At 37.2% G+C, this 59,818-nt stretch overlaps 4 protein-coding genes across 8 annotated transcripts; 1 reads left to right on the forward strand and 3 right to left on the reverse strand.

The window, feature by feature from the left end:
• The first annotated feature begins 11,944 nt into the window (after window positions 1-11,944).
• LOC142168825 (uncharacterized) lies at window positions 11,945-12,451 on the forward strand. Its single transcript, XM_075229985.1, has one exon. The coding sequence runs from the start codon at window positions 11,945-11,947 to the stop codon at window positions 12,449-12,451; it is 507 nt and encodes a 168-aa protein (XP_075086086.1).
• An 11,180-nt stretch (window positions 12,452-23,631) lies between these two features.
• On the reverse strand, window positions 23,632-27,981 carry LOC107828784 (germin-like protein subfamily 1 member 7). 5 transcript variants are annotated; one of them, XR_012698541.1, is made up of 3 exons: window positions 26,666-27,981; window positions 25,998-26,241; window positions 24,202-24,345 (listed from the first exon to the last, which is right to left on the reverse strand). XR_012698541.1 is itself a non-coding variant. In XM_016656153.2 (2 exons), exons 1-2 carry the CDS (start codon window positions 25,024-25,026, stop codon window positions 23,795-23,797), a joined length of 675 nt encoding a protein of 224 aa, XP_016511639.1. In that variant the 5' UTR covers window positions 25,027-25,991; the 3' UTR covers window positions 23,632-23,794. The 5 variants fall into 5 exon arrangements, 2 of the variants coding, with proteins under 2 accessions (XP_016511639.1, XP_075085459.1); XR_012698540.1 differs by having other exon boundaries at window positions 25,998-26,248; XR_012698542.1 differs by having other exon boundaries at window positions 25,998-27,181; window positions 27,301-27,433.
• Window positions 27,982-30,892: 2,911 nt separating this feature from the next.
• Window positions 30,893-32,306, reverse strand: LOC107828783 (putative germin-like protein 2-1). The gene is made up of 2 exons (XM_016656152.2): window positions 32,007-32,306; window positions 30,893-31,664 (listed from the first exon to the last, which is right to left on the reverse strand). Exons 1-2 carry the CDS (start codon window positions 32,128-32,130, stop codon window positions 31,105-31,107), a joined length of 684 nt encoding a protein of 227 aa, XP_016511638.1. The 5' UTR covers window positions 32,131-32,306; the 3' UTR covers window positions 30,893-31,104.
• Window positions 32,307-36,623: 4,317 nt separating this feature from the next.
• On the reverse strand, window positions 36,624-42,013 carry LOC107828781 (uncharacterized). Its single transcript, XM_016656151.2, has 6 exons — window positions 41,761-42,013; window positions 38,401-38,544; window positions 37,698-37,765; window positions 37,537-37,587; window positions 37,389-37,448; window positions 36,624-37,291 (listed from the first exon to the last, which is right to left on the reverse strand). The coding sequence occupies exons 1-6, from the start codon at window positions 41,888-41,890 to the stop codon at window positions 36,998-37,000; spliced, it is 747 nt and encodes a 248-aa protein (XP_016511637.1). The 5' UTR covers window positions 41,891-42,013; the 3' UTR covers window positions 36,624-36,997.
• Between the last annotated feature and the right edge of the window lie 17,805 nt (window positions 42,014-59,818).

Consider the following 59,818-nt stretch of genomic DNA (forward strand, 5'->3'; position numbering starts at 1 on the left):
CTACTCCCTAGTTGATTTCATTTTTTATATAGAGTATCCGCTCCCTAATCTCTGTTTTCTCAGGGTATACCAATCCTGACCTTTTATTGCTTTCAACAATGAAGTAGTATAGAGTTTTGTTACCAATAACTCATGAAAGTTTCCTAGGGAAAATTGGGGTAGAAAAATTTCATTCGTTTGTTTGTTTTTGGTGTCTGAGCAGATTTTTACCTCGAGGCACATGGTTCGAGATGACCAAAAAGAAGTCTCAACCAAAATAAAGAAAAGAAAGAGAAAGAAGTGAACTTAAAGTGCAGGAGTAGAGAAAAGATGTGGAATGCCCAAGACATGATTGAACTCACAAGCTTTGCATGTCCCGCCTTGATCCAAAAGGTTGAAGAAGAATGAACCAGCACTTGCAGCTAACAAGCATCAAGATTCAGATCCCAGTCTGCATGAAGAACCAGCCAAGACTCAAGATCAAGCTTCAAAAGACCTATAAATAGGAATCTTGTAACTCGTAGCTGGCAGGCTTAGTTAGTCTTTTTTATTTTTGATTTTGGTGTAATGAGGAGCTTAGCAAACAGTAACACCAGCAACAGCAGTGAAATTACAGTTTCATGGTAGTCCCAACTACCAAAATTTTTATAACTACACTGACCTGATTCCTTTATAGCCAAGGATATGTAGGCAACCTCTGAAGCAAGATTCGGTCAAACTTTTCAAAATGCTTCCGAATGGACTGTCAAACGGGCAAAAATCGCTCGTAATTGCTCACTTTATCTTTGCCCGAAAACTCTTCATGTTTTCGAGCAAAGAGGAGCAGCTGCGAGCACGTGATTTTTACCCGACAAAATATACTCCTACAAAATTCACAAAATAGATTTGTTTTAATTATTTTAATTTTGATAGAATTTTAGGAATTTCTTGTTAATTGTCGTTTGCATTTAGTTGCACATTTAATATTTTAAAATTATAAAAAAATATCAAAAAATGTTTAATTCTTCATTGTATAGAATTTTAGATCTTAATTGCATTTAGAATCTAATTACATGAATTAATTGCATTATTAAACAAATATCACAAAAATACCATAGGCTCTTATATTTTTAGCTTTTAGTTTTAAATTATTATTTTTTTCATTAGTCTTAGGTTAATTAATTATTTAAATATTAGAAAAAGCGAGTAGATTAATTTTGTAAATTAGAGTTAAGTTAGAATTTAATTAGGATTTTTAATCAGATTTGTAGAATTTAAAATGTAAGAAAACAAGAAAAGGAAGAGGTTTTGTTGGGTCGTCTACAAAATGGGCCAAAAGCAATGGCCCAATGCTGTCCAAAATCCACCTCCAGCCCAGACCCTTACAAAAAAGAAAAAAATGGTCCACCCCTTCAATGACCCAAAACGACCCCGTTTTACCCGTCATAATCCCAGCCCTTCATTAAACTTGATCTAACAGCTGAGAACTGGAATCCCAAACCCCTTAAATCTGTCGGAACCTCCCCCCCCCTAACCATAGAGACATCCTCATAGTTCCCCCCTTTCACTCTCTGCTTCGCCGCCACCGGAAATCACCTCATGGCGGCGGCACCACTCCAAACCTCCCCAAATTTTCACTCCGTAACCCTCATCTCATCTCATATCTCTTTTTAGATTCCTTCAAAACACCTCAGATTTCCCCAATTTTCAGATCTAAAAACCCCAGAAAAAACCCTATTCATTCTTTGTTGATTATCTATGAAGGTCGGCCCATTTTAGGTTGAAACTGGCCTCAATCGATCACTCTCAATGAGAGCTATTGATTGATGGTGATTTTATTCCATCTCCTTTATTGCCCGAATTTCATCAAACTCAGACCATCGCCCAGTTTTCTTCCGAAAATTTTGTCTCTTTTAAAAATTAGGCTAGCAATTAGCATTGTTATTGTAGAACTTCCTCATGTATGCTGGAATCCGGGCTTGTTTGCTTTATCGGAGTCAGTGTTTGTTCGAGTTCAACCCAAATAGGTATAATTCATTCCTCTCTTTCTTCGTTTGTCCTTTTACTATTTTTCAATCCTCTTGATTCTTTGTGAATGTCCGATTTGGTTTAATCTAAATGTTTAGAGTCAGTTTCTACTTGAATTGATTAGTTTAAATTGAATATTATTTTAATTAGCATGCTTTAGTCAAGGATTGACTCGGTGGATTCACGTTTAGTTTTGTGTTGGCTTATTTGTTGTTAATTTGGTTTAGTTAATTGCTGCGTATTAATTGTTTATTTTTTGTTAAAGTAAAAATAAAGAGCAGTAATTTTGGAATGAATATTGTAAATAATGGGGTAAAAGAAATTGGTAAACAAAAGAAGACATTAGCTAGGATTTGAGGGGGCTAAAGGAAATAGAATTATAAGAGAATCATTCTGTTAGGTAGTTGAGATATTTCTAGAACAGTGCAGTAGGGATTAAAATGCAAAAGAACAAAGGAATTAAATCAAATTTGGGGGTAAAAAGGGGTAAATTCAGAAGATACAAGGGCTGAAAAAATATCTGAATGGACAGTTGTCCAACAGCTATCCAATTCAGTTTTAAAAGATGTCTTTTCTCCTTATTTTTAGGGACTGCATTCCCCAGAATTATTCCCTCACATTTGCGTATATAAGAGACCTCACACTCCCTCACACACAGGCATTATTTTCTGCATATTCACTCACTCAAAAGAAAACTGATATAAGATGAAATTTGAAAGAAACGTTCTTAGTATTCAACTTCAAAAAATCAAAAAAAAGGGAAGGAGATACAAAGTTGTTTTCGAATTCTAGCATGTTTGATTGATATTTTTTGGGATCTCAAAAGACTTTCATGCTATTAGGATTGCTGTTTTTGCTGGGTTGGAATCTGTTTCCTCTACTTGCCGAACTTGACATCATCTCTACTTCGTTTTTCTTCCTTAACTAATTCATTTCAAAGCCTTTATTTGGCTGTGTTAGATTGTTGATATCTTTAGGTATGTAGACTTGTATTCTGCTTTGGTTTGTATTTAAGTATGGGCTGTTTTATCTGAAGTTATCTGCTGCATTTGTTTAAATTTATTGTATGTTCGGTTTTTGCACATGAATTGAATGCTTAGCTTTAATATAGTAACTACATGAAGGTTCTGTTATTTTGCCTATGAGAAACATGTTGATTTCGGAGATTTAATGACTAAAAGATGCTGGAAATCCGCTTGTTACAATTAGAATTCAGTTTATGTGTTGTATTAATAGTTATATACTGCTCAATTTGAGATTGGACTGTTGAAATCTAAGTCTCTTTCTTTTCGTGCTAGTAAGATGTGCAAGTTTGGATTCGTGTGATCAAAGATGGTATATCACTATTGAAGAATTTTATGCCTAGATTACCTTTATTTGAATTGATAGTGAATAGTGTTTCAATACTACTATTTTAGACATGACCCAAATTCTTTTACGTATTAAGTATATGATTGAAATAATATTATTTCTTCATTTGAGTGTTGGCTCACGAAATTAATGGTGTAATTTTGATTTGATGTTGGCATGTGGAGGTTGTCAATAGATTTGATCACCAGTTGATCAAATCCATTATTGGATAGATTTCGAGTACAAATCGGGCAGTAACAAAGAGAACAAATGCTTATTATAGTTGTAATTTAATTGAAAGGCCATTTAGGTGTAATTTGGGTTTCTCTTTGTATGAACAGTTTCTCTTTAATTCCTGAGTATTTATTTCTTTTATATATGGTTCGATTCAGTATTATGAATGTTTAAACAAATGCTTCATTCCATCTTTAATAATCAGAAACCAAAGGAGACCAGGCATCTGGAAGTGCACAGTCACAATAAAAAACCAAATTGAGTCAATTTGGGCCATAGCCCAACATGTTATCCAAATTTAAAGAATCCAATGGACTCTAAATTTGTTGGTTCCCTAATTGTTGGCATGCCCTCAATAACCTGTCATCTTTAGTACCTGCTAACAACGAATTGGTTAGTCATTTTACAATTTGGTCAAAAATAGATACCTCTTTTGAGTGTTCTTGCACCAATTCAATCTTAGTTAATTAATTATGAGCATCTTTAGACTTTCACTATCGAATCTTACACTCATTCCACAACAAATAATTTTCATAATCCCTGCCTTTTCACAATCATCTCAAATTAGTTTAAATAATTTCAAACATCGGAGTTTACTTTAGGCGCGCAATTAAATTATCACGGCTATGGGTACGGTTCCTGTGGCATAGTCATGATACATAACTCCCAATTCGGGTGCACATTTCATTTGACCCGACCATAACTTTAAATAATAATAAAATAAACATGTTGTAAACTGCGTGTGCATTTCATGTGATGTGATTTGCGATGTGTTCAAAAACAACGAGTGCGCGACATCGCGACTTGTTCAAAAATTTCAAAAATATTAAAGGCGGTTAAAAAATGCACAATAGGCTTAAAACATATAATAAATTAGATAATTAAGCCAATTATTAATAGTTGAGCGACCGTGCTAAAACCACGGAACCCGGGAATGCCTAACACCTTCTCTCAGATTAACAGAATTCCTTACCCAGTCTTCTGTGTTCGCAGACCATAAATAGAGTCAAATTTTCTCGATTTGGAATTTAAAATAAATCGGTGACTTGGGACACTATAAATTATTCCAAGTGGCAACTCTGAATTAAATAAATAATCTCATTTCGAATAATGTCACTTTAATTGGAAAATCTCTCCTATCCCTATCCCCTCGGGAAAAAGGAGGTGTGACAGCTCTGGCGACTCTGCTGGGGAACGAACCCAGAATCTCTGGTTCAGGGTTCAGAATTCGAGCTTAGAATAACTGTTATAATTGGCTTTTGTTTGTTATCTTATTTTTACGTATTTGGGCCTAATGTGCTAATTGTCGCTTTTTACCGCTTTGATATTGATTGAACTGTGTATAAAGTGTTATGAAACCCTCTTCTCTCTGAGTCTTCTGAATCTTCTGGGAAGCGTATGCCTCGCGTGGCTTCTTTTCTGTTAGATTCATATCCTAATTTTAGAATGTGGTACGGATAAGTTGCAAAGCCGGTGAAGCTTCTGTATTCCCGGTACGCTGTCCCCCCCCCCCCCCCTCGACTTGAGTTGTCCGCTCGGGTAAGCCAGGTCTAGAATAATACACCCTAGAATTTAAACTTAGAAAAATATAGCCTCATGCCGGATCCTTAGTAGGAACGTTTGTTTGCATGACGTGCATATTGACTTTGGGGACTCAACACAAGGGTTGGGTCCGTCTAGGACATGTGTACCCAATTTAAAAAGACCATCCCGATGCATCTTACGTGCTACTTGCGCATTTTTTGTGTCGGCTTGCATGTTGACTGGTTTCTAGAATAGGAAAAGAAAAAAAAAAGAAAAAAAAACAATAGTGAGAGGCACGTATTAGAAAAATTCCGAAACTCTGCCGAAATTTTGAAAAAGAAAAAGAAAGAAAATAAGCCAATATTTTTAGAAAAGTCATGTTTCCTCTGTTCCGTCAAAACGGACCGAACTACGCGAGTCTGATTCTCACCAGATGTGAGATATGTAGGCAAACCTAATCGGTTCCGGCCCCCAATTTTCAAAAATTTAAAAATATTTTCTTTTAATTCCTTCTTTAGGAGTCTTTTCTCAGAAAATCCAAATAAATAAAAATAAAAAAAAATAAAAAAACTTTAAACCCAAATATATTTTCTTTGTAGAAGTCTTTCATTCGAAAAAAGAAAATAAATCAAATCAAAATCCAAAAAAATATTTTCTACCTTTTTTTAGAAGTCTTTCTCCAAAAATTCAAAAACAAAAAAATCAAAATCCAAAAAAATATTTTCTTTCTTTTGAAATTTACAAAAAAAAAAAAAAAAAATCAAAATCCAATCGGATTATTTGTATATGAGTAAACAAAAAGAGTTAGTTTATTTATTTTATTTATGATCTCCTGAACTACGTAATGATCTGATTCGTACGCCGTCATGATACGTAGGCAATCCCCATCAGATTCGATCATAGCTAGACAATCTGAGTGAAAAATAAACCGAAATGATAAAGAAAAGGAGAGAAAAAGAAGGAAAATTGAGTGAACTAAAAAGAAAAAAGAGTGAAAACACCAAAAAGAGAAAGGAAACAAATCAGGATTCGAAATTTGAGAAAAATAATATTAAAGCCGGGATGACACACATAGCCGTAGCAAAAATATTTAGAAATATTTAACTGTTTCAGGTGCATTGCATCCCCAATATGAGATTCCCTATTTGTCAAATGTCTCAAACTGACAAGGTTGTTGTGTGTGCAAGTTTAGAAAGGTCCTGTTTGGTGGTTGGTTTTGTTCGTAATCTGGCTTCCCATCCTTCACAAGATACAAAGGCAGTGTTCCTATGGCCTCCGAAAGTCATCTACCAATTATTGATCCTTCTGAGGATAGTCCGGTATCGCTTATCCCACAGTCAGAATCAGCAGTTACTGAAGAAAATAGAAGGTTGCGTTGCCGTATGTTAGAGATGTGGGACGCTTGGTCTAATGGCAAAGAACCACCCAGTACAATCCCCGGGTTTCCTGAACTGCTTCCCAGGACAAGCGGAACCTCCAACGTCCCCATTCCCGTAACCAACCCATTCATCCCGATTGGGTACCCCACTATATCAGCTAATTTCACCGATATGCCTTTTGAGGTTTGCCCCCAGGCACTGTTTTCGGGAGTATCTTCTACAGTATTCACCGCACCACCAGTCTCTACTATGGCACAGACAACAGTGCCTAGGCCATGCTTCGAACCGTCAGCTTTCACTTTTCAAGTACCACAATTTCAACTAGACACAGCTCATGTCACCCCAAACCCCTACCCTCAGCACCCGCAATACGAGTCTCCAGTGGAACAGGAAAGAACGGCAAGAAACCCCGAGCACGAAGAAATGGCTCGGAAGATGAAAAGTCTCGAACAAAGTCTTATGAACGTGCAAAGCCTGAGTGGCCAAAAGAGTGTCTCGTACTCCGATCTGTGCATGTTTCCTCATGTTCATTTTCCCGTTGGCTTTAAAATGCCAAAATTCAAAAAGTACGACGGGCACGGAGACCCGATCGCTCATTTGAAAAGATATTGCAATCAGCTGAAAGGGGCAGGTGGAAAAGAAGAACTTTTGATGGCCTATTTCGGGGAGAGCTTGATGGGAATTGCGTCAGAATGGTACATTGACCTGGACATCTCCCATTGGCATATATGGGACGACTTAGCCCCAGATTTCGTCAGGCAATTTCAATACAATGTTGATATAGCTCCAGATAGGAATTCCCTGACCAATTTCAAGAAGAAAACCGTGGTAAGTTTCCGTGAATACGCTATCAAGTGGCGTGAGCAAGCAGCCAGAGTGAAACCGCCTATGGATGAGACAGAAATGGTCAATGTTTTCTTGCAAGCCCAAGAGGCCGATTACTTTCAGAACATGATGTCTGCCATGGGCAAACCTTTTGCAGAAGCCATAAAAATCGGAGAAATGGTATAAAATAGTTTGAAAACTGGCCGAATCATAAGTCAATCTGCTTTGAGAGCCACCTCCCAAGCCATCCAGAACGGCTCGGGAGGTTTAGCAAATCGAAAGAACCCCACAACACTACTACCCCCCATCAAGATGCAGCATATGCCGTGGCACCGCCTCCCTATGCAGTGATGAATGTCCAACCCTATACACGGCCACAACAGCATTACAACCAAAATCGAGCTCCATTTCCTAGAAATAACCATCCCCACCAAGCTCCATATAACCCCCATCCACCGCAAAATAACTACCAACATAATACACGCCCTCGTGAACCTCCCAGGAGAAACTACTTCACCCATATTGGTGAGTCCTACCTTAGCCTGTTTCCAAAATTAATCCAGATGGGTCTATTGCAACCTGTGCCTCCAAACCGGCAAAATTCAGAATCTCCATCATACCGTCCTGGTACTAGGTGTGCCTATCATTCGGGGGCATAGGGTCATGATACGGAGGATTGTTAGACTCTCAAGAGGGCAATTGAGAATTTGATAGAACAAAAATGAGTGGTACTGAGGGACGAGGAAGTCCCCAATGTGACTAACAATCCATTACCGGATCACAACAACGGGCCGGTCATCGGAATGATTTGTGATGATAAAGAGTTTGATCCATCCTTAAAATACATCATTGCCATTTCCGATTCAGAGGAGAAACCCAAAGCAGCGGCAAAACAAGTCAAAAATGAGAAGAAAATCACTCAAATCTCTCAAGTTGTAGAAAAAGCTGTAGAAGCAAATACTGGGGCAGCACCTTCTAAGGAAAGAACAGCTCATGTTGAACACTCCCAAAAGATTTGAGTAGAGTAAATCACACTAAATTTGCCAAAGTTGTATGTGTCAAAAGGGACTTATATGGTACGGGGGGCGGTAATTTCACCAAGGCCGACTGAGCCCGTGGTTATTAGCCGCGCACCGCAGAGCCCTATAAGAGACCCCATTGTAGTCCCCTGGAATTATAGCAAAACAATGGTTACTTACAAAGGGAAAGAGATTATGGGAGAGGTGAACGATATGAACCAATCTAGGAAGTACCACAACCCAGAAGAGCTAAAGAAGTTAAAACTGAACAATGATAAACAGTTTCCGCCCAAGAAGCCTGTGAGCGCTGAAGAAGCAAAAGAAGTTTTCTGAAAAATGAAAACTTCAGAACATGCCATAGTTGATCAACTCCGGAAGACTCCTTCATGGGTTTTATTTTTATCCCCGTTGTTGAGCTCAAATGAACATCAGAAAGTTACTTTTGAAAACATTGAACGAGGCATATATCCCGGTTGAAACTTCAGTTGAACAGTTGGAGAGAATGGCAAAACGATTCTTCGAAGTCAACAGGATTTCTTTCAGCCGCGATGATTTGCCCCCAGAGGGAGCTGCCCACAACAAAGCCCTTCACTTGACTGTCAAATGCGAAGGTTATTATGTGAAGATAGTCATGCTAGATGGCGGGTCCGGGGTCTACATTTGCCCCATCTCTATGCTCCAGGGGATGGAAATTGGAACAGAAAGAATTTGACCAAACAATGTCTGTGTGCGCGCTTTTGATGGTGTCAAGCGAGACACAATAGGGGAAATTGATTTGATTTTGACCATTGGCCATGTGGACTTCGAAGTGACTTTCCAGGTTTTGGACATGGATACTTCATATAATTTTCTCCAAGGAAGACCATGGATTCACGCTGCAGGAGCTGTGCCCTCCACTCTCCATCAAATGGTCAAATTTGAGTATGAAAACCAAGAAATTGTTGTCCATGGGGAGGATGAACAGTCCATTTATAGGGACCCTTCAGTCCCGTGTCTCGAAGCTAGAGAAGGAAGTGAGCACATTGTCTACCAAGCCTTCGAAATTGTGGTCGCTAACCAATGCGAAGAAGGGGCCCCGTTCCCTCAACCTTTCTTATCTAGTGCCTCCGTCATGGTCGCTACTAAAAGGATTAGACATAGGTACAAGCCCGGAAAATGGCTCGGGGTATCTTTACAAGGCATCACAGAGCCCATCGCTTCGATCGTTAATGAGAAGTTCTTCGGTGTAGGTTTTTGAGCTACAGAGGCCGACAGAAAATGGGCTAATGAGCGCAAGAAAAATGGGTGGGTCCTTCCCCAGCCCGTTCCGTATCTCTCCAAGTCATTCGTCAAACCCAAATATGCGGAAGAAGAAGAAGAAGAAGAAGAAGAAGAAGAAGAAGAGATTGAGGATATTTGTGAAGCCATGAAATAAATGCTATACGAGTCCCACATGGCCCAGCCGGGGGAAGGCACGAGCACTGCTGAGGTGTTGTACATGGGACCAAATGCCAAGCTTCAGAATTGGAAGGCTACCCCATTTCCTGTCAGGCGGGAATCCCGGTAGTCCAGTCTTTCCATCTTTTCTAGATTAAGAGTTATTTCAGGGTGTAACTCAAATATTTTTTATTTTATTGTCTTTTGATTTCGATGTAAACCCTCTTATATTCAATTCAATGAAATGAAATCAATATTTCATCGTCAATGGATGTCTCCTTTTTCTTTATTCTGATTCTGCTATTTTTCTTTTTGTTTTTTTTCAGTTCTAATAATGCGAACTTAAATAACATGACATGCTTGCGGACTTCGTGCCCAGATCCTAAAACGTTGTCTAACTGTGAAATAATGAATCAAGAACTGGAACATGACGAAGATGAGGCTTTTGGGGAAATAAATCGAGAAATGGAACAATTTGAGAATAAGCCTAAGCCAAACTTAAATGAAATTAAGCCAATTAATTTGGGTAGTCCAGAAGAGGGTCGGGAAACCATGATAAGCATTCACGCCGATGAAAGAACTAAAGAAGCATTGATCCGACATTTGTTTGAATTCAAAGACATGTTTGCATGGTCCTATGATGATATGCTAGTGCTGAGTGTCGATTTGGTGGTGCATAAATTGCCAACTTATCCCGGTTATCCACCCGTCCAACAAAAGCAGAGAAAGTTTAAAACGGACATCAGTGATAAGATCAAAGAAGAAGTCACCAAATAATTGAAAGCTGGTGTGATCCGAGTGGTCCGATACACCACCTGGTTGGCTAATGTGGTCCCAGTGCCAAAGAAAGACGGGAAAACCCGAGTGTGTGTTGATTATTGGAATTTAAACAAAGCAAGCCCCAAGGACAACTTCCCATTGCCAAATATCCACATTCTTGTTGCCAATTGTGCCAAACATGAGATACAGTCTTTCGTGTATTGTTATGCTGGATATAACCAGGTTCTGATGGATGAAGAAGACGCAGAAAAGACGGCTTTCACCACACCTTGGGACACTTACTTTTACAGGGTCATGCCATTTGGTCTGAAAAATACTGGGACAACCTACATGAGAGCTATGACTGCCTTTCATGACATGATGCCCCAGGAAATTGAGGTATATGTGGATGATGTGATCATTAAATCTAGAACGCAAGAAGACCATGTGCGGGATTTGAGAAAATTCTTTGAGCGTCTACGCAGGTATGACTTGAAATTGAATCTAGCTAAATGTGCATTCAGAGTTCCATCTGGGAAAATTCTGGGGTTTATAGTTAGTCGGTGGGGTATCGAGATAGATCCAACAAATATAAAGTCTATTCGGGATTTGCCACCTCCGAAGAACCAAGAAAGAGGTCATGAGTCTACTGGGAAGATTGAATTACATCAGCACGTTCATTGCTCAGCTTACTACCACGTGTGTGCCCATATTTAAGTTGCTGAAGAAAGATGCAGCGATCAAATGGACAAATGAATGTCAAGAGGCTTTTGATAAGATCAAAGAATATCTGTCAAATCCGCCAGTGTTGGTTCCACCCGAGCCAGGAAGACCTTTGTTCTTGTATCTAACAGTCTTGGAAAATTCCTTCGGTTGTGTCCTGGGGCAACATGATGTGACCGGGAAAAGAGAGCAGTCCATATACTACTTGAGCAAGAAGTTTACCAGTTATGAAGCCAAGTATACTTTGTTGGAAACAACTTGTTGCGCCCTAACTTAGGTCGCCCAGAAGCTCAGACATTATCTGTTGGCCTACACCACATATCTCATAACTAGAATGGATCCCCTGAAGTACATATTCTAAAAACCAATGCCCACGGGAAGGTTACCAAAATGGAAAATCCTGCACACTGTGTTCGACATTGTCTATGTCACCCGCACGAGGATGAAAGATCAAGCCTTGGCGGATCATCTAGATGAGAACTCGGTTGATGATGAATACCAACCCCTAAGTACATACTTTCCGGACGAGGAAGTAAACTCAGTTGAAATAATTCCAGAGGACACAAATGCTTGGAAAATGTTCTTTGATGGAGCTGTAAATGCAAAAAGTGTCGGGATTGAGGCAATTTTGATTTCACCCACTAGTCAGCACTATCCGGCATAGCCCGGATTCGATTTTTGTGTACGAACAACACTGCCGAATATGAAGCTTTCATCATGGGCATGAACATGGCAGTTGATCTGGATGTTGAGGAGTTGTTAATCATGGGAGATTCTGACTTGATTATCCGGCAAGCTCAGGGCGAATGGGAAATTCTAGACATAAAGCTTATCCTATACAGGCAACATGTGGAAGATCTTAGAAAATGGTTCAAGTCCGTCGAGTTCAGGTATATTCCTCGATTCCACAACGAGTTAGCTTATGAATTAGCTACTTTAGCCTCAATGCTGCCGTATCCGGGCAACGTCCATATTCACCCGCTGGAAATCCAAATTCGAGAAAGGCATGGTTATTTTAATGCAATTGAAATAGAACCAAATGTCCATCCATGGTATCATGATATCAAAAGGTTTTTAAAAACAAAGGAGTATCCTGAACAGGCCAGTGGAGATCAAAAGAGAACTATCAGAAGACTTTCCAGCAGTTTCTTCTTGAACAGAGAAGTCTTGTACAAAAGAACTCAAAATTTAAATCTTTTGAGCAGTATAGATGACAAGAAGCTGAAAAGATCATGAATTCGGGAGTATGTGGGCCCCACATGAAAGGATATGTCCTTACGAAGAAAATCCTGCCAGCAGGTTATTACTGGATGACCATGGAAAAGGATTGCTTTAGTTTTGTCCGGAAGTGCCATCAGTGTCAGATACACAGTGACCTGATTCATGCACCGCCTTCATAGTTGCATCCAATGTCAGCACGTTGGTCGTTCGTTGCCTGGGGTATGGATGTCATTGGGCCAATCGAGCCGAAAGCTTCAAATGGGCACAGATTCATCTTGGTTGCCATTGATTATTTCACAAAGTGGGTTGAAGCAGTCACTTTCAAAGCCGTCACCAAGAAAGCGGTGGTGGACTTCGTGCATTCCAACATTATTTGTCGCTTTGGTATTCCAAAAACTATCATTACAGACAATGTTCCAAATCTGAACAGCCACTTGATGAGGGAGGTATGCGAACAATTTAAGATTACGCATCGTAACTCTACCACTTATCGGCCCAAAGCTAATGGCGTCGTTGAAGCTGCAAACAAGAATATCAAGAAGATCCTCAGGAAAATGATTCAAAGTTCTAGACATTGGCATGAAAAGCTGCCTTTTGCATTATTGGGATATCGCACAACCATGCGCACATCAGTTGGGGACACGCCCTATTTATTGGTTTATGGCACTGAAGCCGTAATACCTGCAGAAGTTGAGATTCCCTCTTTTCGAATCATTGTTGAAGCTGAGATTGAGGATAATGAATGGGTCAAGACCCGGTTGGAACAATTAACTATGATTGATGAAAAGCGGATGGCCGCAGTTTGCCACGGGCAGTTGTACCAACAAAGAATGGCTTGTTCCTACAACAAGAAAGTGCGGCCCAGGAAATTTGAAGTGGGAAAACTCGTTTTGAGACGTATTCTCCCGCATCATGAAGAATCAAAAGGAAAATTTGCTCCAAATTGGAAAGGTCCTTACATTATAAGAAAGGTTTTGCCGAGGGAAGCGCTGTATTTGGAAGATATCGGAGGAAATGACCCAGAAGCAGCTGTCAATTCAGATGCGGTCAAAAGGTATTACATTTGACCCTTCACGCAATTCTAACATGCTCCGATTGGGATGACGAAAGCTTTCATTCTCGCTACCCAAACACTACCAACCCTTGCAAACACCTTTGAGCCGGTTCCCTTTCTTTGATTATCCTCTATGGAACTTGAAAGTTATCATAAAAAAAAAATCAAAAAATAGAAGTTCTTTGAACTACGTTTGACTTGATTCCGAAAGGATACGTAGACAGCCTCTCTCTGGGGTTCTGTCACACCAAAACAAAAATCAACATTTCCCCAAAGTTGAAACTGGGGTAGAAGTTATAACGATTCAGCGATGGTTTCGCCTGAAAGGTTCCAAAGTTGTAACTCAATCCAAATCCTTTTTACCCAAGAAAAGTCAGTATGCAAAAGAAAAGTCACCCAATCAAAGCAGGGGCATCAAGTCGACTCCAACTGGCCATGTTGGCCGATGTTTCGAAATCAAAAACTGTTGAAAGAGGAAATTCAAAGTCAAATGCCCACAAGGGCAAAATAAAAGTTAAAAAGATTAAGTCCCACGTGACTAACCATCATGGCAAAGTCCGGAAAAGCCAGAGGTTCTCCGAGGTTAGAAATGCAATCGGTATTCAGGAAACAACCGGTTGCAGCTGAAAGGGCCGAGACCAAGTGAGTGAAAAAATCAAGGCCACAAAAACCAACCACCGTTTCAAACTAACAAATTGTTCTTTGTTTGAAAAAAACAGAAAACATGTGCAATCCAAAAGCAACCTTACAAGAAGCAGGTGCAACCAAAAAGAAACTGCGTAAGGGCTAGAAACATATTTGCAGCAACAACTCCAAAAAGGGAAGTCAACTCCAAAATTCATTCCCGCATTTACTCATTCTCTGAAAATAAAAAAAATAAAAAAAAAATGATGATGAAAATGATTATAAAAAAATAAAAATAAAAGAGTTCAAAATCATGGTAGTATAGGGTCTCCAATCCCTAGCTGCGTTTTTCCAACATAGTTTCTTCACTCCCTAATTGATTTTATTTTAGACATAGGGTCTCCACTCCCTAGTCTCTTTACCAACATAGGGTCTCCATTCTCTAGTTGATGATTTTTGAAATAGGGTCTCCACTCCCTAGTTGATGTTTTATTTTAGATATAGGGTCTCCACTCCCTAGTCTCTTTTCCAACATAGGGTCTCCACTCTCTAGTTGATGATTTTCCAATATAGGGCCTTTACTCCCTAGTTGATGATTTTCCAACATAGGGTCTCCACTCCCTAGTCGCTTTTCTAACATAGGGTCTCCACTCCCTAGTTGATGATATTTTAGACATGGGGTCTCCACGCCCTAGTCTCTTTTCCAACATAGGGTCTCCATTCCCTAGTTGATGATTTTCCAACATAGGGTCTACACTCCCTAGTTGATAATTTTTAGACATAGGGTCTCCACTCCCTAGTCGTTTTTCCAACATAGGGTCTCCACTCCCTAGTTGATGATTTTCCAACATAGGGTCTCCACTCCCTGGCATCATATTTTAGACATAGGGTCTCCACTCCCTAGTCTTTTTTCCAACATAGGGTCTCCACTCCCTAGTTGATGATTTTCCAACATAGGGTCTCCACTCCCTAGTTGATGATATTTTAGACATAGGGCCTCCACTCCCTAGTCTACTTTTGCAACATAGGGTCTCCACTCCCTAGTTGATGATTATTTTAGACATAGGGTCTCCACTTCCTAGTTGATGATTTTTAGACATAGGATCTCCACTCCTTAGTCGCTTTTCCAACATAGGGTCTCCACTCCCTAGTTGATGATTTTTAGACATAGGGTCTCCACTCCCTAGTCGATTGTTCAACATATGGTCTTCACTCCCTAGTCGATGATTTTTAGACATAGGGTCTCCACTCCCTAATCGTTTTTCCAACATAGGGTCTCTACTCCCTAGTTGATGATTCTTTAGACATATGCCTCCAATACCTAGCGGCGTTTTTCCAACATAGGGTCTTCACTCCCTAGTTGATTTTATTTTAGATATAGGGTCTCCACTCCCTAGTCTCTTTTCCAACATAGGGTCTTCACTCCCTAGTTGATGATTTTCCAACATAGGGTCTCCACTCCCTAGTTGAAGTTATTTTAGACATAGGGTCTCCACTCCCTAGTTGATGATTTTACAACATAGGGTCTCCACTCCCTAGTTGATGATTTTTAGACATAAGGTTTCCACTCCCTAGTCTCTTTTCCAACATAGGGTCTCCACTCCCTAGTTGATGATTTTCCAACATAGGGTCTCCACTCCCTAGTTGATGATTTTCCAATATAGGGTCTCCACTCCCTAGTTGATGATATTTTAGATATAGAGTCTCCACTCCCTAGTCTCTTTTCCAGCATAGGGTCTCCACTCCCTAGTTGATAATTTTCTAACATTTTAGATATAGAGTCTCCATTCCCTAGTGGAGGCCATGTTGGCTGATGCTTCGAAATCAAAAATTGTTGAAAGAGGAAATTCAAAGTCAAATGCCCACAAGGGCAAGATAAAAGTTGAAAAGATTAAGTCCCACATGACTAACCATCATGGCAAAGTTCAGAAAAGCCAGAGGTTCTCCGAGATTAGAAATGGAATCGGTATTCAGGAAACAACTGGTTGCAGCTGAAAGGGCCGAGACCAAGTGAGTGAAAAAATCAAGGCTACAAAACCAACCACCGTTTCAAACTAACAAATTGTTCTTTGTTTGAAAAAAAAATAGAAAACATGTGCAATCCAAAAGCAACCTTGCAAAAAGCAGGTGCAACCAAAAAGAAACTGTGTAAGGGCTAGAAACATATTTGCAGCAATAACTCCAAAAAGGGAAGTCTCCTCCAAAATTCTTTCCCGCATTTACTCATTCTCTGAAATAAAAGAAATAATAAATAAAAAATGATAGATGAAAATGATTTAAAAAAAAAAAAAAGAGTTCAAAATCATGGTAGTATAGGGTCTCCAATCCCTAGCTGCGTTTTTCCAACATAGGGTCTTCACTCCCTAATTGATTTTATTTTAGATATAGGGTCTTCACTCCCTAGTCTCTTTCCCAACATAGGGTCTTCATTCCCTATTTGATGATTTTCGAACATAGGGTCTCCACTCCCTAGTTGATATTTTATTTTAGACATATGGTCTCCACTCCCTAGTCTCTTTTCCAACATAGGGTCTCCACTCTCTAGTTGATAATTTTTTAATATAGGGTCTTCACTCCCTAGTTGATAATTTTCCAACATAAGGTCTCCACTCCCTAATCGTTTTTCCAACATAGGGTCTCCACTCCCTAGTTGATACTTTTTAGACATAGGATCTCCACTCCTTAGTCGGTTTTCCAACATAGGGTCTCCACTCCCTAGTTGATGATTTTTAGACATAGGGTCTCCACTCCCTAGTCGTTTTTCCAACATAGGGTCTCCACTCCCTAGTTGATGCTTTTTAGACATAGGATCTCCACTCCTTAGTCTCTTTTCCAACATAGGGTCTCCACTCCCTAGTTGATGATTTTTAGACATAGGGTCTCCACTCCCTAGTCGCTTTTCCAACATAAGGTCCCTACTCCCTAGTTGCTTTCATTTTTGATATAGGGTATCCACTCCCTAATCTCTGTTTTCTCAGGGTATACCAATCCTAACCTTTTATTGCTTTCAACAATGAAGTAGTATAGAGTTTTGTTACCAATAACTCACGAAAGTTTCCTAGTAAAAACCGGGGCAGAAAATTTCATTCGTTTGTTTGTTTTTGGTGTCTGAGCAGGTTTTTACCTCGAGGCACATGGTTCGAGATGACCAAAAAGAAGCCTCAATCCAAAATAAAGAAAAGAAAGAGAAAGAAGTGAACTCAAAGTGCAGGAGCGGAGAAAAGATGTGGAATGCCCAAGACATGATTGAACTCACAAGCTTTGCATGTCCCGCCTTGATCCGAAAGGTTGAAGAAGAATGAACCAGCACTTGCAGGTAACAAGCATCAAGATTCAGATCCGAATCTGCATGAAGAACCAGCCAAGACTCAAGATCAAAGTTCAAAAGACCTATAAATAGGAATCTTGAAACTCGTAGCTGGCAGGCTTAGTTAGTCTTTTTCATTTTTAATTTTGGTGTAATGAGGAGCGTAGCAAACAGTAACACCAGCAACAGCAGTGAAATCACAGTTTCATGGTAGTCCCAGCTACCAAAATTCCCAGAACTATACTGACCTGATTCCTTTATAGCCAAGGATATGTAGGCAACCTCCGAAGCAAGGTTCGGTCAAACTTTTCAAAATGCTTCCGAATGGACTGTCAAACGGGCAAAAATCGCTCGTAATTGCTCACTTTAACTTTGCCCGAAAACTCTTCATGTTTCCGAGCAAAGAGGAGCAGGTGCGAGCACGTGATTTTTACCCGACAAAATATACTCCTACAAAATTCAAAAAAATAGATTTGTTTTAATTATTTTAATTTTGATAGAATTTTAGGAATTTCTTGTTAATTTCCGTCTGCATTTAGTTGCACATTTAATATTTTAAAATTATAAAAAAATATTTAATTCTTCATTGTATAGCATTTTAGATCTTAATTGCATTTAGAATCTAATTACATAAATTAATTGTATTATTAAACAAATATCACAAAAATACCATAGGCTCTTATATTTTTAGCTTTTAGTTTTAAATTATTTATTTTCTTTCATAAGTCTTAGGTTAATTAATTATTTAAATATTAGAAAAAGTGAGTAGATTAATTTTGTAAATTAGAGTTAAGTTAGAATTTAATTAGGATTTTTAATCAAATTTGTAGAATTTAAAATGAAAGAAAACAAGGAAAAGAGAGGTTTTGTTGGGTCGACTGCAAAATGGGCCAAAATTAATAGCCCAATGCTGTCCAAAATCCACCTCCAGCCCAGACCCTTACAAAAAAAAAAAAAAAAAAAAAAAAAACCGGTCCACCCCTTCAATGACCCAAAACGACCCCGTTTTACCCGTCCTAATCCCAGCCCTTCATTAAACTTGATCCAACGGCTGAGAACTGGAATTCCAAACCCCTTAAATCTGTCGGAACCTCCCCCCCCCCCACCCTAGAGACATCCTCACAGTTCCCCCCTTTCACTCTCTGCTTCGTCGCCACCGAAAATCGCCTAACGGCGGCGGCACCACTCCAAACCTCCCCAAATTTTCAACTTGTAACCCTTATCTTCCCCTCATCTCATATCTCTTTTTAGATTCCTTCAAAACACCCCAGATTTTCCCAATTTTCAAATCTAAAAGCCCTAGAAAAAACCCTATTCGTTCTTTGTTGATTATCTATGAAGGTCGGCCCATTTTAGGTTGAAACCGGCCTCAATCGATCACTCTCAATGAGAGCTATTGATTGATGGTGATTTTATTCCGTCTCCTTCATTGTCCGAATTTCATCAAACTCAAACCACCGCCCAGTTTTCTTCCTAAAATTTCGTCTCTTTTAAAAATCCGGCTCGCAATTAGCATTGCTAGTGTAGCAATTCCTCTTGCACGCTGGAATCCGGTCCTGTTTGCTTTACCGGAGTCAGTGTTTTTTCGAGTTCAACCCAAATAGGTATAATTCATTTCTCTCTTTCTTCGTTTGTCCTTTTACTATTTTTCAGTCCTCTTGGTTTTTCGTGAATGTCCGATTTGTTTTAATCTAAATATTTAGAGTCAGTTTCTACTTGAATTGATTAGTATAAATTGAATATTATTTTAATTAGCATGCTTTAGTCAAGGATTGACTCGGTGGATTCATGTTTAGTTTTGTGTTGGTTTATTTGCTGATAATTTGGTTTAGTTAATTGCTGCGTGTTAATTTTTTTTTTTTTTGTTAAAGTAAAAATAAAGAGCAGTAATTTTGGAATGAATATTGTAAATAATAGGGTAAAAGAAATTGGTAAACAAAAGAAGACATTAGCTAGGATTTGAGGGGGCTAAAGGAAATAGAATTATAAGAGAATCATTCTGTTAGGTAGTTGAGATATTTCTAGAACAGTGCAGTAGGGATTAAAATGCAAAAGAACAAAGGAATTAAATCAAATTTGGGGGTAAAAAGGGGTAAATTCAGAAGATACAAGGGCTGAAAAAATATCGGAATGGACAGTTGTCCAACAGCTGTCCAATTCAGTTTTAAAAAATGTCTTTTCTCCTTATTTTTAGGGATTGCATTCCCCATAATTATTCCCTAATATTTGCGTATATAAGAGACCTCACACTCCCTCACACACAGGCATTATTTTCTGCATATTCACTCACTCAAAAGAAAACTGATATAAGCTGAAATTTGAAAGAAAAGTTCTTAGTATTCAACTTCAAAAAATCAAAAAGAAAGGGGGGGAAGGAGATACAAAGTTATTTTCGAATTCTAGCATGTTTGATTGATATTTTCTGGGATCTCAAAGAACTTTCATGCTATTAGGATTGATGTTTTTGCTGGGTTGGAATCGGTTGCCTCTGCTTGCCGAACTTGACATCATCTCTACTTCGTTTTTCTTCCTTAACTGATTCATCTCAAAGCCTTTATTTGGCTGTGTTAGATTGTTGATGTCTTTAGGTATGTAGACTTGTATTCTACTTTGATTTGTATTTAAGTATGGGCTGTTTTATCTGAAGTTATCTGCTGCATTTGTTTAAATTTATTGTTTGTTCGGTTTTTGCACATGAATTGAATGCTTAGCTTTAATATAGTAACTACATGAAGGTTCTGTTATTTTGCCTATGAGAAACATGTTGATTTCGGAGATTTAATGACTAAAAGATACTGGAAATCCGCTTGTTACAATTAGAATTCAGTTTATGTGTTGTATTAATAGTTATATACTGCTCAATTTGAGATTGGACTATTGAAATCTAAGTCTCTTTCTTTTTATGCTAATAAGATGTGCAAGTTTGGATTCGTGTGATCAAAGATGGTCTATCACTGTTGAAGAATTTTATGCCTAGAGTACCTTTATTTGAATTGATAGTGAATAGTGTTTCAATACTACTATTGAAACAATATTATTTCTTCATTTGAGTGTTGGCTCACGAAATTAATGGTGTAATTTTGATTTGATATTGGCATGTGGAGGTTGTCATTGGATTTGATCATCAGTTGATCAAATCCATTGTTGGATAGATTTCGAGTCTAAATCGGAGAGTAACAAAGAGAACAAATGCTTATTATAGTTGTAATTTAATTGAAAGGCCATTTAGTTGTAATTTGGGATTCTCTTTGTATGAACAGTTTCTCTTTAATTCCTGAGTATTTGTTTCTTTTATATATGTTTCGATTCAGTATTATGAATGTTTAAACAAATGCTTCGTTCCATCTTTAATAATCAGAAACCAAAGGAGACCAGGCATCTGAACGTGCACAGTCTAAGTAAAAGACCAAATTGAGTCAATTTGGGCCATAGCCCAACATGTTATCCTAATTTAAAGAGTCCAATGGACTCTGAATTTGTTGGTTCCCTAATTGTTGGCATGCGTTCAATAACCTGTCATCTTTAATACCTGTTAATAACGAATTGGTTAGTCATTTTGCAATTTGGTGGCAAATAGATACCTCTTTTGAGTGTTCTTGCCCCAATTCAATCTTAGTTAATTAAATATAAGCATCATTAGACTTTCACTATCAAATCTTACACTCATTCCACAACAAATAATTTTCATAATCCCTGCCTTTTCACAATCATCTCAAATTAGTTTAAATAATTTCAAACATCGGAGTTTGCTTTAGGCGCGCAATTAAATTATCACGGCTATGGGTACGGTTCCTGTGGCATAGTCGTGATACATAATTCCCAATTCAGGTGCACATTTCATGTGACCCGACCATAACTTCAACCAATAATAAAATAAACATGTTGTAAACCGCGGGTGCATTTCATGTGACGCGATTTGCGATGTGTTCAAAAACAACGAGTGCGCGACATCGTGACTTGTTCAAAAATTTCATAAATATTAAAGGCGGTTAAAAATGCACAATAGGCTTAAAACAAGTAATAAATTAGATAATTAAGCCAATTATTAATAGTTGAGTGACCGTGCTAAAACCACGGAACCCGGGAATGCCTAACACCTTCTCTCGGGTTAACAGAATTTCTTACCCGGTCTTCTGTGTTCGCAGACCATAAATAGAGTCAAATTTCCTCGATTTGGGATTTAAAATAAACCGGTGACTTGGGACACCATAAATTATTCCAAGTGGCGATTTCGAATTAAATAAATAATCTCATTTCGAATAATGTCACTTTAATTAAAAAAACTCTCTTATCTCTATCCCCTCGGGAAAAAGGAGGTATGACAGAAACCACGGGATATTACTTATTTGTATTACATTTGCAAGAATCTACTGGAGATGAGACGACTCTTAAAGATGTTCTGAGCATTAGGGAGAAGAAATCCAGCATAAATAGTACCATACAACATAGTTATGACTTATGAGCTCAGTAGCTCGAGGCAACCCTGTGGTTCCATGTCAACACAACAACAACAACAACAACCCAGTATAATCTCACTAGTGGGGTCTGGGGAGGGTAGTGTGTACGCAGACCTTACCCCTACCCTGGGGTAGAGAGGCTGTTTCCAAATGACCTTCAGCATCCTTCCCTCCAAGAACTCCCCACCTTGCTTTTAGGGTGACTCGAACTCACAACCTCTTTGTTGGAAGTGGAGGGTGCTTACCATCATAACAACCCACGTCTAACACGAACTATAGAAATAGCAAGAGTGTTGAGTCCAGGCATTGTGTTTATATCCACAACATTTATAGCAAAACCAAACTTAACCACCGCATTTCCACTTACATTAAGACCTGAAGCAAAGAAATCATCTGCTTTTGCAAGCTTTGGGTCTTTACAAATCTTTCCATTCACAAATAATGCATAAATGAAATGAAGCTAGAGTATCATTCAAATAGTATATATTAAGAACTAAGAAATGACAGAAATTATACAGCAAATTGTTCAAAACAGGAACATAAAAAGAAATCAGTCAAAAATTAGTGGCAACATTTATTTCTTTTTGTTTGTACTGAATTAGTAGCAACCAATTATTCTATTTAGCAATAAATACACCTGTACTAGGTTGTTAAGATGTAACATCCCCATTGTATTTAGCAATACAAATCAAATTCCAACGCAAGGAATTACATTTGATAATTGTATTACATATTATCAAAGAAGAAACAAGGTTCATTTTCATTTGCATCTAGAATTACATAGCTCAATACTCAGATGAGAAACTGATGTTACCTTTTATTGCTGAAGATCATAGGCTTTTGTTTCAGGCAAAATCGTATCATGCCCTGAACTGCAGGTAGAGTCTTTAGCTTCAATTGCCTATAAAGCCATGAAATATATGCGCGAATTCATGTTTATTAAGGATGCCTCAATGATCATAAAACTTTTCATTTATGACTTTACCATTTTCCAAACTTTTTTTTCACAAAAGAAACATGGACTACAGAGAATTGTGGCATGGACCTGAACCTCCTATGATCACAAGACTGAACACATAATATTCATAAATTGAGGGCTTGGGCTTATCATCAAATACTTAGAAAAATGGAGCGAAATGGTATAGATGTTTCATATAGCCAAGACCATTTCAGACGAGATTGTTCGATTATTTTGTTGTTAAACTGCTCACAAGAGAAGTACATGATAAACAGAGTATATATAACAATTACGGAGCTCAGAAGCCAACATATTAGTTTATTGGTGCTGTATTCATCTGCTAATCGATCTGCTAAAGGAATTTGTTACCCTTTGTCCTATAAAGGAAATGAGTTTCCCTCTCTATGTATTTTGTATCTGATTAAGTAAAAAAGATATACTACACACCACAGGATATTACTTATGTGTATTATGTTTGCAAGAATCGACTGGTTACAGGTCTATAAAGCTTCTTAAAAGTATTTTAGCTATTAAAGACCTTACATGATGGACGAAAATTCCTTTCCTTACCAGTTGTTTTAGTGTTAAGTCTAGTTTTGTCTTGTTACGTTGTTGCTTCGCTTCTGTTGTTGTTACTATCTAGTTGTTGTTACTACTATTTTTCCATGACTTCACTGTTGTATTTCTTTTCCTTACTGTTGTGTTGATGCTTGACTTGAGCCAACAGCCTTCCTACCTGCACAAGTTAGGAACAAGGCATGTGTACACTCTGCCCTCCCCAAAACCCGCTTGTGAGAATATAATGGGAATGTTGTTATTGTACATGATGGACGAAAAACGGGTAAAAGAAAATACAACAGTGTTAAAATTAGAGAAAAGTAAAAGAATACTTTCACACGTCGTTGGTGAGTAGCTGCACACAACTTTCAACACACAATAATATTTGTAATGACATATTCTAGGAGAATTTCTTTCGAAGTTGTTTAATCACTTTCTTATCGAGCTGGAAACCTTTGACAAGAACATCGTCGAGAATAGGCGGATCTGAAGCAAAAATTGAATTAGGAATTGTGACGACTCCAGGGTTTTGACTGTTGAAAGAAGCCAGCAAAGTAGCATTTTTGTGTCCCACATTATACTGGAAGTGTATAAGCCCCTGTGGGATCACAAACACATCGCCAGGATTCAAAATTTTAGAGAAGAGACGACTTTTAAAGACATTTGCCGCATCAGGAGCAAGAAACCCAGCATAGAAAGTACCATCCAATATTGTTATGAGCTCAGTAGCTCGAGGGTGTGTGTGAAGTGGAACAAGGACCCCCGGCTCGAAGTCAACACGAATTATAGAAATACCTAGAGTGTTGAGTCCAGGCATTGTGTTTACATCCACAACATTTGCAGCAAAACCAGAATTGGGCATTGCATTTCCACTTACATTAAGACCTGAAAAGAAGAAATCGTCTGCTTTTGCAAGCTTTGGGTCTTTGCAAACCTTTCCATTCAGAAAAACTGCACAAGTGAGATAAAATGAAGTTAAACATATTGTTCAGATATTAAGAGTTAACAGATGATAGAAACTATATATAAAACATAAATAGGCCTCATTCCCAAACAGAAATTATTTAACATAATGTTTAAAGGGGAAAAGTAAATAATTTAACCCTATATATTATATGAACTTGCTTAATTTTACCCTCAGTTTCACTTTTGGTTCATTCATAATATTGCAATCGTCTCATATTTTCCTTTGTCATTAGCGGAGCTCCAACCTAAAATGGGTGAACTCCATGTATCTAAATTCTGTCAAGAAAAAATGTCCAAATTTACCCTCCAACTTTAGAATATAGTTTAAAATTACCCTCAGGTCGGAGCAATCTGTTAGAAATCAAGGGTAAAAACGAGACTTTTTCCTAAAATAGGGTAATATTAGGCCAAAAATCTAACGGAGGGCAAAATCGGTCGATTACTAATAATATAGAAGCAAACTTGACCCTTTTCCTTTGCTTTTTTTCAAAGAAAAATGAATCTGTCAAAAAGCTTTCGGGATTGTAGAAAGATGATTTTACCAGAAGCCTTAGAGTCGTTAACCGCAACACATATGTCCTGTAGAGGGTCGAGATCATAAGCATAAGCTAATTGGGATGAAAAGGAAGCAGCAACTAAAGTTGTTATTAACCAGGACATGCTCATTGTTATAGCAAAGTCAGGTTTCTTGGCAAAAACCCAAGTTTTTTGTGGAAACAAGTTTGTGTGTTTTGGGCTCGTTATGATTTTTTCCAAAACAACGAGAGAGGTGTGACTACTTATAGTTTGATCTAATCATTTTAATAACCTAGTTTTTGTCAGTCCAGATGAATAGTCCTGATAATTTCTCATTATTAAATGCAGGTTCAAGACAAGTAACCACTAATATAATCAATAGTCAAAATAAATGTGCTAAAGGTACTGTGACAGAAATGTCTCAACAAACCAATACATATTTAGTGGAAAATAAGATGTCAACCTATCTTCAGTGTTAGATTTAAATCATACTCTTTGTCCAAAAATGTTCTAATAAGTTGTTAGAGATAGACTTTTGGGCACCCATTTACCTATTCCATAAATAATAGAACTGAAAGAGTAGACAAGCTCACAGGCATGCCTAATTTTAGAAGGAGAAGGTGCTACGTATACTGAGGAATTTTGGATATCTTTAAAAGTGATGATTGACACAGTTTATTTCTTTTCTTTTCTTTTTTTGAGAAAAGATGTCAACCTATATTTGTGATGATTGACACAGTTTAATTCTTTGCTTTTAAGCTGGTTTGACCAGCTTTTAAGCCAATCCAAACACCCTCTATATATGACGACCATTAATCTAGGCTTTTTCTTGTGTAGCATGTCTAAGTATTTCGTCAATCATGGTTTCTACTTCCTAGTAAGGTGCTTCATCATTGCCCTATCTTGTCTTATGGCACATTAGAAAGGAAAAAGAAAAACTCAAGTGATGGAGAGCAATGAATGAAAAAGAAGCAAAACAAAATGGCAGTTGCTCAATGTCGTAAATCAATAAATAGCAAATTTCTAAATCTTTCACTAAGTATCAACAAAAGAAACAAGGTTCATTTTCATATCCAACTAACATTACTTAGCTCAATACTCAGATGAAACACTGATGTTACCTTTTATTGCTGAAGATCAGAAGATTTAATTCTAGGCAAACTGGTATCATAACCTGAACTGCTTGAATTGTCTATAGAGCAATGAAATATATGAGTGAATTCTTGTTTATTGGGGATGGTTCAATGATGATTAAACTCTTCATTCAAGCCTTATACACCACAATCCAATTAGTATCACCAACTCTGTCACAACACTCCAGTGCTTGATATTCAAAACTTGAGGCCTTGGGTATGTTGAAATTCCCTGGCAGCTTATTATCCATGTAAAATACTTAGAAGAATAGAGCAAAATGGTATAGATGACTCATATAGACGCGCCCAATTCTAAGGTGACTGGTTGATAAACTGACTGTTAAAATGCTCATAAGAGAAGTACATGTTACTCAAACAAAGGTATACCGTCTACATTTGAAAATTATGGAAACAAAAGTATACCACATATATATGAAAATTATGGAGATCACAAGCCAACATTTTGGCATTTGCTTGAGACTAACAAAAGGAAAACCAAGACGAGCTACCAAAGACAAAGGGTCAAGAAGTTTTAGCTACAACTAAAGCTCATCAAATAGGTGTTTATCAAATCAACATAAGCGCGAAAAACATCACGTGGAGGCTCAAATTTCTAAGAAAAAACAAACCTAACTAATATGGAAAATGTAACATACTTGATAGGAATCGATGGTCCACGGCACTAAGCCATAAGCTCATCACATTTACTCAAATTACCACAAACATTGCATTCCATAACTGTCGACAGAGATGCATCGGAAGGAGGCAACGGAGCCAATGTACCCCCACAATTCTCTCGATTACACATGTACCGCATGAAGAAATACGCGTGAGGAAAATCTTGATCACCCTCCTCCACCTCATCATTTCCATTTACTTCATCATCCACATCCTCCTCCATTGCTTCATCCTCTTCCTCCTCATTTTCCTCGCCCTCGTTATCCATAGCATCATCATCCTCATGATCAGACCAGTTAGCCTCGACCACACACCGATCACAATTACACGCAAAACCATAATCCTCCTTCAACCTTTTCTGCCTATCGGAATACTTAAAATTCACAGGGAAATAACTCAAACAAATCTCTCTTCCTTCGGGTACATCATGAATAACCCTAACAATCATATCAGTATTACTCCTATTATTAACATCACTATCCACATACTCGAACCTACAAGCATTCGGAAGGCAATCATGATTAAAAAACGAAGCCATAGGATAAATACCATAAGCCCTAACACCTCTTTCTTTATTAGAATCAAAAGGTTCCATCAACCCAAATGCATTTACCTTATCCTTAGCCAAAAGGACAGAAGTAAGCTCTTTTGAGAACCCAAATTCACTCGTAGGCGGGTTGAGCGTAGCAACGAGGGAGTGAAACAATAGAGCATCATTTTCAGAAATAAAAGACGGGCCTTGAAGGGATAATAAAACACGAAAAGAGGAAGGAGAAATGAGTGCTAAGTTGTAAGCAGAGATTAAAAAACGAGCTTGAATTTGTTGGTCTATTAGTAGGTTATGAGAAGATAAGATATTACGAAGTTGGGTCAAAGATTGACAAACCCAAGGAGTGTGAGAAGAGGATAAAGCTATGGATTGACAATTAGAGGTACAAAAAGCTGAAAATGTGCACATTGGGCACGGGATAGGAGATTGGAGTATTATTTTGAAGCAATTTGAGCAAAAAGTATTGTTTGAGGGGATCAAAGGAGATGCAGAGTAAAGAAGGAGAGGGGAATCTTTGAGGATTACTTCGCCAGGTTTTAAGGGTTGAGTTGAAATAAGTCCTCTTCCTCTTCCTTGTATTTCTGCTATTTTTAATAATGGGTGTGGAGATTGGGAGGTTTTCTCCATTGTTGTGTGCTGCAATTTTCTCAAATTTGCCGCTACTGAAAGTTTGGGACTTACTGCTAGGGTTTTAGCAGGGGGAATTGTTGGGTTTATGTTTCCTTACACAGGAATGAGTTAAAGAAGATGGGCAGATTTGACCCGAAAGAGGTGCTAATTTGAAGCCCATGGGCTATGTTGCTTTTGTATTGGCCGAATTGTACAATCCTATATAATATTTGAAACTTATTTACCAAAATTATTCTAATTTTATATATTACCCGCCCTAAACAAGGATTACTTACAAATTATATATATTTTACCTTAAAAGGCTCTCAAACCATTATTAGTGTCTTCAATCAAGGGATTTAGTTACACCATTTTCCTTTTTTCGCCCCTCTCTCCCCTCTTGTCTCCATAATATTCACGCATGTTGGTCTTTTTATCTCCTCATCCACCATTACCAATACCAATACAAATACTCCATGATTATCATCTTTTGTTTCGGTTCCTTAGTGTCACAAATACCCGTCAGTCCTTTTTTTTCTCTTTTCGTTGTAATATATTATTTTCAACATTAATCAATCGTAATGAAACTCCTTAGCTAGATTACCATTTTGGCCAAACAGTTTTTTCAGTTGGGGAAAACTCTAAAAGAGTAATGACCAGATTAGTACACAAGAATATGAAACTGGCAATTTAATTATTTTAGGTGGTGCTGGAACAAGTGACATCCGCCGCCGCCACGTAGCTTCATCTTTTGGAATTTCAATAAGCGTGGAATTATTGCTCTCTTTCCCTTTTATAGACTTCGATAATGTCGATGAAGCGACAACCACAAGAGGATCCCAAACCTCGACAGCAAGATATGCAACCAATTAAAATGGATGATAGTCCAATACTCATGGTTCTGTTTATAGGACTTCATGTTAATGATACTTGTGTTGTATGAGTGACATGTTGGATTACTTTAAGCTTGGCATTTTACAGAATACTTACACTACTAAATCACAACAATAATGTTTTCCAAGGAACCAACAATTATTCACCAGCACAATCTAAAAGAGAACTTCTACTGAATCTAAATTTCATTGCATATTTATATTCAAACTAAACACATAAAATCTCTATCTCTAAGAACAACACATGGTACATCAACTTACAAATTAAAAACAAAATTCGTACAAATTTAATGTAAATTTGAATATCTACAACATAGATACATAGTAATAACAAATTTTATACAACTAATTATATATTATACAACTTGTTTATAACTTATCTACGACTTTCATACATTATTTCTACCCAGTTAAATACAACTACAATATCATACAACTTAAATGTAATTTTTATACAAATTTTATACAATATGTCTTTTGTATATTTTGTATCTAATTTATACATAGTAAAAATAAATTTTATATAACTAAGTATATATTATACAACTGATTTACAACTTATCTACAATTGTCATACATTATTCTTACCCAATTTTATACAACTGCAATATCATACAACTTAAATACAATTTTCATACAAATATTATACAATATGTCTTTTGTATATATTTTGTATCTGATTTGTATATATTTTGTATGTGGTGTGTGCTTCTTCCTCTCTAAAACTCCAATCAAAACTTACTCTCCTAATACAATTTTGATACAAACAACTTTATATAAAAAGATAATATTGATAACTTAAATATAATTTTTATACAATGATTAATACATTATACAACTATTTTTCAAGTTTCATAGAACATTCAAATAAAAAAATATATATAACTACAACATAATATAATTTACATACAATTATAATACAACTTTACTACAATTTCTTAAGTATATTGTATGTCATGTGTTCTTCTTCTTCTTCTTCTTCTGAAATTCAGACAAAATCAAGTTTAATTTTCACCAAATACCCTCAAAATTGAGATATAAACTCCAAACAATAATCCCAATTATTTGCAACAACACTCAATCCATACAAATAATGGTTTTTGAAAACCCAAATTCGAATTCAAATAATTTTATTTGAGTTCGAGCTTTTTAGATACAAGCAATCGAAGTTTTGTTTCTAACTTTTTCTCTATTATTTACTTTAGATTTAATATGTGATAGTTATGTGGTGTAATTTGTTTAACGTTCCTGGGAATTAGTCTAATTGCTTGGTGAATGCTTTGCTAAATTTGGCTAGTGAAAATGAGTCTATCAGATGAATAATTGATGCCTTGAGTTTGTGTTCATGATTTACATGCCATCTGTTATTTTTCATGGATTTTGGTATTGCTTTTGCTGAGAGTTTATTTGGTAATGTGTCTGTATGAAATGTTGGCCAAGAATTTTAAGATTGAGAATGAGATTTGAACTCAAAAGGGGCTAACGAGTTTAGGAAATTAATTTTGATAGAACAGAGAACAGAGAGGAACGGAGATAGAGAGAGCGCAGGAGAGAGAGAGACGGAGAGAGAGAACGGAAGAGGGAGAGAGAATGAGAATGAAAAATAATTAATTCCTTATTCAATTCATAATATAGAGGGATACTCATTTAATTCCTAAAATGTATATAATTGATAAATTGTATATGCCTATGTAATTAAATTGAAACTTGAGTATGGAGGGTAATAAAATTTCAAATAGTGTATAGGAAGGTAAAAATTCTTTTTTTCTTTGGTTTTAACCTCCTAATTCCTTTTTAGGTTGCACATTCAATCCACTTTTTTTTTTTTTTTTGGTAAATTTCACAAATTGTTATATAACTATAATTTTTTCCACCAAAGTCATATAATCATATTTTCTCACACAAAAATCATACAAATTTTCTCACTAACTCACACATAAATCATAACAAACGAAAAACACAATTTTTCTGCAATATTTATTATATATATTACATATATATAATACTATCGCTATGATTTTTCTGTAATCCTATTGCTATGATTTTTTTGTAAGTTAATGAAAGATTTATGATTTTTGTGCGAGAAAACACAGTTATATGATTTTGGTTAAAAAAAGTATTCCTAATTACATGACCATTCGTCAAATTTACCCTTTTCATGTGACAACATTGCATTACAAAACAGAACTTTTAAAAGAACATCACCAAGTTTTGTTTCATTTTCAATAACACTACCAAATTACAGGAAAATTAAAATCACAGCTAACCAGAACTTGTCTTCTTACATTTCCAGAGAGTTTCTCAGCAACTTGAACAAGAAAGATGACTTTAAGGTTCTAAGGTTGCAACAGCACAAACATGTTCACTATTTGCTCGAGAACTGAGCTCGAAGATGTTCAACCACTTTCTTATCCAATCGAAAACCTTTGACAAGAACATCATCAAGAATTGGTGGATTTGATCCAAAGAGTTGAAAAGGAATCATATGAACTCCAGGATTTTGGCTGTTGAAACAACTTAATGCTGTCGTATTAGTAGTTCCCAAATTATATTGGACATGAATAAGACTTTGTGGAATCACAAAAACATCCCCTGGATTCAAGATTTTCTCAAATAATCTTGATTTGAAAGGATTTCCTGGATCAGGAATAGTAAATCCAACATATAAAGTACCCTCTAATACAAGTATTAACTCACTTGCTCGAGGATGAATATGAGGTGAGATTAATCCAAATGGTTCAAGATCAGCACGAACAATTGAAACACCAAGAGAGTTGAGTCCTGGCATTCGATTTACATTCAAAATATTCACTGCAAAACCAAGATAATTTGGTATTGGCGGTCCACTTTCATTAAAACCTGAAGCAAAGAAATCATTTGCAGTGGCTAGCTTTGGGTCTTTGCAAGCTTTTCCATTCACTAAAACTGCACTTAAAATGAATAGAACAATATTAGGAACATAAGTTAGACATAGATTTAGCCTTTAAGCAAACAATTTAAAGGAATCTAAGCTCTATCCTCTGACATTTAATACAATCATGTCCTTGATAACATAGACGTAGCCAAGATTTAAAATATATACATTCTGTATTTTCTTCGGCCGGAACCCATAAATACATATTAATTAATTGATAACATTTAAAAGGATGACTAACCACCATCATGTATGAAATTACATTTTTAGCGTAAAATTTTTTTATACTGTCAGTATATATAACCAATTATCAGGAGGATGGAAAAGAAAATAAAGATAGATGAATGAGTTACCAGAAGTGTTGGAATCTTCAGCTGCAACACAGAGATCCTGGAGAGAGTCAAGATCATAGGCTGAAACTAAGGAAGAAAAGTAAGCAGTAATGATTATAGTAATTACCAAGAAGGCCATTGTCATTGTTATGATAATTTAGCTGCTAATCCTAACCACTCAAGAGTGCTTGGATTTTTAGAGTAGCCCAAGAAATCTAATCTTATGTAGTTGTATGTTTCATAAATTTATTGTGGTACATCAAAAAGCAACCAATATTAATTTCAAGAAGAATCCTATGCTTTTGCTTTTGCTTTTGCTATAGAGTTTCCCAAGAAAGTGGTCAACGTCAACATGTCTTTGTCGCACGATAAATATCTTTTCATCATGTACGTTGTCGTTGTTTGGGGTGATACCGTCAGTTTTCAGCTAAGCCAACACAATTTTTTTAAAAAGTCCTCACTTGAATATTCAACATATTATAAGTAGAATTTTTTGTTTTTAAAATTTTTTATAGAAGACTTTATTCACATATACTCAATAATTTTTTTTTAAATTAAATTTTATATGATCACATTCATTGGCTAATTTAGAGTTATTTATGGCCACCAAAGTCCAAACCCATTGGCTTCTTTTGTGCATGCATCTTTGAAGTTATAAGTAAAGATAACCTGTTCATAGACGGACAAAAATACTAAGTTGGGCTCTACCCTATCACTCTGTTATTTCGGTACTTGTCTTGCTGATACCGGTTATTGAATTAAAATAGCGTAAAAATACTCCTAATATAGTGTAATATTAATTGTTCTAGATCAGACCCACACAATTTCTCTTAAAAGGTCTTATATTATTAATAGTGTTTAACACCTTGTAAATAAAATCTTTTTCTTTTATACTTTATGTGTGGCTTTGTACAGAATCAAATAGTCGCTTGGAAAGAATGAAGGAATGGGCGGTGTGGTAGAATGACTTTAAAAAGCATAAAAGTCTTTTGTTGAAAGGAAGGAATTAGCTCAATGTCCTTATCAGATTGTCTATCTGTCTGGAATCAATACACGTTATCACTTCCCCAAAAGTTTGTTTTGTAGAATCGGGTCCAACATGATAAGGATAAAATTGTCAAATATATTTCATCTTCTATTGAAATATCTAATGTAAATCCCACCATGTTATGGAATAATATCGAGGTATTATTACTTTTAGCCCGCGTCAAAAATTATTTATATCTAATAATCGAAAAAGTATATAAAATTTATATAATTTTTGTGTATAACATCAAGAATGTATATATATAAAAAAATATATATAATATATATATTTTTTCGATTATTATTTTTACAGCGGCTATATAATGTCATTTTTCCAATAATATCCAACAACCAAGATAGTAATATGCTTTAATTGCCATAATCAGTATGTATAACAAAGTAATTAAACACATAATCTTTGGCCTTTAGAAGTTATAATTTTCTAATTGGATTTTCAGTTGCTTGTCCTCTATAAATAACAGACGGAGCTATTTGAATTAGGGATCGTTTGGTAGGATGCATTAGAGAAAATAATGTATGCATTAACTTTAGGTATTACTAATCCCTTATTTGGTACAATTTTTTAACTTATATATATTACTAATGCAAGTATTAGTTATACAACCTATTTGGTATTATCCTATGTATAACTAATACATAGCAAATCATGGTATTAGCAATACCAAGGCTATTAATGCATGCATTAACAAGGTTAAAGACAAAATTGTCCTTAAAGTACTTTAAATCTAAAGAATTTGGAGGGCATTTTTGTAAATAACTAATTTTCTTAAAAATTATGCAATGCATTTTAAATTTTAATACAACACATCAAACAGTAGATAAAAAATAATCTCTACATAACTAATATTTTTATTACTAATCCATACATTACTAATACACTTTATTCAACATTATTCTTATACACCCTACCAAACAACCCCTTAGTTATCCCATGATTAGTTATCCCGAGATTAGTTATCCCAACCTCCCATGGCGATAAAAAAAATACTACAATCCCGGGATAACTAATCTTGAAATTAGTTATACCATAATTTTATCTCAACCAACTGTGGGATAAACTCATCTCAAATTTAATTTCGGGATTAATTATCATTATACCTCCTACCAAACGAGCCTTTAGAGTATTGAAAGTAGGTAATACGGCCGTACAACAGTCAATGTCATGACATTGATTTGTGGTTACAGAATTATAGGTGAGGGTGCCCCCACAAGCTCCCATCATTTAAGATCGGAAGCTTATAATTTGTATGCAGCAATTTATGTTTATCACGTGAAATGCTTGACTTTGGGACATCTAACCGAAGCTTGGTAAGGACAATTGGTTCCAAATATAGGGTATAAAGGGCAAACGTCTTAACTTCTATGCACTGCCAATGCAAGAAAATTTTTATACTACTTGATCAGTTAAAAGAGAACTACAAGTAATCGTCTATTATAAGTGGAAGTTGTTATCAACCTGCTAAAACATGCAAATTATACTAATAGTGTAAATATATATATATTGTCAGTGTACTTAAATTAAATCTGAAGTGAAAATGGTGGCTTTTGGTTGTAGATTTGGCTTTCGGCAAGAGTTTTGTTGTTTAAACCAAAGAGTAATTGATCAATCAGCTTTAGTGGCTGCAGTAGATGATTGGGCAGTCCAGTGCACACAGCATCATACATTCACGTAGGGTTCGCAGAAGGGCCGTACCCCCGTATAATATAATCTACCCTGATGCAAGCATCATTGGCTAATTTCATGGCTTGAACCCGTGAACTATAGGTCACACGAAGACAACTTTACCGTTGTTGCAAGCCCCCTTCAACGACCGAAAGAATAAATTAAGAAATGAAAATAACTCATGAATAACTGGTCGAGTTAGCCGCAAACTACGAGAAGCAAATTCAGTAGATAATTTGTTTGGCACACTTTTACCTTCAGATCTTGAATCATTTCTAATGCAACAGAAAAAATATGGCAATGTTTTAAGGCAAGTTTCTGTCAGACTTCCGACTAAATTTTCTTTTATTTTCATAATAGAAATATGTTTTATTAGGATCAGAAACTATTTTTATTTAAACCCCTATCTGTTACATGACTTATAAAGTGATAACTCAGATGGAAATTTAAGACAATGGAGCTTTACTACTAATCCACAACTTAGAATAAGGGGCTATACAATTAATAATCCACCATCCCCCAAGTTAATTCTGGTGCTAATGTTTTCTAAGTTACTAGCCTCATGTGTGACTCATGCTCATGTTGCTTCTGCTCAAAGCTTGGTGCTGGCTCCATGGCGATCGAGTCGTCGTTCAAGCGCCACAACCCTTCTTGCTCAAAGTATGGTGGTGCTGGTTCCATGGCTAAGTTTAGCTGATTAGTATCAGAACGTCCAAGCTCATGTTTGGTAGGTTGGTAGTGTTGATCAGCTAGTGAAAAGGTGGTAAGAACCATTAGTCCAAGGGACATAACTAGCAAACATTTGGAAGTTATTGACATCTTTGCAATGTTATGTTATATTAATAAAACTAAGTTCAGTATCTTCTTTATATAAGTTTCTTGCCTTGATAGAAGCATGAAATTTTTGTGATTTTTTGTTTCCTCATATTAGGGAGCATATTATATGGATGTGAGTATCACAAGGCACAAGTCTCTTTTCACCTTGTGTGTTATATCTATTTTTGGATAACTCTTAATCCACACAAACAAAAAAAATTATGCATGAGTATACACAGATGGACATTACCATTTGCGTAAATTTAATTAATTATTAAACATCAATATCACCATTTTGGCATTATCATAATTACAATAACTCTAAATGATAATGACATTGCACCAACAATAACTTACGATTACGATTGGCTCATAGCCTCATTCAAATATTCTTTGTTTTCAGTAGTCATGATATGTGAAAGCATCTCTATTTAAGGCCACACAAGACAATCCTAGTTCATATTTAGTAGCAGTTATTGATAAAATGACTAAAGCTTAAGAAAATGTATAGGCCATTAATACTTTATGTACTAAAAAAGGGAAGCCCGGTGCACAAGGCATCCCGTGTTCACGCAGGGTCCAGGAAAGGGCCGCATCGAAAGGGGTGTAATGTAGACAACCTACCCTAAGAAAAGCATTAGTGGTTGCATTCACGTCTCGAACCCGTGACCTATAGGTCACTCATAGACAACTTTACCGTTGCTCCAAGACTATGTAAATAACTTTACCGTTGCTCGAAATTTCAAACATGAATATATAAAGAAATTTTAAACAAGAATATGTAAATAAATTCTTGACCGGACACTTAAATTTGAAAATCAAAGCACCCAACAGCTTACGTGGCACCTTCCTAACAGATATCTTGGAAGGGTAAAGTAAGGTAAGACAACTAACTTCAGTGCGATTACTTTACGCTAAACTAGATTGTTAGTGCCGTGCAGGGAAGTCAATATCAAGACCATAATGACCAAATGAGAGGATTGAATGAAATCTACAGAAAGCTCAAAGGAAGAAACTAACCTCTGTTGCCACAATATCATGATGCACTAAGTCAAGGAAATATGCGGCAGAAATAACCAGCTAAGGAAACATACGATTGAAAACTTTAAAATGAGTGCACAGGAGAAATTGCTTGCCATTTAAAGAAGGTGGAGCTCTCTAAATTACACTTACACAATCTCATAATTGTACATGATACTCCTAATTTTGGACTTTACAAGAGATCAGAAACAGAAACGCGTATGGTACATGAGCATTTGGCTAGCAGTTTACGCGAAAAGAATATGATATAAACGAGCATTTGACTAGCAGTTTACACATCATAAATTCAAACAGGTGAGAAAATCGCTACGACATACCCTGACTAAATAACTAGACCTCCAAAAAGGGCATAATTATTCATCAAATATTCAATAGATATCTTAGCCACTACCTTACGATGAAGTTAGGTGTCCAAGCTTCTGCAACAAAGCTAGCAACTCGATTATCATGTCCTCCTAGAATTGTTCCTTGTATTAGAGGAAACATGTTCATTTCCTAGCTCGACTGTACTGGACTGCGAACTACTGTTTTTAGAAAACTGTGTGGCAGCCGCTCGAGCACCAGCTATTGCAGCAGCAAGATTTTCAGATCGATTTACCTCGGATGTACTGGAGCTATTAAGGAAAGAAGCAAGCGATCCTGGTTTCAAAGAGAAAGGATCCAGTGGATTTGGAAGGGGAAATTTCACAGGGAGTGGAGACGCAGCGGGAGAAATACCTCGGATTGCAGCTTCATATATCTTGAAGAAAAAAATCGGAAAAAAAAAATAAAAAATTAAAGAGGCAGCAGCAAAATGAGCTTAAATGAGACATCAAAATTTCTCAATTTCTTAATACCTTTCTTTCCAAGTTATAAACACCTTGGAACCCTCGCATCTCAAATGGAACGATAAGTTTCTGCAAGAATTAAAAGGAAAAAAATGATTCTTTTGCTGGAGATAATATGAAGGAAACAAATAAAGCCTCCCAAAATAAGCTGAAGTACCTGTGGCTGCTCACAAAGCCAGCAAAACTTTGTTTGCCCCTCTAGCCTCACCTGTAAGCAAAACATATTAAATAAAGAAAAACGATAACAAAAGCAAGACCAAAATATTTGAGAAATGATCTGAATTAGTGCATATGAACTAAGAGATTTTTAAAGCTTACCCCTTCTGGAATTTGATCCCAGCCGACTAGCTCTTCACATGTGACACACCCAACTACTTCAACACAACCTATGCAAAGCAAAAGTTTCAAAAAGGTTTTGCAATGTTCATATTGGATAATAACATATTGAAGACACAAGCGATCATAGTTTATGCCAAAATGAAGATTCAAAAAGTGAGTTACAAATCTTTTAGGAGAAACCAACAACCGAATATATCTGTCAATTTCTGATTAATCCAGTTATCATTGGTGAACTTAGTACGACATATACAAGAAAGAACCATGCACATGCAATTCATGATGGAGACTAGATATCATATAGATTAATAAATATCAATTGAGGTAAAGAGGAAGAAAATTGCATACGTCACTCAAATCTCCTACAGAAATTAGCACATGTCGAAGAGCAGCTTCTAAGGCAGGAGTAAATAACGACACCGCAAAGATGAGTAAGTAAAAAAACTGGAACTAGTTGACACAATCAAGCTCAGGCCATAATATGTTGTCAATAAGTTTGTACCCCTCAAAACATGAATTCTAAATAGGACATTGATCCCGCACTTTGTTAATCTATTCAAGCAAATACGATATCATAATATAGGAAATCCGGTCCAACTCTTTATTCGACTCAAAGAAATTTTAGTTGAAAACCAGAATTAAAAAAAAAATATCTAGCAAAATTATGTGGCAAAGAACTTGTCACCTAGAAGTCTTGAGACTGGATAATGTTCGGGAAACTTGAGATCTGTTACGCCATTCACTGCATAGATTTCCCTGTAGAAGTCCTCCATCGCTTTTATAGTCTCTGGTTCTGGGATCTTACTAGCAGCATGAATCCAAAGTCGACCTTCATGAAAGGAAAAAACAAACATTATAATTAGATCATAAGGAATTGAATGAACGAGGTTACTTTTCACACATTCAAATAGACCATATCGCTGGTGAAGAATTACTTGGATGTAGGTCATGGAATAGGTACCTAAAAGAACAAGGCTAATTTTAAAACATTCTCAAATCAGAGACCAAAATTGCGGGTGAACACTTAGTTGAATGTAGGTCATGAAATATGGTTCCTTTGTTCAATCTGAACAATTGTTGCACACTTCTTAATAGTATAATTATGGCTCAATTACCTACTATTTTCAATATCATAGAACAATGTCAAATATTTTAGATAAACACTGTACTTGGATCGCAATGTAGCATTCTTACAACCTAAAATCATTCAAAACCTTTTTGATTTTCCTTGGACGTTTCTTCCCTTTTCTTTGGCAAAGATGAAAACGAGAGAGAATCATGGGTGGCTTTTCGAAGAAATAAGTATCTAGAGGACATATTTTAGTGTGAAAAAATCATAAACAGTCTAGGCATTATGTTTAATATGATGCCTTAGTGAAAATTTAATCCATATTTCCAATCATTTAGAAGCCGTGTTTCCGAAGAATATGCCATCATGAGCAATACATACATTTGAATATGACAATGTGAAGCAAATAGGGTCAGATATGGCTTTGCAACCTATACACCACACCACCACTAGCTTCTAGACACGTTATCGATCAAATTACTTGTGAGCTATTTAACAATTAAATCCTTAGTTGCTCGAACACGGGTGCGGGCGTCTGACACGGGTGCGGATCTAGAGGTCGGATCCTTCGAGATGTAAATTCTAAGATTCGGGGATACGGATCCTAGTACGGATACGGGTGCGGGGATCCGGCTAAAAATAATTCAAAAATATAAAAATATCTCTAAATTATGAGAAAATTTGTGGAATACTTACGTTAGCTTGTAAAGTGTGGATTTCTTTTTTATTCTCAAGTCGTAGATAAGTAAATGATTGATTTAATAGATAAGGTATGCTATTTTCTTCAAATTTACCCTAGTTTTGGTTCTGATTTCTGGAATAAAATTGTATCTCGTCTCGAATTTTTCCGTCCGTCATGGTCAAAGTACCCAAAATTGTTTGACCAGATCCGGTACGGATCCCATACCCACACCCATACTAGTGTCATGTAGACACGGGTGCAGCACCTAATTTGCCATGTCGGGGCAACTTAGATTAAATCACCACGACAGTGCACATTACACGGATATATTGAGAAAACATAGCATCCTTTAGCTATGTAGGTAGCTCAAAAGTTCTAACATTCATCCATTTTGCATAAAACATTAGTTTACTCAACAATACGGAAGATGAAGACATCAGACTTTTAGTCGGTGAACTATCTTTCTTCTATCCTCAAACCACCTATTGTTTCTCCCATTCCAAATCACCCAAATTATACAAAGGGAAGACCTACTATTATTGTTAGATCTCTATTACTACATGTTGTTCCTTTCACTTTAAATTCTTATTAATTTGTTGTTGTTACTGCTTTCTTTTCATCTTTCATTGAGTCAGGGATTTATCGAAAGCAGTCTCTCTACCCTCAAGGTAAGGATAAGGTCTGCGTACACATACCCTTCCCAGACGGCCAGACCCCACTTGTGTGATTATACTAGGTTTATTGTTGATGTTGTTGTCGATGACCTACTGGTCTTCTAAACGATTAGTCCATTCTAAAATCTATAAGTTGAAGACATCCTAAATAAATAAATGTCTCATCCCTTTGGTAAACTCGACTTTCAGGGTAATGTAGCCACAAAAATCAACATTGATACCCTAAATAAAAGTACTTTTAAGTCCTAAGCATGATCCATATAAGAGAACAATGAAGCAAAAAATTGACTGGCCACAACCTCTAGTTTGACTCATGGCCATCCTACTCTACTTTCTGTTTTTCTTTTTTTGGTTTATCAAACAACCCATCTTTTTACGCAACCTATAGGTCACGGGTTCGATTAGTGAAAGTAGCAACTAATGCTTGTATTAGGTTAGGCTGTCTACATCACACCCCTTTGGGTGAGACCATGCATGAACATGGGATACCTGTACCGGGGTGCCCTAAACAGCTGTAGCTTACAGCACAAAAAGGAAAATCTGTTATACTCTGTACACTGATATACTCCCTATGTTCCAGTTTATGTGAACCTATTTACTTCTTGGTCCGTTCCAAACAGAATGACCCATTTCTAAATTTGAAAACAATTTAGCTTAAATTTACAATTGTACTTAATGAGAAGCTTTTATAACCACACAAATACTCTGGGGCTTTTTTGACTTGTTTAGGACCACAAATTCCAAAAGTTTTTATTTTTTTCTTAAACTTCGTGCTCAGTCAAACATGTTCACATAAATTGGAACAGAGGGACTATTAGATTTCTGGCCAAGCAAAGCAAGGATTTTTATACATGATATACATTCTTTATTGAAAAATTAGACACACTCTCCCTTTCTTCAAACTCCCCCTACCTACCCACCACATCACAAATGTTTTACCAAATTTAGGAAAAAAATATATATTAACTGTAGCTTTTACTTATATCATTGATTAACCAAATAAAAAGGGTAATTTTCCCAGTTTATGCTAACAAACAAGCAACAGTACCCCTGTTCCTATACATCACCATATCTGAACTCAGCTATAAAAAACTCTAAAGTTTACAACTTTATTTTATAAATCCCTCACCCCCACCCCACCCCATCCGGCTTCTGCTTAGTGAAAAAGAAATTTAAAAAAAAAAGGGAAACTCAAGAATTAACAAAAGGGTATCTTATTCCGTTCAACAACAACAACAACCCAGTATAATTTCACTAGTGGGGTCTGGGGAGGGTAGTGTGTACGCAGACCTTACTCCTACCTGGGGTGGTAGAGAGGTTGTTTCCGATAGACCATCGGCTCCCTCCCTCCAAGAACTCTCCGCCTTGCTCTTGGGGTAACTCGAACTCACAACCTCTTGGTTGAAAGTGGAGAGTGCTTACCACTAGAGGTGTTTGGGGAGGGTAATGTGTACGCATATCTTATCCCTGTCTTGGAGTAAAGAGGTTATTTCCGATTAACCTCGACTCCCTCCCTACCAAGCCTACCAAGAACTCACTCTTGCCCGTTCAAAAACAACAATAAATGAATAAACTTGAACTCAAAAATTTTTTAAAAAGAATAAAGAAGAGGGAAGTAACCTCTAATAGGGGCAGGCCAAGATCTTCCTTCAATGCGTTTGATACCATAAACAAGCAAAGAAGCCCATGGCTGATGCATTGTCAAACATGAATTTCGGTAATTTACATCACCTCTGTTCCTGCTTCCCATCTCAATCTTTTGCTTCTGATCCCAAAAACGACAAAAAAAAATTGATTATCAGTTTTTGAGAAAGAACAAGGGTATCCTACTTATTTGTGTTCTTGCCCTAGGTCCTCCTATGCGGACAGCACGTGAAGCACCGACTTATAAGTGATGTTGTACTATGAATTAGTCAACTAGGACTTGGAAACTTTAATTTTCTAGAAAAAAAAAGGGCAAAGGGTCAAATATATATTTATACTTTCGAAAATGGTCTAAGAATATTTCTCGTTATACTATTAGGTTATATATACATTTCCCGTTATACTTTGGAATAAATATACACTTATTTTGGATGGAGTGCCACGTGTCAGCACCAGATGAAAACAACTCATTTCTTTTTTTTACCCGATCCGTTTTAAAAAACATACCACCCCACCCGTTTTAAAATTTAATTTTTTTAAAGCATATATTTTGTAAAAACTGAAAAAAAAAAGAATTTGCAAAATATATATTTTTAAGTCTTTTCAGCTTTCTTAAAGTATTGTTTTTGTAAAAACTGAAAAAAAAATATTTTTTTTAAAAATACTTTAAAAACTGAAAAATATATATTCTGTAAAAACTTGAAAAAAAAAAGAATTTGTAAAATATATTTTTTTTTATTTTTTCAGTTTTTAAAGTATTTTTTTTATAAAAACTGAAAAAAGAAAGATTTTGCAAAATATTTTTATTTTTTTAAACTAATGCATATGTAGTCCACTGTTTTAGGAGAGTTTTTTTTTCAATTTTAAAATTTTTTTTTTTTTCAGTTTTTACAAAAAAAATACGTTAAAAAAATTGAAAAGACTTAAAAATATATATTTTGCAAATTCTTTTTTTTTTCAGTTTTTACAAAAAAAAAAATCAGTTTTTACATAATATATGCTTTAAAAAAACTAAATTTTAAAACGGGTCGGGTGGTGGTTTTTTAAAACGGATCGGGTAAAAAAAATGGTTGTTTTCATCTGGTGCTGACACGTGGCACTCCATCCAAAATAAGGGTATATTTGTTCCAAAGTATGACGGAAAAGGTATATATAGCCCAATAGTATAACAAGGGTTATTCTTAGACCATTTTCGAAAGTATAGAGGTATATTTGGCCCTTTGTTAAAATTCCAAGAGCAGTGGCTCTTTTGTGAAATTTTTCTCGCTAAAATCCCAAGCCCAAAGCTCTTCTGACGGCAAAGCATGAACAAGAAAATATTCACAATTTTATAGTATATGAAAAGGAGAAAAATTATAATAATTACAATATATAAGTAATATCATTTTTTTTCTTTAGACCCTCGACTTAAAAGATATAAAAATTAAAATATATCTAAATATTCTACAACAAATTCGTAATCAAACGGCCCAGACTTAATCAAGATGTTAAAGTATTCACTAGTTTTTTTTTTTTTTTTTTAAAGTATTCACTAGAATGGTTTAGCCCAATATGTAGTTATAAGTAAATTGAAATTTTAGAAAGGGAAAATCGAAGTATAGTGTTGAACAAGTAAGCGTAACTATTGACTTCAACGAAGGTAGTTATAGAATATGCTAAGATTTGCTCAATTGGCGAAAATTTTAAATTAAATCGTGCTAAATTCAATAGTGTATTTTTTTATAGTAATATATTTAAGGGTTGTTTGGTTTAAAGAATTCAAAGTTTAATCTTTGTATAAAACTTTGTGTTACTTACATAATTGTTCATTTTCCGATATAAAAACTATGTATTAATTATTAATATAATCTCTACATAACTAACACACTTTAATACTAATACTAGTAACCGTTTTACAAAAATATTCTATTATGTTGGGATATTAGGGATAGGAGAGAAAAACGAAAGACACGCTTTACTACTAATACTAGTAACCCTTTAAAAAAAAAAATCTATTATGTTGGGATATTAGGGATAGGAGAGAAAAAAAAAGGAGACTGAGAATTGAACTTATATTTACTGTGAGAGATTTTCACTAACAATATTAGTCTTGATGGTAATATTAGTGAAAATGACATTGGGTAGCCGTTTATAAGTATGTTGTTTAAAATATATGCATAGATTACAATTTATTTAAAGATTAACCAATTTTGCTCAAATTTGAGGACACGGCGTCCTAAAATTTTAAACCTCAAAGTTCAAACTTCAGGACATCGTGTTCTAAAGTTCAAAAATTGTGTCCAGAAGTTCAAATCTTATGTCCTGAATTTTAAATTAGTAGTTCCGAAATTCAGGGCATTTAGTCTTGAATTTCTAAATTCATGATACTTAGTCTTGAAGTTCGGAGGAATTGGCTAATCTTTAAATATATTATAAATTGTGAATATATTTTAAATTGCGGGCTTAAAAGTAGCTATTGTTGCACTTCGCCCATAATATTATAGTATAACTTGTACGAGATTTATGCACTGTATTGTACGAGATAAATATAAAAACAAAAATATAGGAGTGTTATAAAATAAAAACTATAAAGTAAATAAACCAAAGACAAGTATAGAGAGAGATTGATATATTATTCAACTTCAAACTGATGTACATAACAACAACAACAACAACAACAACAACAATAATATACCTAGTATTATCCCACACCATAGGGTCTAGAGAGGGTAGTGTGTACGCAGACCTTACTCCTACCTTGTGAGGATAGAGATGTTGTTTTCAATAGACCCTCGGTTCAGGAAAGCATAAGTACCACATTAATGAAAATATAGACAAGAATGGACAGTACCAAAAATCCATACAAAAGCAGAATAAAAACAACAAGATAGTAAGGTGATCAACAATGAAAGAAAACAACGGTAGTCATAAAAACCTACTACCAATAGAAAGCAAAATTGCGTGCCAATACTACTATTTATAGAAGAAAGGAAGTTGTTGTGTAAGCTGTTTGTAAGTTACTACTGCAAACTGTTGTGTAAGCTTCTTGTAAGTTGTTATTGTACCAGCTATAGATAATCTTCTACAGGAGTAATATTTATCCACAATAGAGTACCGAAATAATAAGCTTATTCAGGAGGCTTATTTCCAATAGAGTACTAAATAGATAAACATATTTACGGTGGAGTCCAATATGGGTAAACTTCTTCAGAAAGCTTATTTATAACAGAGTACTAAATGGACATCCACAATATAATATATTTATAACATTCCCCCTTGGATGTTCATTAAAAGATAATGTGCCTCGTTAAACCCTTACTAGGAAAAACCATGTGGGAAAAAATCCTAGTGAAGGAAAAAGAGTACACATATTTAGTAATACGCATTGCTAGATGCCTCATTAAAACCCTTATAAGAAATATCTTGTGGGAAAAATCTTAGTAAGGAAAAAAAGTACAACGCATATTTTCTCCCCCTGATGAAAACCTTATTTCAAATATTTGAGTCTCCACATTCCAATCTTGTATACCATCTTCTCAAAAGTTGAAGTTAGTAAAGATTTAGTGAATAAATCTGACAGATTGTCACTTGAACGGATTTGATGCACATCGATATTACCATTCTTCTGGAGATCATGTGTGAAGAATAACTTTGGTGAAATGTGCTTCGTTCTATTTTCTTTTATAAATTCTCCATTCAATTGGGCTATGCATGCCGCATTGTCTTCGTATAAAATTGTGAGTCTTTTATCACATTCCAACCCATATTTTTCTCAAATAAAATAAATCACTGATCTCAACGATACGTATTCTCTACTTGCTTCATGAATAGCTATTATATCAGCATGATTTGAAGAAGTAGAAATAATAGATTGCTTTGTGGAGTGACATAATATGACAGTACCTCCACATGTAAACACGTACCCAGTTTTAGATCGAGCTTTATGAGGATCAGATAAATAATCTGCATCTGCATAACCAACAAGATCCGTACCACCTTTGTTAGCATAAAATAAACTCATATCAAGAGTTCCCTTTAAAAATCGCAATATATGCTTAATCCTGTTATAATATTTTCGTGTAGGAGGAGAGCTATATGTATCTTGCTAGTTAATTAACAGAAAATGCTAAATCGGGTCATGTAGTATTAGCAAGATACATAAGTGCATCAATTACACCGAGATAGGGTATTTCAGGACCAAGGGATTCCTCATCCTTTTCTGGAGGTCGGAACAAATCCTTATTCGCTTCAAGTGATCGAACAACAATTGATGTACTCAATATGTGCGCTTTGTCCATGTAAAAGCGTTTAAATACCATTTCTGTATAGGCAGATTGATAGATAAAGATCTCATCTGCTAAATATTCAATTTGCAGACCAAGGCAATGTTTTATTTTTCCAAGATCTTTCATCTCAAATTTTTTCTTAAGATATTCAATTGCCTTTTGGAGCTCTTCTGGAGTTCCAACAAGATTTATGTTATCAACATAAACAACAAGTATAACAAATTCTAATGACATATTCTTTATAAAAATATATGGACAAATAATATTATTTATGTAACCTTCTTTCAATAAATATTCACTGATGCGATTATACCACATGCGCCCAGATTGCTTTAAACCGTACAAAGATCTTTATAATTTGATCGAGTACATTTCTTGAGACTTTGAATTATATGTTTCGAATATTTTAAATCCTTTAGGGATCTTTATATAGATTTAATCAAATGAGTCATATAGGTTATGACATGCACTTAAATGGCATGACATCTTCAGGTGTCTGGACTAGAGGTCCGATCCTCACAATCTTTTGCAATATTGTGCACTATATTGTATCAAATATATCGCCGACGATCATTTTGTATCGGTTCCTAAGCGACATAACTTGTTGAGATCTCATCACTTTCTTTATTTTCAGGTACATGAACTTCTTCTGGAGTTTCATGAAATGTTATGTCATGGACTCTTCTAAATCTCATTTCCTTCTCATTATGGTCATATTGATTATTTTGCTCCTATCTTTTTCAAAGATTGTTACCATTGGAACCGATCGGTTTACTATGCTTTATGCATGCGGTAAACTCTATCCTTCAGGGACTTTAATTTTAATAAGAGTACTTGCAGCTGAAATACTTTGGATCAGCAAATGCTTCTGGCATTTGACTTGAATTATCTTATGGGTGAGGATCATATTAATGCTAATTCGATTCATATTACATATTTTCCAGCTGCTTATTCCATCCCCCAAATGTTAGAATGTCACGACCCAAATTTCCCTTCCGTATGACGTTGTGACGGCACCTAGTCTCTACGACTAGGTAAGCCTAACATTTGCAGAATAATAAAATGAAAATATAATTTTAACAACTAACTGTTCAAAAATACACAGCAATACCAAAACCCGGAACATCGTGAATCACAAACTACAGAAGAAAAATCTAGTGTCTCTATACATCAGAGTCTATTAAAAGAAAATATAGAAGATAATGGACATGGGGAAGAGTAGAAGGGGACTCCGAGGTTTGCGGACGCGACAGATATACCTTGAAGTCTCCAAAGTTGTCCTGGCTCACTGATAGTGTGGCTGATAAAGAGCACCTGGATCTGCACACGAAAAATATGTGCATAAGAGTAGCATGAGTACACCACAATCGGTACCCAATAAGTGCCAAGCCTAACCTCGATCGAGTAGTGACGAGGTCAGGTCAGGACTCTACTGGTATAATTAATAATAAGGCAAGGCAAGAATGAAATATCGCATTAAATAAAGACTGAAATTTAACAAGAATTCATAGAAGGTAACAACTCAGTACACAGAATACAATAGGGAATCTCCCGAGATACCGTCTCGTAGTCCCAAACGTAAATGTGCAGGGGAATCTCCCGGAATACCGTTCTGTAGTCCCAAAGTAAGTATGCAAGACAGGGGGATCTACCGAAATACCGTTTCATAGTCCCAAAGTAAATATGCAGTACGTGGGGGATCTCCCGGAATACCGTTCCGTAGTCCCAAAGTAAATATGCAGTACAGGGTGATCTCCCAGAATACCGTTCCGTAGTCCCAAAGTAAATATGCAGTACAGGGGGATCTCTCGGAATACCGTTCCGTAGTCCCAAAGTAAATATGCAGCGAAACAATAGAATTCAATAGTTACGACACGAAATCCTACATTTCAACCTAAGTACCAGTTAAGGAAAGACATGTAAATTCACTAAACATGATGCACGTAGTTCAAGTAAACAGTTAAGGCAAGTAAGCATGTTATTCTAATCTTGCAGGATACTACACATGCTGATAAAACTCAAATAAGATAGAAATCAGGTTATTACTTAGTAGAAAAATTGGGGTTTTACACAATTAGCCCGTGTACGAACTCGTCACATCACGTACACGATGCTCATATATCAAATCCATACAAATCCTACGGGGAGATTCCCCCCACAAGGTTAGGCAATCCACTTAACTCGAACCAAGCTCAATCAATCGGTCAAAATACCTTTTCCACGAATATCCGGTTCTGAATGGCCCAAATATAGCCAAAAGTAATTACATATCATAAATACAACTATAATAGACTCATCTAACTAATGAAATCAATACTTTAATAAAAATTCTGAAATTCGCCCTAAAAAGTCGATCCGGGCCCAAGTCTCGGAATCGGGTAAAAGTCACAAAATCTGAAAGCCCATTCACTCAAGAGTCTAACAATATCAAATTTACTAAAATCCGACACCAAATGGTCCTTCAATACCCTCGCAGGTGCGATCATACGAGCAAAAGATCAAACTTCAGAAATTTCTCAACTTCCATTCCAAGTCCGTTAACCACCCGAAACTCACCCGAGGCAATCGAGACCTCAACCAAACATACCAACCAATCCTAAAACACCATACGAACTTAGTAGAGCCCTCAAACCACATCAAACAATGCTAAAATCACAAATCATCCTCCGATTCAAACTTAAAGAACTTGAAATTTCCAAAATCGACAACTGATGCCGAAACCAACCAAATTACGTCCGATTAATCCCAAATTTTGCACATAAGTCATATTCAACATTACGAATATATTCCAACTTCCGGAATCGGAATCCGACCCTGATATAAAAAATTTCACTACCGGTCAAAATCTCCAAAATTTTGACTTTCACCATTTCAAGACTAAATAAGCTATGGACCTCAAAAACACAACCCGAACACGCCCCTAAACCCAAAATCACCTAACAGAGCTAACGGGACCGACGAAATTCCATTCCGAAGTCGTCTTCACATAGTTCTGACTACGGTCCAAATCCTAAGGCTTAAACCTCCATTTAGGGACTAAGTGTCCCAAAACACTCTGAAACCAAAAATAAAACCTCCCGACAAGTCACCTAAGCTGAAAAAGGTACGGGGGAAACAGTAAATGGGGGATCGGGGCTATTACTCTCAAAACGACCGGCCGGGTCGTTATATCCTCCCCTCTTAAAACAATCGTTGGTCATCGAACGAGCATAGAGACATACCTGAAGTGATGAAAATATGAGGATAACGGATGCGCATATCCTGCTCAGTCTCCCAAGTCGCCTCTTAAACCGGCTGCCCCTCCATTGAACCTTCACAAAAGCAATGTTCTTAGACCTTAGCTTTCTGACCTGCTCGTCTAAAATAGCCACTGGCTCCTCAACGTAAGATAGATCCTTGTCCAATTGGACTGAGCTAAAATCCAATACATGAGCCGGGTTACTGTGATATTTCCGGAGCATCGAAACATGAAATACCGAATGAACTCCTGCTAGGCTGGGAGGTAAGGCAAGATCATAAGCAACCTGCCCAACACGCCGCAACACCTCAAAAGGACCAATGAACCTTGGGCTCAGCTTGCCCTTCTTTCCGAACCTCATAACGCCCTTCATAGGCGAAACCCAGAGCAAGACCCGCTCTCCAACCATGAATGCAACATCGTGAACCTTTCGGTCTGCGTAACTCTTCTGTCATCATGGGCTGGGTTATGCGAAGTCTATCCTGAATCATCTTAACCTTTTCCAAGGCATCCTTGACCAAGTCCGTACCCAATAACCTAGCCTCGCCCGGCTCGAACCAACCCACTAGGGACCGACATCGCCTACCATATAGAGCCTCATACAGTGCCATCTTAATGTTTGACTGGTAGTTGTTATTATAGGCAAACTCTGCAAGTGGCAAAAACTGATCCCACGAACCTTCAAAGTCTATAACACAAGCACAACACATATCCTCCTATATCTCAATAGTGCGCTTGGACTGTCCGTCCGTCTGAGGGTGAAATGTTATGCCCAGCTCCACTCTAGTACCCAACTCGTGTTGTACGGCTCTCCAGAATCGTAATGTAAACTGTGTGCCCCGGTCAGAGATGATAGATACCGGTACGCCATGAAGCCTGACGATCTCGCGGATATAAATTCGAGCCAACTGCTTGGAAGAATAGGTAGTCATCACAGGAATGAAATGAGCTGACTTGGTCAGCTTGTCCACAATCACCCAAACTGCATCAAACTTTCGCTGAATCCGTGGGAGACCAACAACGAAGTCCATAGTGATCCGCTCCCATTTCCACTCCAGAATCTCTACCTTCTGAAGCAACCCACCCGGTTGTTGATGCTCATACTTCACCTGCTGGCAATTTAGACATCTAGCCACATACTTTACTATGTCATTCTTCATCCTCCTCCACCAATAATGTTGCCTCAGGTCCTGATACATCTTCGCGACACCCGGATGAATGGAGTACCGCGAGCTGTGAGCCTCCTGAAGAATCAACTCACGCAAACCATCTACATTGGGCACACATAGCCTGCCCTGCATCCTCAATGCACCATCATTTCCAATAGTGACCTCCTTAGCATCACCGTGCTGGACCGTGTCCCTAAGGACAAGCAGATGGGGGTCATTATACTGCCACTCCCTGATACGATCATAAAAGGAATACCGAGAGACCACACAAGCCAATACTCGACTCGGCTCAAAAATATCCAATCTCATAAACTAGCTGGCTAAGGCCTGAACATCCAACGCCATGGGCCTCTGCTGCTGCTGGTAGATATGCTAAGCACCCCAAACTCTCTGCCCAGCGACTCAAAGCATCAGCTACCACATTGGCCTTCCCAGGGTGGTATAAAATGGTGATATCATAATCCTTAAGCATCTCTAACCACCTCATCTGACGCAAATTAAGATCCTTCTGCTTGAACAGATGCTGCAAACTCCGATGATCGGTGTAAATCTCACAAGGAACACCGTACAAATAATGCTGCCAAATCTTCAAAGCATGAATAATAGCTGCTAACTCAAGGTCGTGCACATGATAGTTCTTTTCATGTACCTTTAGCTGTCTGGACGCGTAGGCATTCACCCTACCGTCCTGCATCAACATCGCGTCGAGACCAATCCGTGATGCATCATAATATGCAGTATAAGACCCCAAACTTGTAGGCAATACCAATACTGGGGTTGTAGTCAAAGCTGTCTTGAGCTTCTGAAAGATTTCCTCACATTCCTCTGTCCACCTGAACGGAGCACCATTTTGGGTCAGCTTGGTCATATGTGCTGCAATAGATGAGAATCCCTCTACAAAGCGGCGGTAATACCCGGTCAAACCAAGAAAACTCTGGATCTCTGTAGTTGAGGACGGTCTGGGTCAACTCTTCACTGCTTCAATCTTCTTCGGATCCACCTGGATCCCCTCACTCGATACTATATGACCCAAGAATTCCACTGAGTCTAGCCAAATCATATACTTTTGAAAAGTTTGCATATAACTTCTTTTCTCTCAGGGTCTGAAGTGCAGTCCTCAGGTGCTGCTCATGATCTTCCCGAGTCCGAGAGTACATCAGAATGTCGTCAATAAACACAATGACGAATGAGTCAAGATAAGACCGGAACACACTGTGCATCAAGTGCATAAAAGCTGTTGGGGCATTGGTCAGCCCAAAAGACATAACAAGAAACTCATAGTGACCATATCTGGTCCTGAAAGCAGTCTTCGGGATATCTGGCTCCCGAATCTTCAACTGATGATATCCTGAATGTAAGTTAATCTTGGAAAACACTCTGGCACCCTGTAATTGATCAAATAAATCATCAATAAGAGGCAATGGATACTTGTTCTTCACTGACTTTGTTCAACTGGCGTTAATCAATACACATCCGCATAGAACCATCCTTCTTCTTCACAAATAAGATAGGAGCACCCGAAGGTGACATACTGGGCCGAATGAAGCCCTTATCAAGCAATTCCTGTAACTGCTCCTTCAACTCATTTAACCCAGGAGGAGCCATACGATATGGAGAAATAGAGATGGGCTGAGTTCCCGGCAACAAATCAATGCCAAAATCAATATCTCTGTCGGGCGGCATGCCCCGAAGATCAACTGGGAACATATCTGGAAAGTCCCTCACTACTTGAACTGACTCAACTGTAAGAGTATCAATACTGACATCTCTCACATAAGCTAGATACGTGCCATACCCCTTCTCAACCATTCATTGAGCTTTAAGAAATAAAATAACTATGCTCGGAGTATACTCTAAGGTACCTCTCCACTCAAACTGTGGTAAACCTGGCATAGCCAGCACCACGATTTTAGCATGACAATCAAGAATAGCATAATGGGGCTACAACCAGTCTATACCCAAAATAATATCTCAGTCCACCATGTTGAGCAATAATAAATTGGCTCTGGTCTCAAAACCACTAAGAGCAATCAAACATGACCGATACACGCTGTCCACAATAAGAAAATCTCCTGCATGAGTAGACACATAAACAGGGGAACTCAAAGAATCCTGAGATACGCCCAAATACGGGGCAAAATAAGAGGACACATAACAATATGTAGAGCTTGGGTCAAATAATACTGACGCATCTCTATGACAAACCGGGACAATACTTGTAATGATAGAATCATAAGCGACTGCCTCTGTACGAGCAGGAAGGGCATAATATCTGGCCTGGCCTCCCCCTCTAGGACGACCTCTACCTCTCCGACCTCCACCTCGGGCTGGCTGAGCAAGTAGGGTGGTAGCTGGTGCTGTAATTATAGCCTGAGGACCCGGTGGAACACGTTGTGCCTAAGAAGTCTGTGGAGGTGCACCCCTCCTAAATATGGGGCAATCCCTCACCATATGGCGAGTGTCTCCACACTCAAAACAAGCTCTGGGAGGGTGTGGATGTTGTGACTGGATCGGGCCAGGTCTGCTGGACTGGCCACTAGGAACACCCCGTACAGGAGGCACACTAGATATTGGTGGTGCATAATAAGGCTCCTGGGGCCTAGAAGGAGCTGGAACGCCATTGGCGGCTGGAAGAGCTGAATGAACGGGGCGACTCACATAACCCCTACCATGAAGAGCTACTAGGACACGAGCTCCAGAGTAATAACCAGTCTCTCGAGACCTCTTGGCCTCCCTCTCATCTCTATCCCGGGCAAGCATGCCCTCCAATCTCCTGGCAATACTCACAACCTGCTAATAAGAAATATCCATCTCTAACTCTCTGGCCATACTAATCCGGATGCTGGGGTAGAGTCCCTCAATAAACCGTCGAACTCACTCTCGAACTGTGGCAACCAAGGCCGATGCATGTCGGGCCAAATCACTGAAGCGAACTGCATACTCTCACACAGTCATAGCACCCTGGCGCAACTGTTCAAACTCCACACGCCATGAATCCCTGGGGCTCTGAGGGACATACTCTCTCAAAAACATATCCGAGAACTGAGTCCATGTAAGTGAAGCTACCTCAGTCGGACTACTTAACTCATAAGTATGCCACCACTGATAGTCTGCTCCTCTAAACTGGAATATAGTAAAAGAAACCCCGCTCGTCTCCATTATGCCCATAGTATGGAGAATAAGATGACACTCCACCAGAAAACCCTGAGCGTCATCTATAGCCAATACATTGAAGGTAGGTGGGTGGTACTTCTTGTACCTCTCAAGTCTGAGTTGCTCCACCTCAGAAGCTGTTGCCCTAACCTCGGGCTGAGCTGGAGCTACCAGCTGCATTGGTACAATCTCTGGAACCTGGTCGACCTGAACCCGCCGCTCTGAGTACCGGCGATAGGAGTCTGTGCTCCTCCCCCCAGCCTAAGATGTGGCAGGGGCAAGTGGAATAATCCAGCCTGAGCTAAGGTGCTGAACATGCTCAGAAACTGGGCTAGAGTCTCCTGGAGGGCTGGTGTAGGAACATGTGCCTCAAGTGTTTGCCCTCCAACTGGAGCTACTAGGGGATCCTCTGTAGCAACTCGTGAGGGGTGCTCTGGCTACACTACGTAGACGTCCCTCGGCCTCTACCCCGGCACGACCTCCCGCGGCTCTAGCAAGGGGTGCGGGTGCCTGGTCATTAGATCCGCTTGTACGTGTCCTCACCATCTGTGAGAGAATAGAATACAGAAGTTTAGAATTTTTGAAGTCAACAATTTTCGCACGATAAGGAATCAAAGTAGTGAAATTTTCCTAACAGTTCCATAGCCTCCCGAAGATAAGTACAGATGTCTCCGTACCGATCCATGAGACTCTAATAAACTGGCTTGTGACTCACGACACCTATGAACCTAGAGCTCTGATACCAACTTGTCACGACCCAAATTTCCCCTCTGTATGACGTCGTGACGGCACCTAGTCTCTACGACTAGGTAAGCCTAACATTTGTGAAATAATGAAATGAAAACATAATTTTAACAACTAACTGTTCAAAAATACACAGCAATCCCAAAATCCAAAACATCATGAATCACAATTTACAGAAGGAAAATCTAGTGTCTCTATACATCAGAGTCTATTAAAAGAAAATACAGAAGATAAACGACATGGGGAAGAGTAGAAAGGGACTCCGAGGTTTGCGGACGCGGCAGATATACCTTGAAGTCTCCAAAGTTGTCCTGGCTCACTGATAGTGTGGCTGATAAGGAGCACATGGATCTACACACAAAAAATATGTGCAGAAGAGTAGCATGAGTACACCACAATTGGTACTCAGTAAGTGCCAAGCCTAACCTCGGTCGAGTAGTAACGAGGTTAGGTCAGGACCCTACTGGTATAATTAATAATAAGGCAAGGCAAGAATGAAATATCGCAGTAAATAAAGACTGAAATTTAACAAGAAAGAATTCATAGAAGGTAACAACTCAGTACACAAAATACAACAGGGGATCTCCCGAGATACCAACTCGTAGTCCCAAACGTAAATGTGCACGGGATCTCCTGGAATACCGTTCTGTAGTCCCAAAGTAAATATACAAGACAGAGGGATCTCCCGGAATACCGTTCTGTAGTCCCAAAGTAAATATGTAGTACAAGGGGATCTCCCGAAATACTGTTTTGTAGTCCCAAAGTAAATATGCAGTACATGGGGATCTCCCGAAATACCGTTCTGTAGACCTAAAGTAAATATGCAACGAAACAATAGAATTCAATAGTTACGACACGAAATCCTACATTTCAACCTAAGTACGAGTTAAGGAAAGACATGTAAATTCACTAAACATGCTGCACGTAGTTCAAGTAAACAGTTAAGGCAAGTAAGCATGTTATTCTAATCTAGCAGGATTCTACACATGCTGGTGAAACTCAAATAAAATAGAAATCAGGTTATTACTTAGTAGAAAAATCGGGTTTTTACATAATTAGCCCGTGTACGTACTCGTCACCTCACGTACACGATGCTCATATATCAAATCAGTACAAATCCTACGGGGAGTTCCCCCCAGGAAAGCCACTTAACTCGAACCAAGCTCAATCAATCGGTCAAAATGCCTTTCCCACGAATATCCGGTTCCGAATGTCCTAAATCTAGCCAAAAGTAATTACATATCATAAATACAACCATAATAGACTCATCCAATTAATGAAATCAATACTTTAATAAAAATTCCGAAATTTGCCCTTAAAAGTCGACCCGGGCCCACATCTCGGGATCATGTAAAAGTCATAAAATCTAAAAGCCCATTCACTTACGAGTCTAACCATATCAAATTTACTAAAATCCGACACCAAATGGACCTTCAAATCCACAAATCAAACTTTCCAAATCCCTAGCCTCAAACTCCCAAATTCCACCTTAAATATACACTAACTAGGTAAAAAAATAAATGGGGAAGCAAGATTATTGATAAAAAATAAGTACAACGGACTTACCTCAAAAAATGCCTCGAAAATGCTCTCAAAAATTGCCCTAAATCGAGTTTGCAAAGTCCAAAATGACAAAAATCACAAAGCCCTTCGATTTTAAACACTATCCAGGCATTTCCGTACCTACGGAGCCTGGGCTCGCATCTGCGGAGGTTGGGCTCGCACTTGCGCGCCCGCTTGTGCGAAAAATGTGGGTGCACCTGCGAAAACGACTAACCTTGGATGCCTCCGCTTCTGCTACCACTAGTCCGCATCTGCGCTATTGCCGGTTCGAAGAAACCATCGCACATGCGACCACTACTAATCTCCACCCCTTCTGCCCCTGCGCTCAACTTATCGCACATGCGGCCTCGCACCTGCGGCTAATACCCTCACAGGTGCGATCATACGAGCAAAAGACCAAACTTCAGAAATTTCTCATCTTCCATTCCAAGTCCGTTAACCACCCGAAACTCACCTGAGGCCCCTGGGACCTCAACCAAATATACCAACCAATCCTAAAACACCATACGAACTTAGTCGAGCCCTCAAACCATATCAAACAATGCTAAAATCATAAATCATCCTCCAATTCAAACTTAAAGAACTTGAAACTTCCAAATTCGACAACCGATGCCGAAACCAACCAAACCACGTCCGATTGACCCCAAAATTTGCACACAAGTCATATTCAACATTACGGACCTACTTCAACTTTCGGAATCGAAATTTGACCCCGATATCAAAATGTCCACTACCGGTCAAAATCTCCAGAAATTTGACTTTCACCATTTCAAGCCTAAATAAGTTACGGACCTCCAAAATACAATCCGGACACGCCCCTAAACCCAAAATCGCCTAATAGAGCTAACAGAATCGACATAATTCCATTCCGAAGTCGTCTGCACCCTGTTCTGACTACGGTGCAAATCCTAAGGCTTAAACCTTCATTTAGGGACTAAGTGTCCCAAAACACTCCGAAACCAAAAATAAAACCTCCCGATAAGTCACCTAAGCAGAAAAAGGTACGGGGAAAATAATAAATAGGGGATCAGGGCTATTACTCTCAAAACGACCGGCCGGGTCGTTACATAGAAAAACTAACATATATCCCCAATTTTCTTTGGGGAACTTATCTTGGTGCATTGTGGTAGAGAAATTAATTATATACCACACATCAATAGTTATTAGATAGTAAAAATATTTGGTTTCTGATCCAGAACCAATTGTAAGGGGAGGACTTATCATATCTTGTTGGTATGATGCATACAAATATTGTTGTATGCAATTTAGAAAATCTTAGACCAACACATGAAACTTTGTTCTCAAAAGCAATAGTGTAGTTATTAATATGAGGTATTCATTGCTAAACCAACTTGGATATACACCAGCATTATCAAGATAAACTGTCTTGATTTCATAATCTGAAAATTATGCTCTTAATTGAGAAAAACAATTCCAAATGCTAAACTGCAGGTTGACAATAAACACACATGTAACCATCTCATATATGCATCTATAAGTGGCTCACATGATAGGTGAAGGGGCTCATATTCACCTTTTATATATTCCAAAATTCAGGGGTCTTAGTCCAACTTTAGCCAGTATAATCAATTTATTATGAGAACAAGCAACACATGAGAATTCTTGAAAAATCTTCTAGTTCTTGAGTATATGCTTATATGAATTCTCAAATAGCTCATTTAAAAATGGCAAATGAAAACTTCAAATTTATCATGGTATGTGCTATCTCTTAGTAAACTTCTAAAGTAACTATGGCATAAACTTTTGCATTAGTAAACTTCTGATTTACTATGGCTACTTTCGTATCATCAAATTCATGGTTTATTGTAGTAGCTACTTTTGCTTCAGTAAAACTTCTGATTTACTGTGACTGCTTTTTCATTAGTAAACTTCTGATTTACTATAATACATGATGTAGTACAAATTAAAGAATAAGTCAGGTAACTTTTCACATGCATATTATTTTACCCCCTATGGTTGTAGAAACATGAAGATTTTTAATCTTCCAATCATTTGTAGTCTCAATATGAAAGTCATTTGTATTAGTAAATTTCGGGTTTACTACAACATATATTTTGACCATAATATTATTCAGATACTAATGGTGTCATGTGTCTTCTAGACAAACAATTAGCTCTTCAAGAGTTTTTTTTTATACATTTTGTACTATCAAATATTACTCAGACACTTCTGGTATCATGAGAGAAAATCATAATCAAATGAACAATATAAAATAATTGTTTAAGCACATGAAAACATATTTTCATAATATTTTCCTACTTCAGGGAGGAAATTTTAATTGTGTTACTTCTTCAGGAGAAAAAAATACGAAAAATTGAGTACATATTCTCTCAATCATATTACTTCTTCTGGAGATAAATCGTAATATATTTACATCAAGAGCGCGTTCATATTTACGACTTTATTAATATTGTCACATTCACTTCAGGGAATGGATTAATATTTATCAAAAAATCTCATCCTTCAGGAAATCGAACATAATTATCTGAACGCGCATTAATCGCATCAAATTGTGATGCTTCAACCTCTCTTAATATATTTGCTACTTCAGGAGAAAATTGAGGTGTGCATGTAATATAGAGAAACTTTCTCTAACTTATCTTCATTGTAACCATAGCAAGCCTAAATCATCACTTCTGGTGGTCATAGGCATAGTTGTATATTTCTCGCAAACTCTGCTAGAGTTTAAGTGAATCTAACAATGTTATCCACTTTGTAATGATGAAAACAAATACCAAAATAGGTACGTAGTGTACACGAAACACATAACCAAGCAAGTAATGATAAGAATATTGTTAGATCTTAGTAAATTTCAATGATACAAAATAACCAATTACTCCCTATGTGCAGGACAAGATCTGAGCAATAATATAGAGGCACACATAAATCAAACGAAAAAGGAAAGAGAAGCGGACGAATCAATCAAGGAAGATGACAAAATCAATTAAAAGAGATATTATAGGAAGGATCTAAATCAAAGGAGATTACTGGCACGAAATCATCCGCAAAAGATTCTCCCACATAATGACGTCAATCGAAGGCATCAATTAAGAGATCTGGCAATGGAAATATTCTCTCAATTAAGGAAGAAATCTCAAGCCTGCGAGTCAAGACAAGTCAGAATCAATCTACGAATTAGTATGAATACAAACTCTCTTAGGTTCGCAATCTCTCAAAAAGATGTACAAGACTTGAAGGCATCGAGAAGTATAAATACCTACTGCACTGGCCTTGGAATGATATACTTTGATCAAACTAACTTCAATTTCTTCGTTCTACTTCAAACAAAATATTGTAGCCCCTGCTTTAGATTTCTTGTGTAACAAAGAAGAGAAGAGAGAGAGAAAAAAAATACTAGTGAGGCGTTGTATCAATTATAGAGAGAAGAACGAGTGACAAAAGTTATTGGTGTATAACAACATCAACTCATATGTACTAAGCCACTTCTTACTTGAAAGAGATCACCCTTGCAACCCAAGGGGACTGGACGTAGGGTTCACTCTGAATCCAAACTAGTATAAAAACATATTGTGTCATTTACTTTCTACAATTTATTTTTTTCATTTGATTCCTGAAAAGGTAGAACTCAAATTAGTCGACTACTTTGAAAAAGAAAAAAAATATCATAATTCACCCCCCTCTTGCACTTTCAGATATTAAACCAAATATAAGCAAAAGGCTCAAATTACTTTACACAAATTTAGCCACTCCAGATGTAAGTGATATCCACATCACTGCTGCCAAGAAGAAAAGCTCACCACCTCAAGGATATAATCTGCCTTATGATACTCGTAATGAACAAGATCTAACTATGGACGTAAGAGCGTAGCCTTACATTGGAGATGAACACTGAAATAGAAATTAAATTCGAAGTAAGTGCT

The sequence above is a fragment of the Nicotiana tabacum genome, chromosome 14 (assembly GCF_000715075.1).
Source record: "Nicotiana tabacum cultivar K326 chromosome 14, ASM71507v2, whole genome shotgun sequence".
Classification (NCBI taxonomy): Eukaryota; Viridiplantae; Streptophyta; class Magnoliopsida; order Solanales; family Solanaceae; genus Nicotiana; species Nicotiana tabacum.

What these genes read in the sequence shown, in the direction of transcription:
- LOC142168825 (XM_075229985.1), top strand. Translation starts at nt 11,945, where the DNA reads ATGGCAGTTGATCTGGATGTTGAGGAGTTGTTAATCATGGGAGATTCT.
- LOC107828781 (XM_016656151.2), bottom strand. Translation starts at nt 41,890, where the DNA reads ATGGGAAGCAGGAACAGAGGTGATGTAAATTACCGAAATTCATGTTTG. An exon ending in GGGATCAAATTCCAGAAGGG is followed by an intron (nt 37,588 to 37,697) that starts GTAAGCTTTAAA and finishes TTTTGCTTACAG; the next exon opens with GTGAGGCTAGAGGGGCAAAC. An exon ending in TTTATAACTTGGAAAGAAAG is followed by an intron (nt 37,292 to 37,388) that starts GTATTAAGAAAT and finishes TTTTTCTTCAAG; the next exon opens with ATATATGAAGCTGCAATCCG.
- LOC107828784 (XM_075229358.1), bottom strand. Translation starts at nt 27,864, where the DNA reads ATGGAGAAAACCTCCCAATCTCCACACCCATTATTAAAAATAGCAGAA.
- LOC107828783 (XM_016656152.2), bottom strand. Translation starts at nt 32,130, where the DNA reads ATGACAATGGCCTTCTTGGTAATTACTATAATCATTACTGCTTACTTT. An exon ending in TGAAGATTCCAACACTTCTG is followed by an intron (nt 31,665 to 32,006) that starts GTAACTCATTCA and finishes TTTTAAGTGCAG; the next exon opens with TTTTAGTGAATGGAAAAGCT.